This window comes from Sminthopsis crassicaudata, chromosome 6 (genome assembly GCF_048593235.1).
Source record: "Sminthopsis crassicaudata isolate SCR6 chromosome 6, ASM4859323v1, whole genome shotgun sequence".
NCBI lineage: Eukaryota > Metazoa > Chordata > Mammalia > Dasyuromorphia > Dasyuridae > Sminthopsis > Sminthopsis crassicaudata.
This window is the reverse complement of record NC_133622.1, coordinates 147,543,974-147,616,062: the sequence shown is the minus strand read 5'-3', so window position 1 is coordinate 147,616,062 and position 72,089 is coordinate 147,543,974. Positions and strand designations below refer to the sequence as shown.

The following is a 72,089-nucleotide window of genomic DNA, read 5'->3' as shown; positions in this document are numbered from 1 at the left end:
GTAAGAAATGACCAGCAGGATGATTTCAGGGAGGCTGGGGAAGACTTACATAAATTGATGCTAAGTGAAATAAGCAGAACCAGGAGATCATTGTACATGGCAGCAAGAAGATTATATGATGATCAACTCTGATGGGTGTGGCTCTTTTCAACAATGAGATTATTCAAAACAGTTCCAATTGTTCAGTAAAGAAGAGAATCAACTACTCCCACAGAGAGAACTATGGGAAATGAGTGTGGACCACAACAAACCATTTCCACTCTTTTTGTTATTGTTTGATTGCATTTTTGTTTTCTTTCTCAGGTGTTTTTTCTTTTTTTCTAGATCTGATTTTCCTTGTGCAGCAAGATAACTGTATAAATGTGTATACATATATTGGATTTAACATATACTTTAACATATTTAACATGTATTGAACTATCTGCCATCTAGGGGAGGGGGGGACGGGAAGGAGGGGAAAAAGTTGGAATTGAAGATTTTGCAAGGGTCAATGTTGAAAAATTACCCATGTGCAACAATACTATATGATGATCAATTTTGATGGACGTGGCCCTCTTCAAACAATGAGATGAAACAAATGAGTTCCAATAGAACATTAATGACTTAAACCAACTACACCGAGTGAAAGAACTCAGGGAAATGAGTGTGAACCACCATATAGAATTCCCAATCCCTCTATTTTTGTCCACCTGCATTTTTTATTTCTTTCACAGGTTAATTGTACAGTTTTTCAAAGTCCAATTCTTCTTGTTCAGTAAAATAACTGTATGGACGTGTATACATATATTGTACTTAAAGTATACTTTAACATAATTAACATGTATTGGTCTACTTGCCATCTGGGAGAGGGGGTGGAGAAAGGAGGGTAAAAATTGGAACAAAAGGTTTTGCAATTGTCAATGCTGAAAAATTACCCATGTAATTACCATATAAAAAAATAAATAAAAACTTTTAATAAAAAGCTTTTCCTGAGAAGCAATAAGTTAGGGAACAAATTTACCTCTAAAGAAAAAAAAAAAAAGAAAAAAAATTACCATGAGTATATTTTATAAATAAGAAGCTATAATCATAATAATGAAAAGAATGAATGGGTGAAACAGCAAATTATAGACATAATTATTTCATCCAAGAGAATGACAGTAATGAGACAACATACCAAAATTTGTAGGATGCAGCCAAAATGGTAATAAGGGGAAATTTTATATCTCTAAATGCTTACGTGTATAAAATAGAGAAAGAGAAGATCAATGAATTGGGCTTGCAACTTAGAAAGCTAGAACAAATTAAAAACCCCCAATCAAATACAAAACTTGAAATTCTAAAAATAAAAGGAGAGATCAATAAAATTTAAAGTAAAAAATATATCGAATTAATGAATAAGAGTTGGTTTTATTAAAAAAAATAAAATAAATAAACCTTTAGTTAATTTGATTAGAAAAAGGAAAGAGAAAAGTCAAATTGTTAGTCTCAAAAATGAAAAGGGAGAACTATCCACTAATGAAGAGGAAATTAGAGCAATAATTAGGAGTTACTTTACCCAACTTTATGCCAATAAATTTGAAAACCTAAGTGAAATGGAGGAACACCTACAAAAATATAGATTAACAGAGGAGGAAATAAATTGCTTAAATAGTCCCATTTTAGAAAAAAAATAGAGCAAGCTATTAATCAATTCCCTAAGAAAAAATCCCCAGGACCAGATGGATTTACATGCAAATTCTACCAAACCTTTAAAGAACAATTAATTCCAATACTATATAAACTATTTGAAAAAATAGGGAATGAAGAATAAAGGAGTCCTACCAAATTCCTTTTATGACACAGACATGGTACTGAAACCTAAACCAGGTGGGATGAAAACAGAGAAAGAAAATTATAGACCAATCTCCCTAATGAATATTGATGCAAAAATCTTAAAGAAAACATTAGCAAAGAGATTACCAAAAAATCATCCCCAGAATAATATACCATGACCAAGTAGGATTTATACCAGGAATGCAGGGCTGGTTCAATATTGGGAAAACTATAAGCACAATTGACTATATCAAACACTAAATTACCAAAAAATCATATGATTATTTCAATAGATGCAGAAAAAGCATTTGATAAAATCCAAAACCCATTCCTATTAAAAACACTAGAGAGTATAGGAAGGGATAAATGGACTTTTTCTTAAAACAGGGCAGCAAGCATCATATGCAATGACGATAAACTGGAACCATTCTCAGTAAGATCAGGGGTGAAACAAATTTGCCCACTATCACCATTACTGTTCAATATTGTATTAGAAATGCTAACTTTGGCAATAAGAGAACAAAAAGAGATTAAAGGAATTAGAGTAGATAATAAGGAAGCCAAATTATCACTCTTTGCAGATGATAATGATGGTATACTTAGAAAGCCCTAGAGAATCAACTGAAAAACTAGTAGAAGCAATCCACAGCTTTAGCAAAGGTAAAGAATACAAAATAAATCCACATCAATCATTCTTATATTTTTATACATTCTTAATACAACAGTAACAAAATCCAAAAGCAAGATATACAAAGAAAAATTCCATTTAAAACCACTCTTGATAATGAAAAATATTTGGGAATTTATCTGCCAAGGGAAAGTCAGGAACTATATAAGCAAAACTACAAAACCATTTCCACATAAATAAAGTCAGATCTAAGCAATTGGAAAAATATCAAGTGCTCTTGAATAGATCAAGTGAATATAATAAAGATGACAACACTACCTAAACTAATCTATTTATTTAGTGTTATACTAATCAAACTCCCAAGAAACTTTTACTGACCTAGAAAAAATAACAAAATTCATCTGGAATAATAAAAGGTCAAGAATTTCAAAGGAATTAATGAAGAGGAAAGCAAATGAAGGTGGCCTAGCTGTACCAGATCTAAAATTATATTATAAAGCAGCGGTCATCAAAACTATTTGGAACTAGCTAAAAAATAGAGAAGTTGATCAGTGGAATAGGTTAAGTTTGGACAACAAAATAGTCAATGACTATAACAATCTAGTATTCTTCAAACCTAAAGACCCCAGCTTTTGGGATAAGAATTCACTATTTGATCAAAAGTGCTGGAAAAATTGGAAACTAGTATGGCAGAAAGTAGGCCCCACCTAATACAGTATACCAAGATCAGGTTGAAATGGGATCATGATATAGACATAAAGAATGATATTTTAAACAAATTAGAAGAACACAGGATAGTTTACCTCTCAGATTTGTGGAAGAGGAAGGAATTTGTGATCAAAGAAAAATTAGAGATCATTATTGATCACAAAATAGATAATTTAGATTATATTAAGTTGAAAAGTTTTTGTACAAACAAAATTAATGCGGACAAGATTAGAAGGGAAGAAACAAACTGGGGAAACATTTTTACATCCAAAGGATCTAATAAAGGCCTCATTTCTAAAATAGAGAATTGAGTCAAATGTTCAAGCCATTCTTCATTTGATAAACAGTCAAAGAATATGAACAGACAATTTTCAGATGAAGAAATTGAAACTATATGTAGGCACATGAAAAGATGCTCCAAATCACTATTTATCAGAGAAATGCAAATTAAGACAACTCTGAGACACCACTACACACTTGTCACATTAGCTAAGATAACAGGAAACAATAATGACGCATGTTGGAAGGGATGTGGGAAAACTGGTAGGAACACTGGTGAATGGATCCAGCCATTCTGGGGAACAGTTTGAAACTATCCTTAAAAAGTTATCAAACTGTGTATACCCTTTGATCCAGATTATATCCCAAAGAAATCTTAAAGGAGGGAAAGGGACCCACATGTGCAAAAATGTTTGTGGCAGCCCTCTTTGTAGTGGCAAGAAATTGCAAACTGAGTGGATGCCCATTAATTGGAGAATGGCTGAATGAATAAATTATGGTATATGAATGCTATGGAATATTATTGTTCTGTAAGAAACAACCAACAAGATGATTTCAGAGAGGCTTGGAGAGACTTATGTGAACTGATATTAAGTGAAATGAGCAGAACCAAGAGATCACTGTACATGGCAACAAGAAGACTATATAAATGATCGATTCTGATAGACATGGCTCTCTTCAACAATGAGATGACTCAAACCAATTCCAATTGTTCAGTTACAAAGAGTCATCTACACCTGGAGAGAAAACCATGAGAACAGAATGTGGAACACAATATAGCATTCTTATTCTCTCTGTTATTTACTTGCATTTTGTTTTCTTTCTCAGTTTTTCTTTTTTTTCCTTCTTGATCTGATTTTTCTTGTGCAGCAAGATAACTGTGTAAATATGTATACATATATTGGAGTTAACGTGTATTTTAACATATTTAACATATATTGTACTGCCTGCCAGCTAGGGGAGGGGGGGGAAGGGAAGAAGGGGAAAATTTGGAACAAAAGGTTTTGCAAGGGTCAATGTTGGAAAAGTACTCCATGCATATGTTTTGTAAACAAAAAGCTTTAATAAAAAGAAAGAAAGAAAGACCCTACATAGGGGCAGTTAGGATAGAGCACCAGACCTGAAGTCAGGAGGACCTGAGTTCAAAGTTGCCCTCAGACACTTAACACTTCCTAGCTGAATAACTCTGGGCAAGTCACTTAACCCCAATTGCCTCAGGAAAAAAAAAAAAAAAAAAAAGACCCTGCACAGCCTTGGTTCTCTCAAGAATGCTTACAAATTGTCAATTTCTGAACATTGTAGAGTGACTAATTATTGGGTATAGGTATTTTTCCTTTGGGTTTTGGTTGATGTTTGTTTTAACTTCTTTTAAGACTTTTAAAATTCAGACTTCCGGCCAAGATGGCGGCGTGGAGGCAGACAGCTGCTTGAGCTCCTCGTTTTCTCTCAGAACTTACTTCATGACAAGCCTCTGACTTGATGCTTGACCCAGAAAGAAATCCACAAATTATCACCAAGAGAAGACATCCTTGAAAGTCGCCAGAAAAGGTCTGTGTTTGCTCGGGGGAGGGTCAATCAGACTGGGCGCAGACTGAGGGCAGACAGCCAGAGCAAGACAGGCAGCTCACACAGCTCAGACCGGAGGGGGAGGGGTGTGATCTCTGCCGTTTCTGTGAAAGGGCTTTTGCCCCAGTGTGGATGCTCCGTCTTGGCAGCAAGCCAGGAGCAGCAGAGAGGGTGTAAACACCGGAGGTGAAGATTAAAACCCCAGAAAGCCAGCGTCTCTCAGAGCCCGGCCACCCCCAACCCCCACCTGGACTGACTCGGTGCGTTCTCATTGCTGTTCTGTTAGTGGCTCTCTGCTGCCCTAGCCCCAGTCTGTAGAGGAAGCCCATTAATAACATCCAGCCTTATCCCCCGCAAAACAGACCAATTGTTTCTCTTGTCAGTTTGTTTTCTTTGATTCATACTCTGACAAAATGAACAAAAAATTCAAAAGGGCTCTAACCATTGACAGCTTCTGTGTGGAGAGGGAGCAGACTTCAAATGCTGAGGAGACTAGGAACAGAATGTCCCCAGATGTATCCCCTGGGAGGGATATAAGCTGCTCCTCAATACAAAAGAACCTCATAGAGGAAATCAAAAGGGCTCTCACAAGAGAGCTGGAAGAGAGATGGGAAAAAGAAAGGGAAGCTTGGCAAGAGAGCCTGGAGAAGTCATCCCATGCATTCAAAGACAGAATGGATAAAGAAATCAAATCATTGAGAAACAAGATTAGTGAGCTGGAAAAGGTAAACAACTCCAAGGAAAACAGGATTAGTGAGCTGGAAAAGGTAAACAACTCCAAGGAAAACAGGATTAGAGAGCTGGAAAAAGAAATCAGCTCTCTAAAAAATAAAATGGATACAATGGAAAAAAATTCCACAGAAGATAAAAACTCAATTGGACAATTACAAAGAGATATAAAAAAAGTGAGTGAAGAAAATACATCATTGAAAATTAGACTGGAACAAGTAGAAATGAATGACTCAAGGAGAAACCAAGAGGGAGTCAAGCAAAACCAGAGAAATGAAACAATTGAAAAGACTGTCAAGTACCTTACCAGAAAGACAACAGACCTGGAAAACAGATCCAGGAGAGACAATTTGAGAATAATCGGACTCCCTGAAAAATGGGAGGAAAAAAAGAGCTTGGACACCATTTTCGAGGAAATTATCAAAGAGAACTGCCCAGACGTTTTGGAAACAGAGGGTAAAATAGACATTGAGAAAATTCATCGATCACCTACTGAAAGGGACCCTAAAATCAAAACGCCAAGAAATATAGTGGCCAAGTTCAAGAACCATCAGACAAAGGAAAAGATATTGGAAGCTGCTAGAAAAAAACAATTCAGATATGGAGGATCCACAATAAGGATAACACAGGATCTAGCAGCATCCACATTAAAAGAACGCAGGGCCTGGAACATGATATTCCGAAAGGCTAAGGAACTTGGTATGCAGCCAAGAATAACTTACCCAGCAAGAATGAGCATCGTTTTCCAGGGAAGAAGATGGACATTTAACGAAATAAATGAATTCCATCTATTTTTGATGAAAAAACCAGACCTACATAAGAGGTTTGATCTTCAAATACAGAACTCAAGAGACTTCTAAAAAAGGTAAAAAGAAATCTTGAGAACTATACTTCTGTCAAAAAAATATGTGAAGAACATATGTACAATTTGTCTTAGAAAATAGAGGTGGAAAGGAGATTATATCATAAAAAAGTATAAAGTGGTGGTACTACATCTCATGAAGAGGCAAAGGTAACCTATTATATCTGAGAGAAAGAAAGGAGGGAGATGAACATAGCGTGTATCAATAGACATATTCGATTTATGGTGAAACTTCTTCCACTTCATTGAAAAGTGAAAGGGAAGGAGTAAGCTAAGGGGAAGGGAATACAGTAATTTCGAGTAAAAGGGGTAAAATAAGGGGAGGATCTTTAAGGTGGGGGAGGGATCCTAAAAAGGGAGGGCTGTGAAAAGCAAGTGGTGTTTACCAGTTTAATACTGGATAGGAGGGTAAAAGGGAAGGAAAGGGGAAAAGCATAAGCAGGGGTTAATAGGATGGCAAGCAATATAGAATTAATCCTTCTAACCATAAATGTGAATGGGGCAAACTGCTTCATAAAGAGGAAGCAGTTAGCAGACTGGATTAAAAGTCAGAATCCTACTATATGTTGTTTACAGGAAACACACCTGAAACAGGATGAGACATTCAAACTAAAAGTAAAAGGGTGGAGCAGAATCTATTATGCTTCAGGCAAAACCAAAAAAGCAGGAGTAGCCATCCTCATCTCAGATCAAGCAAAAACAAAAATTGATCTAATTAAAAGAGATAAGGAAGGGCATTATATCCTGCTAAAGGGAAGCATCAATAGTGAAGCAGTATCAATATTAAACATGTATGCACCAAGTGGTGCAGCATCTAAATTCTTAACAGAGAAATTAAGAGAGCTGCAAGAGGAAATAGATAGCAAAACTATAATAGTGGGAGATCTCAACCTTGCACTCTCAGAATTAGATAAATCAAACCACAAAATAAATAAGAAAGAAGTCAAAGAGGTAAATAGAATACTAGAAAAGTTTGATATGATAGATCTTTGGCGAAAGCTAAATGGAGACAGAAAAGAATATACTTTCTTCTCAGCAGTTCATGGAACCTATACAAAAATTGATCATATACTAGGGCATAAAAACCTCAAAATCAAATGCAGTAAGGCAGAAATAGTAAATGCATCCTTTTCAGACCATAATGCAATCAAAATAACATTTAATAAAAAGCCAGGGGAAAATAGACCAAAAAATAATTGGAAACTAAATAATCTTATACTAAAGAATGATTGGGTAAAACAACAAATCATAGACATAATTAATAACTTCACCCAAGAAAATGACAATAATGAGACATCATACCAAAATGTGTGGGATACAGCCAAAGCAGTAATTAGGGGAAGTTTTATATCTCTACAGGCCTACCTGCATAAAATAGAGAAAGAGAGGGCCAACGAATTGAGTTTACAACTAAAATTGCTAGAAAAGGAACAAATTAAAAACCCCCAGACAAACACAAAACTTGAAATTCAAAAAATAAAAGGTGAGATTAATAAAATTGAAAGTAAAAAAACTATTGAATTAATTAATAAAACTAAGAGTTGGTTTTATGAAAAAACCAACAAAATAGACAAACCCTTAGTAAACCTGATTAAAAAAAGGAAAGAGAAAAAGCAAATTGATAGTCTTGAAAATGAAAAGGGTGAACTCACCACTAATGAAGAGGAAATTAGAACAATAGTTAGGAGCTACTTTGCTCAACTTTATGCCGATAAATTCGATAACTTAAATGAAATGGAAGAATACCTTCAAAAATATAGCTTGCCCAGATTAACAGAAGAAGAAGTAAGTAGTCTAAATAGTCCCATCTCAGAAAAAGAAATAGACCAAGCTATTAACCAACTTCCTAAGAAAAAGTCCCCAGGACCAGATGGATTTACAGGTGAATTCTACCAAACATTTAAAGAACAACTAACTCCAATGCTATGTAAACTATTTGAAAAAATAGGGATTGAAGGAGTCCTACCAAATTCCTTCTATGACACAGACATGGTACTGATACCTAAACCAGGTAGATCGAAAACTGAGAAAGAAAACTATAGACCAATTTCCTTAATGAATATTGATGCTAAAATCTTAAATAAGATATTAGCAAATAGACTTCAGAAAATCATCCCCAGGATAATACACTATGACCAAGTGGGATTTATACCAGGAATGCAGGGATGGTTTAATATTAGGAAAACTATTAGTATAATTGACCATATTAATAATCAAATTAATAAAAACCATATGATCATCTCAATAGATGCAGAAAAGGCATTTGATAAAATCCAACATCCATTCCTACTAAAAACGCTTGAGAGTATAGGAATAAATGGACTATTCCTTAAAATAATAACGAGCATATATTTAAAACCTTCAGTAAACATCATATGTAATGGTGATAAACTAGAACCTTTCCCTGTAAGATCAGGAGTGAAACAAGGTTGCCCACTATCACCATTACTATTCAATATAGTACTAGAAACTCTAGCCTTGGCAATAAGAGCCGAGAAAGAGATCCAAGGAATTAGAGTAGGAAATGAAGAAATCAAATTGTCACTTTTCGCAGATGACATGATGGTATACTTAGAGAACCCCAAAGACTCTGCTAAAAAGCTATTAGAAATAATTCAGAATTTTAGCAAAGTCGCAGGATACAAAATAAATCCACATAAATCCTCAGGATTTTTATACATTACCAACACAATCCAACAGCAAGAGATACAAAGAGAAATTCCATTCAAAATAACAGTCGACAGTATCAAATATTTGGGAATATATCTACCAAAGGAGAGTCAGGAATTATATGAGCAAAATTACAAAACACTTGCCACAAAAATAAAGTCAGATTTAAATCATTGGAAAGATATTCAATGTTCTTGGATAGGCCGAGCGAATATAATAAAGATGACAATACTCCCCAAACTAATCTATTTATTTAGTGCGATACCAATCAGACTCCCAAGAAACTATCTTAATGACCTAGAAAAAATAACAACAAAATTCATATGGAAGAATAAAAGGTCGAGAATTGCAAGGGAACTAATGAAAAAAAAGTCAGAGGAAGGTGGTCTAAGTGTACCTGATTTAAAGCTATATTATAAAGCAACAGTCACCAAAACCATTTGGTATTGGCTAAGAAATAGACTAGTTGATCAGTGGCATAGGTTAGGTTCACAGGACAAGATAGTGAATAAAAATAGCAATCTAATCTTTGACAAACCCAAAGATCTCAAATTTTGGGATAAGAATTCATTATTTGACAAAAACTGCTGGGAAAACTGGAAATTAGTATGGCAGAAACTAGGCATGGACCCACATTTAACACCACATACTAAGATTAGATCAAAATGGGTCCAAGATTTAGGCATAAAGAACGAAATCATAAATAAATTGGAGGAACATGGGATGGTTTACCTCTCAGACTTGTGGAGGAGGAAGGAGTTTGTGTCCAAGGGAGAACTAGAGACCATTATTGATCACAAAATAGAACATTTTGATTACACCAAATTAAAAAGTTTCTGCACAAACAAAACTAATGCAAACATGATTAGAAGGGAAGTAACAAATTGGGAAAAAATTTTTACAGTTAAAGGTTCTGATAAAGGCCTCATCTCCAAAATATACAGAGAACTGACTTTAATTTATAAGAAATCAAGCCATTCTCCAATTGATAAATGGTCAAAGGATATGAACAGACAATTTTCAGATGATGAAATTAAAACTATTTCCACTCATATGAAAGAGTGTTCCAAATCACTATTGATCAGAGAAATGCAAATTAAGACAACTCTGAGGTATCATTACACACCTGTCAGATTGGCTAAGATGACAGGAACAAATAACGATGAATGTTGGAGGGGCTGTGGGAAAACTGGGACACTGATGCATTGTTGGTGGAGTTGTGAAAGAATCCAACCATTCTGGAGAGCAATCTGGAATTATGCCCAAAAAGTTATCAAAATGTGCATACCCTTTGACCCAGCCATACTACTACTGGGCTTATACCCCAAGGAACTACTAGAGAAGGGAAAGGGTCCTGTATGTGCCAAAATGTTTGTGGCAGCCCTTTTCATAGTGGCTAGAAGTTGGAAGATGAATGGATGTCCATCAATTGGAGAATGGTTGGGTAAACTATGGTATATGAATGTTATGGAATATTATTGTTCTATAAGAAATGACCAACAGGAGAAATACAGAGAGGCTTGGAGAGACTTACATCAACTGATGCTGAGTGAAACGAGCAGAACCAGAAGATCATTATACACTTCAACAATGATACTGTACGAGGATGTATGCTGATGGAAGTGGATTTCTTCAACATAGAGAAGAACTAATCCAATTCCAATTGATTAATGATGGACAGAACCAGCTACATCCAGAAAAGGAACACTGGGAAATGAATGTAAACTGTTATTTTTACCTTCTGAATCCAATTCTTCCTGTGCAACAAAAAAATTCGGTTCTACACACATATATTGTATCTAAATTATACTGTAATATATTTAACATATATAAGACTGCTTGCCATCTGGGGGAGGGGGTTGGGGGAGGAAGGGAAAAAATCTGAATAGAAGTAAGTGCAAGGGATAATGTGGTAAAAAATTACCCATGCATATGTACTGTTAAAAAATGTTATAATTATAAAATAAAATAAAAAATTAAAAAAAAAAAAAAAAAAGACTTTTAAAATTCAGTTGTTTTTTGAGTAGTTCTCACAAATTCTTGTAATTTTTCTGTCTTGTGACTTTAGTTTGTTTTGTTGTATTAATATATTTCAGTTCCATTTTATTCTGTGCTATTTTTCAGTGTCCACTACTTTGTTAAACAGGGTTCAAGTCCCCCCCCCCCCCCCAAGGTAACATCTCAACTACTCCTCTCTCTTTTCAGATTTTTTAAAAAAGGTTTTCCATTTCCTCTTAAATGTCTCATTGCCATTCTGAATTCTTTTCTGGATTTCTGATTGTAGTTGTTATGCTTTTGGGTTTTGTTTTGTTGTTTGTTTTGTTTTGTTTTGTTTTTTTCTCAAGAGAGAGTTAATGAAGTATCATGGATGGACTTTCTTTACCATATAGTATTTCTTAATTCCATTAGGAATTTACTTTTACTAAATAATTTTCTTCATCTCTTTGCTTTTTCTTTTTTCTTTCCTTTTTTGACTCTTCCCATTCTTTATAGAAGCTTGATTCCCAGAATTTCTCCAATTTGTGTCGGTGAGGGCTCTAGTGAGTCATTACCGAATGCTGCCTCTGTTAAGGATCCTACTTGGAGATTTTGATGTTTGACTGAGAAAGCTCCAGATTGACAAGCAGAGAGTTTGAAATGCCAATATTGGTTAGTGCTATATCCTCTATTATCCTTTAAAATTTTCCAGTGAGTGGCTACCTTAATTGCGAGAAATTCCAAATTTCTTTTGGTTCTGAAGCCATTGAAACTGGCCCATCATGAGGTTTCTAATCCAGTATTATGTCAGTAATATCAGGTAACCCCTGGTTAGTCCCAAACTTAGGTGGCTCCCCAGAATGGCCAGTTGATTGTTCTATGAGCTTCTGGTTGGGAAACTCTGGGCTCTGAAGCCACTGGGGTTATTTTGTGGGAACCTTTGTCAGGAACAGAAGATAGGGATTCAAGGAAAGCAAATTGAGGAAGGGAGAAGGGTTCATGGTGCTCCATCTGATGGGTTAAAGTTGAAAACAGGTTTAAACTTTAAATTTCTTCCATTTTTGATGCCCTCCATGGGAAGGGGCAGGAGGAGGGGTACAGAAAGCCCAAAAATATGTCCTTGTTTAACTTTTCTCATTTTCTGTGAGTATCCCTTCACTTTCTTTAAAGATATTTCTCCCTGTTTTTGAGGTAATGGACTGATTTAAAAGTGCCCAGTTTCCCTGGAAAATTCACTTAGTATCTTCCTCAGAAATCTATAAGACAGTTAGCAAAAATTATCTCATGGGCAGATAAAAAGATTCAAGGATTAGTTGGTTTTTTTTTAAATGGATAATGGATCTACCTCAGTCTCTATTCTTGCTACCAAAGTGAGAATTATTGGGGTGTATTCAGCTATTACAGAAGATTAGTTTCAGCTTTGATTTGCCTGCCAGATTTGGGGAGGGAGTTGGATCTTCTGTTGAGGCAATACCCAATCATTGATTAAGGTTAAGTAAAAAATGAGGTGGAAAATGGCTTCTTTTACCTGGTACGAAAACAAAAACAAAAACAAACTATTAAAAGGAAAGGAGGAGAGAAGGTAGGTTAGAATTGCATTCTGCTATTATATTCATTTCCTGCTAGATTATAAACTCAAGGGCAGGGACTGTCTTTTTTTTTTTTTTTTTTTAATTCCTGGCACCTTAGCACAATGCCTGTTACACAGAAGGCTTAATAAAGATCAATTATTGATATGTCCTCCTTTTTCCTCCTCAGTGAGTTGACCCTTATACAAAGAGGGAAAAACAAACTTGAGCCATACTCAAACACTATTACTAAGAGTCCTAGTCAAGGCAGTGGTCAAATTCATAGGCACTCTTTCCTCTCTCTAAGTCTGCCCAGCACTTTCCTTCTTGCTTGTCCTTGTTCTTGAAGAGGACCATGACATCAGGAAGATGATATCATAACTTGCAAATGAATTGGATTTAAGTGAGACAGCATTGTGCAAAATCACCAGATTCATTCTCCTAAAGAGCCATCTGAGTCTAGCAACTCAAGATGATTGGCAATGATCCCAACTGTGATGAGAAACCTTGACTTTTTAAAGTTAAGGTCTTTCTCAGGTCTCAGTTTGTCTTTAAGGTAATGCCCATTAACCTAAATCTAACCACTCCTCTCAAATGAGTTGAGAAAATAACTGTATAGTGAGCAAGTTGTGGTACAGCAGCTTTCATCTGGACTCTTCTCCCAAACAAGACTTCAGCACTTTTATTGAGTGCTGAACAGTTCACTGAGTTGGTGGATTTGTGCTCAAAACTATTTTAAAAATTAACAGCTTGTCAGCTCAAACTTTTTTTTAATAGTATTTGTTGCTATTGGATAGGAGTGAGGAGATCATGATTTGTGAATTGCTCCCTAACTGTTTCCTTCATAAATTGTTCTATGTAGTCCTAGTTTTGCTTCTTAATTAGCTGTATGACCTTAGAAAAATCATTTCATGTTTTAAGGCTTCAGTTTAGTCATGTCTAGAGTGAATGAAGCAGCATTGATTAAGCATGACATGCCCAGGCTTTATGTTCATCTCTGAGTATGCAAATATGAAAAAAGATAGATTTTCTCTTCAAGAACCTTATATTGTAGTAGGGTGAAATAAGACATAAGAGTGGTCAGAGAAAGAAGTTTGGGAAAGACTTAGTGAGTCAATATATAAGGCAGTCATGGCATGTCCTTTTCTAGACTTGAAGGTACTATTGATTTCTTCCCCCAGAGGAAGAAATGGAGAACTGAGGAGGGTCAGTGGTTTATGCCAACTGGCAGATGGCAAGACGGCTTGGATTGAGGACTCAATAGGATGTGAAGAGTCTGATGTCTTGAGCCACCTAGTCAATATAGTGGGCTAAGTGGCTTAGTTTGTATAAATTCGTCATTGTAGTCAGAGTTCTGTTATTTCTCCCTATAATTATTATCATGTGTATATAATCATTCTTTTGGATTTATTTTTTCTTTCTAGGTCTTATTCAGTTTGTTACTTTAAAGAACCATATAAATGTCAGTTCTTATCATTGTATTGATCTTCTCTTCAATTTCCCCCATATCATGTAGATGTTGATATGTAATATAATCTTTGATATGGTAATTCCAAGAACCCTTCTTTTTTACTTAATCCTCGCAAACAAAACTCATCTTATTTTTTTAAAAATTGTTTTATTGGTACACTTAATTTTGTATACTGCAGTATTTCCCCAATATATCCTTCAGTGAACCCACCTTTATTTAAATGAAAACTTTTTGGGGGAATATATTTCCAGATTAGTCCAGATTAGTCAGATTAGATTTGTAAAAAAGAAATCCGAACAAAAGGGGAAAAACACAAGAAAGAAAAGTCAAAAAAAAGTGCTGCATTCAGTTTCCACAGTTCTCCCTCTGGATGTTGTTGCATTTTCCATCCAAAGACTATTTTAATTATCTTGTATCACTGTAATGCTAAGAAAAGTTAAGTCTATTATAATGGATTATCACATAATGTTATTGCTACATACAATGTTCTCCTGGTTCTGCTTACTTCATTTTGCCTCAGTTCTTTCCAGGCGTTTCTGAAGTCAGCCTGAATCATTTCTTATAGAACAATAATATTCCATTGCATTCATATACCATAACTTATTCAGCTCTCCCCAATTGATGAGCATCTACTCCATTTCAAATTCCTTGACACTACAAAAATTGCTGTTCTTTTTCCTCTTTTATGATGTCTTGGGATATAGACCTATTAATGACACTGCAGAATCAAAAGGTATACAATTTTATAACCTTTTGGACACAGTTCCAAATTGCTCTCCAGAATGGCTGCATCAGTTAACAACTCCACCAATAGTTAAGCATTTTTTTTTTTGTTTTTGACAGCATATTGATCATATGTTATCAGTTCAGTTGAAGTCTTTGTGCTTTTCTGAGTTTGTTCTTTCTTGCTTAGGACCATGAGCTAGAGATTCAGAATTGGTAGAGACCTCAAAGTCCATTTAGTGGAGCTCTATCATTTTACAGGTAAGAAAACAAGCTCAGAGAGATTAAATGATTCCAAAATCATAGAGATAGGAAATATTTAACATGGAATTGGAATCCAAATCCATCAATTCCAAAGCCAGTGTTCTTTCCATACTGCCTCTTCAGTTATGTTTACATACCAACATTTTTTCAGTGACTCCTTATTCAATGGATTCCTGCTTTGTTTCCATCTCTTAGCTACCTGAAAACATGCTTCTATCAATATTTTTATATATGTGGAACCTTTCTGCTTTTGATCTCTTGGTAATATTTTGCCTACTAGTAGAATCACTTAAGTCACAGCATGTTTTCTCTGCTTATTACATATTGTCTATCAAGCAGGGTATAAATGTACATATCTTTTCATAAAACATCTGTTTCTACTTTTTATCATCCTTGTCATTTTGATGAGTGTAAGGTAAAATCTGAGTTCTTTAATTTCCATTTCTCCACATTAGTTAGTTGGAATGCTATTTTCATAGGATTTTGACAATTCTTTTGAAAACTTCACTCTTGAAAACTTACTTTATTGGGGAACTGCTTTTTTATTTTTATATAATAGTTCTTAGTCTTGGATAACACAATTTTATAAAAAGTATTTGATGAAAATATTTTCCCCAAGCTAAAGTTTCTTGTTTTAACTGAATTTATTTTGTGTATGCAAAGTTTTAAAAATTTTATATAATCCACATTATCTTTTGTGATTCCCTGAATCCCTTGTTTTGTTACAAGTTTTCTTCAGCCAGATATGTATTATCTTTTCTTTTTCTCCGATGGGATATCTTATGTTTAAGTTCACTTTTTTATTTTCACCTTCATGTGCTATATGGTATTAGATGTTGCTCTTGCCCTATTTTCTGCCAAACTACTTTCTCCTGTTTTTCAGGAGTTCTTGCAGATTTCTTCTAGTTTCCCCAGGAATTCTTGTAGATACAAAACTTTCAGAGTTTAATTTCTAGATTCATCAAATACTGAATTCCTGTGTTGAGTTTCTTGTGGGTACTGATCACCTCTCTATTTTAACCAAGATTTCTATTGGAATAAAAACAATTGTCCCAGACTGTTCTTGGGACTGGTGATTCAGACACAAAAATGAAACAGTCCCTGACTGTTATGGGCCAGAACTCTGAACTTGAAACAAGGATTCTTACAAGGTGTTGTCAGAGGAATTGATAAAAACAAAGTTTAACATGGTGCTTAATAGTTCTCTAGTTCAGTACATGTACTTAGTACTTAATATAGTTCTACAAGATTCACACCTATGATAATGTAATTATAAGAGAGCATATAAGCTTGGACAAACTCAGCCAGAGTCAGAGCCAGAGAAGACAAGTGGACTGGAGGTGGGGAGTTCAAGCCCTGAGATGCAGACCCAGATTCATTTACTCCATCTCACACCACGGTGGTGGCAGGCCTGGCTTCCTGCACTTCCTCCAAAGGAGACTAAGGCCTGTCAGAGCAGGGCTTCAGAAGGGCCAAACACAGAATCGGAAGGGACCCAGACACACATTCATTCCATTTTTGGTCAGGCTCTTGGTGGCTCTCCTGGGGGACTGAGAGGCTGGGAGACAGAGCCAGAGAAGACAAGAGGACTGGAGGCGGGAGCTCAAGCTCTCAGAGCCAAGAGACAGATTCATTCACTTCATCTTACACCACGTGGGGACTGGTGGTCTGCACTTCTCCCACCGAGACCAAGGTTGGTCTGAAAGATTCTGAGAAAGCTGTCCCGGGCCCTAGGCAAAGAAACTAGATTGTGAAGGAGATAATAAAAGTCTTTGGATCTTAACACCTGCCTATTCTTGTGGTGATTACTGAAAGGAAGGCTGCTCCAAGACCTCTAGAAAACCAAACAAGAACACTACACCTGACTGTCCTCAAAAAAATTATATTCCTTAAGTCATTCTACATTGATAAATTGTCAAAGGATATGAACAATTTTCAGAGGAAGAAATTAAAACCACTTCTAGTCATGTGAAAAGCTGCTCTAAATCACTTTTAATCAAAGAAATACAAATTATGACAACTTTGAGGTAACACTACCCACCTCTCAGATTGACTAAAATGACAGGAAAAGATAATGCTGAATGTTGGAGGGGATGTGGGAAAACTGGGACACTGATGCATTGTTGGTGGAGTTGTGAACTGATCTAACCATTCTGAAGTGCAATTTGGGCTATCAAACTGTGCATACCCTTTGACCCAGAAGTGCTTCTACTGGGATTATATCCCAAAGAGATCTTAAAGAAAGGAAAAGGACCCACATGTGCAAAAATGTTTGTGGCAGCCCTTTTTATAGTGGCAACAAACTGGAGACTAAATGGATGCCCATCAGATGGGGAATGGCTGAATATTTTGTGATATGTGAATGTTATGGAATATTATTCTTCTGTAAGAAACGACCAGCAGGATGATTTCAGTGAGGCTTGTAGAGACTTATATACCGTATACTTGTATACGGTAACAAGATTATACAATGCTCAATTATGATGGATGTGGCTCTCTTCAATGATGAGATGATTCAAATCAGTTCTAATTGTTCAGTGATGAAGAGAGTCATACACACCCAGAGAGAGAACTGTGGGAACTGAGTGTGTTTCACAATATAGCATTTTCACTTTTTCTGTTGCTTGTTTGCTAGCATTTTCTTTTTTTTCCCCTTTTTGATTTGATTTTTCTTGTGCAGCAAGAAAATTGTATAAATATATATGTGAATATATTGGATTTAACATATATGTTTACCATGTTTAATACATATTGGATTAATTGTGTTCCAATTTTTCCCCCTTTTCTTGACTCCTCCTCTAGAGGTGGAGAGAAGGGGGGAAAATTGGAGCACAAGGTTTTGCAAGGGTTAATGTTGAACAATTATCCATGCATATGTTTTGAAAATAAAAAGCTTTGATGACATGATGGTATACTTAGAGAACCCCAAAGACTCTGCTAAAAAGCTACTAGAAATAATTCAAAATTTCAGCAAAGTGGCAGGATACAAAATAAATCCACATAAATCCTCGGCATTTTTATATATCACTAACAAAATGCAACAGCAAGAGATACAAAGAGAAATTCCATTCCAAACAAATGTTGAGAGTATAAAATATTTGGGAATCCATCTACCAAAGAAAAGTCAGGAATTATATGAGAAAAATTACAAAACACTTGCCACAAAAATAAAATCAGATTTAAATAATTGGAAAGACATTCAGTGCTCTTGGATAGGCCGAGCGAATATAATAAAGATGACAATACTCCCCAAACTAATCTATTTATTTAGTGCTATACCAATCAGACTCTCAAGAAACTATTTTAATGACCTAGAAAAAATAACAACAAAATTCATATGGAAGAATAAAAGGTCAAGAATTGCAAGGGAACTAATGAAAAAAAACTCAGAGGAAGGTGGTCTAAGTGTACCTGATCTAAAGCTATATTATATAGCAGCAGTCACTAAAACCATTTGGTATTGGCTACGAAATAGACCGGTAGATCAGTGGAACAGATTAGATACAAAGGACAAAAAAGGATACATCTATAGCAATCTAATCTTTGACAAACCCAAAGATTCCAACATTAGGGATAAAAATTCATTATTCGGAAAAAACTGTTGGGAAAACTGGAAATTAGTATGGCAGAAATTAGATATGGATCCACACTTAATACCATATACCAAGATAAGATCAAAATGGGTCCATGATTTAGGCATAAAGAGGGAGATAATAAATAGATTAGAGGAACAGAGGATAATCTACCTCTCAGACTTGTGGAGGAGGAAGGAATTTATGACCAGAGGAGAACTAGAGATCATTATTGATCATAAAATAGAAGATTTTGATTACATCAAACTAAAAAGTTTCTGTACAAATAATACTAATGCAAACAAGATTAGAAGGGAAGTAACAAATTGGGAAAATATTTTTAAAAACAAAGGTTCTGACAAAGGTCTCATTTCCAAAATATATAGAGAACTGACCCAAATTTATAAGAAACCGAACCATTCTCCAATTGATAAATGGTCAAAGGATATGAACAGACAATTCTCAGAGGAAGAAATTGAAACTATATCCACTCACATGAAAGAGTGTTCCAAATCACTACTGATCAGAGAAATGCAAATTAAGACCACTCTGAGATACCACTACACACCTGTCAGATTGGCTAAGATGACAGGAACAAATAATGACAAATGTTGGAGGGGATGTGGGGAAACTGGGACACTAATACATTGCTGGTGGAGTTGTGAAAGAATCCAGCCATTCTGGAGAGCAATCTGGAATTATGCCCAAAAAGTTATCAAACTGTGCATACCCTTTGACCCAGCAGCGCTACTACTGGGATTATATCCCAAAGAAATACTAAAGAGCGGAAAGAGACATATATGTGCCAAAATGTTTGTGGCAACTCTTTTTGTTGTAGCTAGAAACTGGAGGATGAATGGATGTCCATCAGTTGGAGAATGGTTGGGTAAATTGTGGTATATGAAGGTTATGGAATATTATTGCTCTGTAAGAAATGACCAGCAGGAGGAATACAGAGAGGGTTGGAGAGACTTAAATCAACTGATGCTGAGTGAAAATGAGCAGAACCAGAAGATCACTGTACACTTCAACAACAATACTGTATGAGGATGTATTCTGATGGAAGTGGAAATCTTCAACATAAAGAAGATCCAACTCACTTCCAGTTGATCAATGATGGACAGAGGTAGCTGCACCCAGAGAAGAAACACTGGGAGGGGAATGAAAATTGTTAGCACTAATATCTGTCTGCCCAGGTTGCATGTACCTTCGGATTCTAATGTTTATTGTGCAACAAGAAAGTGATATTCGCACACATGTATTGTACCTAGACTATATTGTAACACATGTAAAATGTATGGTATTGCCTGTCGTCGGGGGGAGAGAATAGAGGGAGGGGGGGTAAATTGGAAAAATGAATACAAGGGATAATATTATAAAATATATATATATATATATATATATAATAAAAAATAAATAAATAAATAAAATTAAAAAAAAAAAAAAAAAAAAAAAGAAAATAAAAAGCTTTAAAAAAAAACATCAAATTTTCCATTTAAGGAAAAAAGTTACATTCTACTAGGATGAAAGATTAGGAGGACACAATAAAATACAAAATAATTTGTAGGTCTTAATAACTGGGGAAATCAAAAAGGTCTTTTATAAGGACATAGCAAGAGTTCAACCATGAAGAGAACTAGAAATTCTAATAAGTGATGCAGTATTCCAGATATAGGGTACAGCCATTGCAAATGAAAAAGAGATTGGAAATATACTTATGCACTTATTTATCTATCTCCCAGTTGAGAAGTGCGAAGATGGAAGTGAATTGGAGTTCTATAAAGAGGGCTTGGGTTCCTGCTTTAAGGATGGCAAAGCATTTGACAAATGTTATCCTTTTGACAACTCTGGCAAGTAGTTGCTATAATTATCCCCATAATTACAAATGAGGAAAAGGAAGTAGATAAATTAAGTGACTTAATCAAGGATTACATAGCAAGTAAGTGTTTGAGGCAGAATTTAGTCCAGTGTTCTGTCCACTGAGCCACCTAGCTGCCTCTCTCATTGACCTTGCATGACCATGGACAAATCAGACCCCCGTTTTAGTTTCCTCATTTGTAAAATGAGGGGATTAGATTAAAAGGTCTCAAGTTCCTTCTAACTCTAGATGTGTATTATGCTGCTAACTCTGAGGCCAAGGTAATAGTAGGATTATGCAGCTCAAATAAATACTCATGTAAACTTTCTATTCTCTCAGATAAATGATTTAATCCTTAAGGGAAGAAAAGATGGGAGAAAGAAAAGGAGGAAGGAAAAATGGAGGAAGGAAATAAAGGGAGGAAGGAGGAAAGGAATATGCCAGGAGCTGTCCGTAAGTGCTAATACAAACATTTCATTTGATCCTGAAAACTATCCTGGGAAGTATTCTTTTTTACTGAGTCTTAAAAGAATCTGATTTAGACTAACAAAGGAGATACCTAGGCAGATAAAGCAATGGAGAGCAGATGACCAAGTAATTGATATCAAATTAAAGTCATCATATACTCTATTATCCACTTAAAATAATGAGGAAAAAATTGAGAAAATGGCTAGAGGAGTGTGGGTTTTGCCTTTATCTCAGATTCTGCTCTTACTTGGATTATTTTGGAGAATAAGACTCCTCCAATGATATGCAGTTAAATGGGAGGAAAAGGGGAAGAAATCCTGTGTGACCAACCCCATGAGATTCATCATCTTTTCTTTTTAATGAAAACACCAAGCATGGGTAGGGGGTACAGAATTGAGTCAGACCTGGTTCTGAAAGCCTTGTCTCTTGATGAAATTATCAGGTCTTTACCACTATGTAGTGAGTCTGCAAATCATGAAAGTAGAACATGTGTGCATATATGTATTTTATTTTATACATATTCAAAATTAACAGGCTAAAAATAATTAAAATATAATCAATATTCAGATTTATCTATAATTTACCAATGTTTGAAGACTAAAAGTTGTTACTCCAAAAACTAGTTCATGCTTATATGGCTTATCGGCCATCTTGAAAACATTTTTTGGGTGAGCATAAGAATAGATGAACTTGGGCTTACTGATAAGAAAAGCCAGAACAGCCTTTTTCCCTTGGTATTTACTACTATTGCATTTCTTTGACTCAAAACTTCAAAATATTGTAATTATTGGTTTTTGGGGAATACAAACTGTTCCCTTGCTGGTTTCTTGACATTTTTGCTTTTGTTGCTGAGTGAGGGGCAATAATTTCTCTCCCAAATCTTCAGATTCTTGGCAGGAGTCTTTGCTTTGCTGAAATATTCTTCAATAAGTTCATCAAACTTATTTGTTTCTTTAATCAATCCAGGCTTTTCCTCAGCCTCTGAAATAGAACCCAGATAAGGTGACATGGGAATTGAGACTTTGTAAATTCAGTTTTGAGCATCCATTTAGAAATTACATAATGTAGAACTCTATGAAACTGAGCTAAGTGGGATCCCTGGAGAATTAGTACTAGAAAGTGTTTAACAATCAACTCTGAAAAAAAAAAAGTTTGAATGACTTGATTTAAAGTGTAATCTGCTTAAGTCTAGAAAATCAATAAATCAAACCCTGATTTGTAGCCTTTGCTAATTTCCAAGGTGTAAATGCTCATACTAAAAATTTAACAACAGGCTTTTGAGAGCCAATAAGAGTTGGCTCCAACATAGCCCTGCTCTCATTAAATTTTTTTTTTTTTGGCCAACTGTCTTCCCAATATAACATTTATACAAAACAGTTATATTTTTATCAATCTCAGCAAATAGTGTTGGTTTTTATTGGGAAAGTATTCAATCAGATTTTGTCAGTTATAGTAAGCATTCCAGAAAAATCCAGTATTAACTTTGATTTCTGATACTGAAAAAATTTCTCTACTATTTTATGTGAATCCCTTGCCTAATGAAAACCAAAACCTTGCTTTTATTACAACTGAGTTTAGAAGGAGAGAATCATAGATTTTTATTTGGAAGAGAGCTTAAAAGCCATTAAGATTAATCTTGATTTTATAGATATGAATAAAGTGAGTCCCAAATGGAGTAAATTACTTGCCCTAGGTCATAGTCAAGCAGGAATTAACAGGTTTAAGATTTAAACCAAGGTCTTCTGCCTCCAATGTTATTTCTAAGGGTGATAGACTCATCAACTGGATTATACCTTGTGAAGGATTGGTAGGACTCATATATTTTTAAATCTTATCATTAATATGTTCAAATAATACTTAACCTTGTCTTGGCTCTTTATTTTTTTCCAGGTTTTGACTTTGAACTCTAAATCGGATAGAGGGGAAAAAAAATGAATTCCATACACACCTTATTTGCCCATACAAGCATCCTCTATAGATTATCATCCAAAGTCTCAGTGATAAAACATAGCAATACTATTTTTAGAGCTTTTGTTCTAGATAAACTTTTATCTGCTTTCCATTCAGAAAATTTAATAATTTTGTAATGAAAAAATAATTATTTGGTATGTAGGATGAAAGTCTTAAAAGTGTTTTAATGTTTCCAAAGCCTCTGATATCTATAGAAATCTCATTATGATAATTTTTTTAAAAATTTATTTTCCCCAGTTATGTGAAGACTTTTGGGTATACATGTACATTCATTTTTTTTACATATTTTCTTATGAATCATGTTGGGAGAGAAAAATCAGCACAAAGCGGGAAACCACAAGAAAAACAGAATAATAAAAAAAATTGAACATAGAATGTCAATTTACTTTTCATACAACCAACTCTTAGTTTTATTTCAATAGTTTTTAAAAATTGTATTAATTTCTCCTTTGACTTTCATTATTTTTAATTTGATATTTTATTGGGGATCTTTACTTTGTTATTTCTAGCTTTTTTAGGTGCATGCCCAATTAATTGATCTCATCTTTATTTTACTCATTTAACTAGATATATAAAATTTCCCCATAGAATTGCTTTGGCTGCATCCCATAGGCTTTGGTATGTTGTCTCATTATTGTCATTCTCTTGGATTATTGTTTCTGTGATTTGTTGTTTGACCCACTTATTCTTTAGAATTAGGTGACTTAATTTACAATTGGTTTTTAGTCAATCTTTCCCAGACCTCTTATTGAATATGATTTTTATTGTATCATAATCTGAAAAATATAATTTACTATTTCTGCCTTTCTGCATTTGATTGTGAAGTTTTTATGCCCTAATACATGGTAAATTTTTGTGTAGGTGCCATGTACTATGGAGAAAAGGGTATATTCCTTTCTTTCCCTATTCAATTTTCTCCAGAGGTTGGTTTATTATATTTAAATTTTCTAATATTCCATTAACTTTCCTAGTTTCTTTCTAGTTTATTTTGTGGTTAGCTTTATCTAATTCTGAGAGAGGGAAGTTGAGGTTCCCCACTTGTATAGTTTTGCTGTATATTTCTTCCTGTAACTATCTTAACTTCTTGAAGAATTTGGATGCTGGACCACTTAGTGCGTATACATTTAACATTGATACCACTTATTGTCTGCGGTACACTTAAATAAGAGGTAGTTTCCTTTCTTATCTCTTAATTAGATCTATTTTTGTATTGTTTTATATGAGATCAAAATTGCTACCCCTGCTTTATTTTTACTTTAGTTGAAGCATAATAAATTCTCCTCCAGCCTTTTACCCTTACTCTGTATGTATCTCTGTTTCAAATGTAGGATTCTGATTTTTAATCCACTCATCTATTTGCCTCAGTTTTATGGGAGAGTTCATCCCATTCACATTCACAGTTACCAGCTGTGTATTTCTCTCCATACTATTTTCTTTTCTGTATATACTTTTGTTCTTTTTTTCCATCCTGTCTCTCCTTAGTAGTGTGTTGTTTCTGACCCACCCCTGCCCTTGACCTGCTTTTCCTTCTATCATCCCTTCTCTCTTCTCTAACCCCTTCTTCCTAGTGTTTCCAACTTCTCTCTTTTCTTTCCTCTTTTCCTTCCAATTTCTTTTTACCCCCCTAGGCAATTAGGATTAAGTGACTTGCCCAGGGTCACACAGCTAGGAAGTGTTAAAGTGTCTGAAATCAAATTTGAATTCAGGTCTGGTGCTCTATCCACTTTGCCACCTACCTGCCTCTAATCCTACCTTCTTATAGGGCAAAGGGTAAGATAAATTTTTATACTCAACTGAGTGAATGTATTATTCCCTCTTTGAGGCAAAACTGATGAGATTTAGCTTCAGATAATGCTTCCCTTATTTCCTTCTATAGCAATAGATTTTTTGTGCCTCTTCATGTGATCTAATTTATCCCATTTTACTTCTCCTTTCCTCATCTCCCATAATAATCCTTTTTCTATCCTTAATGTCCTTTTCTTTTATATCATCACAATAAATCAATTTATATCCATAACCTCTATCTAAGTATGCCCCTTCTAACTACCCCAATAAAAGATACAGTTCTCAAGAATTACAAATATTTTTTCCCATCTAAGGATGCAAACAATTTAACCGTTAAATAACTTTTTTCCTTCCTGTTTACTTTTCTAAGCTTCTCTTGAGCCCTGTGTTTGAAGATCAAATTTTCTATTCAGTTCTGGTTTGTTCAATAGAAATTTTTAAAAGTCATCTTACTTTATTGAAGCTCCATCTCCTCCCCAGAAAGATGATGCTCAGTTTCATTGGGTAGTTGATTCTTGGTTGTAACCCTAGGTCCTTTATCTTCTGGAATATGGCATTCCAGTCCCTTAGATCCTTTATTGTAGAAGCTTCCAGATCCTAGGTAATCCTGTTGCTCCTCAATACTTGAATTGCTTTTTATGGCAGCTTGTGGTAGTTTTTTCCTTTGAGATTAATATTCTGGAATTTTATAATAATGCTTCTTGGGGTTTTCCTTGTGGGATCTATTTGTGGAAGTGGTCGTTGTAATCTTTCAATGACTATTTCCTCCTTGGGTTCTTTTTTATCAGGGCAATTTTCCTTGATGATCTCTTGAATAATGCTATCCAGGCTCTTTTTTGGGGTTTTGACCTTCAGGAAGACCAATAATTTTTATATTGTCTCTTGTAAGTAGGTCAACTATTTTCTAATGAGATATTTTTCATTTCTTCCATTTTTTCATTCTTTTTAGTCTGACTGATTCTTGATGTCTCATAGTCATTAGCGTCCATTTGCCTAATTCTACTTTTTAATGTATGATTTTCTTCAGTTAGCTTTCTTATCTTTTTTTCCATTTGATTAATTCTACTTTTCAAGATGTTTTCTTCAGTGTTTTTGTTTTTTTTTTCCCCATTTGGCCAATTGTTTTTTTTTTAAAGGAATTGATTTCTTCAGTTGATCTTTTTTATTTCACAAATTTTATTTTTTAAGGAATTGTTTCCTTTAGTCAATTTTTGTCTTTCCTTTTCCAAGCTGTTGACTCTGCCTTGCATATCTCTCATATCTTTTTTGAATTTTTCTTCTATCTCTTTCGTTTGCTTCTTAAAAAATTTTATAGTGCTTTGGTCTTGAGACCAATTCATATCATTCTTTTGAGATTTTTCCTTTGGGCATTTTGTCCTAGTCTTGAGTTGGTGTTTTGGTCTTCCTTTTCACCAGGGTAGCTTTCTATGGTTAAGTTCTGTTCCTTGTTCATTTTCTTTCTTTCTTTCTTTCTTTCTTTTTAAGGTTGAGCTCTGTACCGGAGGTACAAGTGGTACTGTCCCAAGCTTTCTGTGTTTCTCTGAGCCTCGGTTTTAAGCACAGGGGTCCATTTTTGGTATCTTGCTCACATTTACCTGTTCTCTTCAGGTGATAGTCTAGTTTTCTGGGCTGACAATTTGCCTTCTGCCCTGGTACTGGAGGCTGTCCCACTGGTCTACTCTACTATTGAGCCAGAGCTGAGGATCTTAGTTGCTGATCTGTTGTAATTAAACCTTCATTCCATCAGACTCTATTCAGAAACTTGGCTTCATGTGGTTTTCAAGGGAAACTATGAAAGCTCAAGCAGTTTCCTGGCTTGGATGATATGTTCCCCCCAGTTATGATAATATTGATTTATTACTTGGGTTCATGGTAGAAATATTAGGACAAAGTGTAACTGGAAGATAACAATTCTCTTTTATAAAAAATAAAAACCTTCATTAATAGATAATCCCCCTCGCCCCAAAAAAGCTACCTTGTCACCTACATAACTATCAATAAAAAAAAGACATTCTCACCTTAACTTCATTTTCCTTTGCCTTTTTCAAAATGCTTTTCTAAATGATACATTATCTTATTTTTCCACTGGCTTCTTTCTCATAAGGCTTTCCAAAAAGCATACATTTTTTAAAGGAAAGTTTTTGTTCTATTTGCATAAGTGATACTTGCAGTTGGATTTTAGATAGATGCTGTTTTTTCTACTATACTATTTTACCCTTTCTCTTATATAATGTGGAATATTTTCTTAAGCCTAAGGGATAGTCTTTTAAATAATGTATCCAATATCCTTAGCAAGTTACTTAGCCACTCATTGCTTTAAACAACTCTCTAAGACTCTAAGTTGTAGAGAAATGGCTAACTTGCATTTATGGATAGTTTTTTTCAACTGTATACACCTGTCAATGAAATCACAGATATTATTTTTTGTCTATCTGTTCTACACTCCCTTACTTAGCTTTTTATCAAAATATAACATCTCTTTGTGTGGGAATAATTTAAATCTTATCTAAGCCTTGTAGGAAGTCATTTTTAATAATCCCTGTTCTTAATTTTTAGAGTAATGTGCATTTTTTTGCTCCCTATTCAGGTCTTTTGCTTTTCAACTTAAAAAAGAGATGATAGGAAAAAAAGGTGATCAATTAGATAATTTAGTGGAAAAATTATCTCCTCAATATTGGAGAGAGGAAATTCAAGAATTTTTAGCATAAAAGCCTTATATTATTTAAAATTATTTTAAAAAATAATCTAGCTATTAATAAATATTAATATAATTAATCCATATAAGCCCTTTACATTCATTCTTCTTGAAAGATAAAGTCAAATATATATATTTGCATATGAACAATGTTGGGTATTTGTTTTGTTTGATTGAATATTTCTTATAGAACTTTGTATTTATTTTTTATTTTTTTAAATGAGGATGAGGCAGGAAGGAGGGAAAATAGATTTTTTTTCATTAAAAACAGATTGAAAGGGACAGCTAGGTGGCGCAGTGGATAGAGCACCAGCCTTGAATTCAGGAGGACCTGAGTTCAAATCTGGTCTCAGACACTTAACACTTCCTAGCTGTGTGACCACTTAACCCCAAATGCCTCAGGAAAAAAAAAAAAACAAAACAGATTTAAATCTAAAATGTCATAGAAGTTAAATAAAATCAGTTATAGAAGGTTATGCTGTGAAATAGGTATCATAAATATTTACTTTAAAAAAAATAGCTAAGGCTTTAGGTCATATATAACTTTGTGGTCTATAACTTTGTGATTCATAACTATGTGATCTGTGACTTTGAACTCTGACTTCCACAACTTTTCTCATTACTCCAGGCTTTCACTAGTTGACCATCACTGGTAATCTAGGCACTTTATGATGGAACATTAATTACCTATTGACTTTAGGCATCTCTTCCTTGCTTGAAGTCTTGCTCTCTACAAGAGGAGTCATGCCAGTTTTGACTAGAGAAGATGATTTCTCTTTTCCAAATTTCTTTTGGAGAATGGGTTCCCGGTTTTTCAACAAGTTGATCTCAGAGATTTCTGAATGGATCAAAGCTGATACCCACTCTTTTTCTGATTTGAAAGGGAAAATAAAGCTGCAGTTATAATTGTAAACTCAATATAGTATTTCTCAATATACAATTTCTCAATATATAATTGTAAACTCAATATACTATTTCTACCTAGATCCTTGTATAAACTATTTTCTGGACCACTATACTAAATCTTAGTTTCTATAATTCTGTATTGTGATAGTGTGCAGAGTAGCTCACACCCCCAAAATCACTTTACTCTTGAACCATAGAAGGGGATCATAGATTTAAAATGGAAGGAATCTTGATGTTCAAGTGAATCCAACCTCTTCATTTTACAGATGAGGAAACTGAAGTTCAAAATGTTAAGTGGCTTAAGTGACAGGATCTCACAGTCAATAAATGTCTGAGATTCCAAGTCGAATATTCATTATTCATTCCGCCTCACATAATATATTAATGACATGGTAGTGCAGAAGGCACATAAAGGATACTCCCTTTCCCAAATGTCTCCCCTGAAGTCTGCCATTTTGTTTGAAATTCCCAAAGAGGAATTGAATAAAAAGTAAGGAGAAGCCCAGGACTGTAGGTTATTGAACCAAAATCCATGTTTGGATTTGCTGTGCAGTCAAGATCAGGAATCCATAAAGTTGCATCTAAAAGATGAATCTAAAATGAGTTTAGTGCCTGTACAGGAATAAACAGAAAAATTAACTCAGATAACTGCACCACATTTTTCTTCCAATATATTTCTTAATTAGGGCTGGAATTGGAATTAGCACATGAGTGGGAAACAGTTTATAAAGTTCAGGCAAATAGTTACATCTGACTGAAGGAATGAGACATCAGGCAATTCCTAACAGATGGTCTCAACCACCCAATTCAGTTAGACTGTTTCATTATTCTCTGTTTCCTAGAATCATTAAACTACTATATAAGACCTTTGATAATGGAGTCCAATCTCCTGATTTTTACATATGAGGAACCTGAGGTCTAGAAAGCTTAATTACTACCGACTCAGGGATTGTTCTACTATAACATGTAAGCATTTTTTGTGTAAGTATATCTCAGAGTGAGAATATTACCTTAAAGGATTTTTATATATCTCCTAAAGATATGAAGTATGAATAATTGACATATTCACTAAGTGATTAATCTATGCATAGAATATAGTTAAGGTATGCCCAGATATGTTAGCATAACTAGCCTACAATCATATGCATGCCATATTGTGAAGTGCATATCAGACCACATTAGGATCAGCCTGCCTTGTCTCTTGTCTCATCTGTGATCTCAAGAAATGAGGTAAAAACAGTGGACTGACTGTCATTACTTTGGGGAACTGAAAATTACTTTGGTGGAATTAGTTCAAAGTCAGAGTCTGCAGTATCCATAAAGTGATCAAAAAGTGGGTAATGTCTGTTAGGGTAGTCAGCTTGATTTTTAAAGTGGGAATTTAAAATATAAAAACCACAGTTTTTAAATACCTAGTAGGTACTTTAATAAATACTTGCTGCTTTATTAATGGAATACAAAAAGAAGTATTGCTGTCAGAGGTGCCAGATATAAAGTACTGTATTAAGTTTGGAGGTAGTGATGTCCCAGATTAGAATGACATCACTGAGAATGGAAAGACAAAGTGGAATTCAAAATTTTTAGAAGAAAGTATTGATAGGAAATGTTGGTTGCCTGTAGGGAGATGAAGAAGAGGGGCAAGTCAAACATGGACAATTGGGAGAATAGTGACAAAGACTTTGAGACATTGACATTTTGATTTGAGGAGAAGATGCTCATGTGGACATGAGACATGTTGAGTAGAATCTAGCAATAAGCATCATTTAAGCAGACGAACATGTTATCCTGGAATACTTCTTGGTAGTCCAGACTACCCTTAGGAATCCTACCAGCATCCATATAAATTCCTGATAGAGGAACCAAGTTTTCCTAGCTTTTAAGACCCTCTTAGGAAAGAAAGCACCTCATGGTTTCTGAATAGCTTACCTGAAGCATTTAATGTTCCTGCCTCTTACCTTTCACACTTGCTTGGAGTAGCCACTCTAGGAGTTCGGCCAGGGAGTCAGTTTGTAAAATTTCACACAGCTTTGACAAAATCTGAAAGAAGCACGTTTGTGATGTGGTGAGGAATATTCATCTAGTGAGTAGAATTTATCCTGGGCTATTCTACCAATAAGTAGAGGCATCAAATATTACATATCTGACAGAATGAAGCTTTTCGAAGTGGACTGTTTCATTTTTGTCTGCATATTGCCAGTGCCAAGCACAGTTCTTAACCTGGACTCTGGAAATTTGCTCTTTTAATACTTTGATAGCTATGTTTCAATATAATTAATTTCACTTATAATCCTATGCATTTTATGCTCTTAAGAATATTATTTTGAGAAGGGCTCTTTTGGCTTCACTAGACTGAAAAAGAGATCCATGACACAAAAAGGCTAAGTATTCCTGCCCTACTACATAGTAAGTAATAGTAGTAACTACTAGTTGCATAGTAATAACTAACTACTTGGTGCTTTATTGGTTGTTTTTTAAAATAATATTTTATTTTTTTCCAATTACATTTAAAGACAAATTTTGACTTTCATTTAAAAAATTTTTTTGGATTCTAAATTTTCTCCTTCTCTAAGACAGTAAGCAATTTGATATAGGTTATATATAGTAATCTTGTAAAACATTTCGATATTAGTTCATGGTGTGAAAGAAGAAATGGACCAAAAAGGAAGAAAAAAGTGAAAATAGTATTCTTTGATCTGCATTCAGACTCTATACTTCTGTCTCTAGATGTAGATAGAATTTTCCATCATGAGTCTTTTGGAATTGTCTTAGATCATAATATTGTTGAAAACAGTTAAGTTAATCATAGTAGATTATTGCATAGTATTGCTGTTACTGTGTACAATGTTCTCCTGGTTATGTTCATTTCACTTTGAATCAGTTTATGTAAGTGTTTCCAGGTTTTTCTGAAATCTGCCTGCTTATAATTTCTTAAAGAAATTGAATTCAAATAGCACAAATTGTTCAGCCATTCCCCTAATGATGGACGTCCCCTCGATTTCTAATTCTTTGCCACCACAAAGAACTGCTATAAATATTTTTGTTCATGTAGAGTCTTTCAATTTTTAAAAAATATATATTTCTTTGGTATACAGACATAGTAGCATATTGCTAGATCAAAATCATAAAAGTTTGATTGCCCTTTGGGCATGGTTTTAAATTAACTCTCCAGAATGGTTGAAGCACTTTACAACTCCACTAACAATTCATTAGTGTCTCAATTTTCCTGTATCTTCTCCAGCATTTAGCATTTTCCTTTTCTGTCATATTAACCAATCTGATACATTTAAGGTAGTACCTTAGAATTATTTTGATTTTCGTTTCTCTAATAGTAATTTAGAGAATATTTTCATATACCTATAGATAACTGAGTTTTTCATCTGAAAACTGCCTGTTCATATCCTTTGACTATCAGTTGGAGAATGGCTTGTATTCTTAATAATTTGACTACATTCTCAATATGTTTAAGAGATGAGGCCTTTATCAGAGACACTTTAACATTGTTTATATCTTCTTTTCTGCTAATCACGACTGTGTTAATTTTATGTAAAACATTTTTAATATAATCAAAAATTATCCATTTTACTTCTTGTAATTTTCTCTACCTCTTGTTTAGTCAAAAGTTGTTTTTCCTTTCTCCAAGGATCTGATAGGTAAACCACTATTTCCTGCTCTCTAATTTGCTTATGGCATCACTCTATGTCTAAATCATGACTCCATTTCAACCTTATCTTGTAATAGGATGTGAAATATGTTGATCTATGCTTAGATTTCCCAACAGTTTTTGTTAAATACTGTGTTTTTATACCAGAAGTGAGTGCCTTTGCATTTATCAAATACGGGGTTGCCATAGCTATTTACTACTGTGTCTTGTATGCCTACTTTATTCCACTGACCTATAATTCTATTTCTTCTTCACAAGTGATGAATTCATCTTTTCATTTTTTATATTGGTAATTTGGTTTTCTTCTATTTTATTGGGTTTCCCTCATAAAATCAGCTCTAGTTTTACTTATTAGTTCAATGGTTTTCTTATTTTAAGTTTTATTCATCTTTCCTTCTATTTTCAAGATTTCTAATTAGGTTGTTAATTGTGAGTTTTTAATTTGATCTTTTTTCTAGCTTTTTTAGTTGCATGCCTAATTCATTGATCTCTTTCTCCATTTGATTGATATAAGCATTTAGAAATATAAAGATTCTTCTAAGTACTGATTTGGCTGCATCCCATAAATTTTGGTATGTTGTTTCATTATTGTTATTCTCTTTGATGAAACTATTTCCTTATTTGTTCTTTGATCTACTTATTATTTAGGATTAGATTATTTGATTTCCAATTAAATTTTAAGCTATCTTGCTGTGGCCTTTTGTTAAGTGTAATTTTATCACATCATGATCTTAAAATATTTCATTTAATTTAAAATTTTAAATTTTTATTTAAATTTATTTTAATATATTTTATATAAATTTATTTTAATTTAAAATTTAATTTAAATTTTTTCATTTAATATTTCTACTTTTCTGTATTTGATTGTGAAATTTCTATGCCTTAATACATGGTCAGTTTTTCTGTAGGTGCCATGTACCACTGAGAAAAAAGTATATTTATCTCTATCTCTATTTTATCATATCTAACTTTTCTAAAATTTTATTCACCTCCTTAACTTCCTTTTTTGTTGTTGTTGTATATTTTGTGGTTAGATTTATCTAATTCTGAGAGAAGAAAATTGAAAACCCCCACTAGTATAATTTTATTCTCTATTTCTTCCTGTAATTCATTTTACTTCTTTATAAATTTGGGTGCTATGTCATTTAGTGCTTAGATGTTTAATACTGATATTACTTTATTGTCTATGGTACCTTTTAAGAAGATGTAATTTCCATTTTTGTCTCTTTTAATTAGATCTATTTTTTTTTTTTTTTGCTTTTGTTTGATTTTTAAACTCCTTTTTAACATTCTTCCATGAGTTCTTTTTAATCTTAAATTCACTTTCTGGTTTGGGGGGGATCTTGTCCAAAGATGTTTTGACATTGTTGTCCTTTTCTGAGTTTGTGTCTTGATCTTCCCTATCACCATAATAATTTTCTGTGGTCAGATTTTTTTTTTTTTCAAAAATCTTTTTTGGTCTTTTTCCTTTCTTTTAAATTTTATCTTTGCTCCTAGGGTGAAAGATGCATTGTCTCAGGCTTCTTGTGCCAGAGGTAACACTAATTATGTGATGCTGCATTGATGTTGCCCTGAGGCCCATGGGGGTCCCCATGTCTGGTGCTCTGTTGAAGGGGTGGGATGAGGATGTACTGCCGAAGCTGAAGGAATCTGGAAGTTTATCTGTTGCTGATCCAGAGTCCCAGTGCTGCTATATGCTAAGGCCAGCAGGATGTTCCTGCACTGGTGTTTGGCTATTTCCCTAGGACTACGCTGAAGCATGAGGGGATCCCTGTGGATTCCACTGCTGATAGATTTCTGTTTGCCTGGCTATGCTGAGTTATGTGTGGGGTTCCAGGGCTGGTGCCTGCCCATGTGCTTAGGCACCTGTATATTTGGTATCTACCTATTGCCTGGAGCTCTGCTGAAGCATAAAGCTGTCTGATTCAAATGTAAACAACACATTGTAGAATTCTGCTTTTTAATTCACTCTGCTACCCATTTAAATTATGTGGGAGCATTAATTCCATTCACATTCACAATTATGATTATTAATTGTCCTTGAGGATACAATTCTTCATGAGAGAGTTGCAGAGATTTCTGATTTCCTTCCAAGTCTCACAGACGTAGAAATGCCAGTGAGGAATTTAGGGGAAAAGGTAGTTGGAGTGGCCATAGTGGAACATGAAAGATTATATATATTTGAGAAAATGGAAAAGGAAAAGGAAAAATTTCCTTGTTGAAAGTATATGTCTGAGAGAACATAATTGGCTTCATTTTGCTGCTTTTAACCTCTGAATGAACTGCATGACCAGCTGCAGCAGCTGGTGTCCTTCAAAGTTTTCTTTTCCCCTTTATATCAAAAGACTTCAATTGGTTTATTTTTTTTTTAAAGAAGGCTTTCAGAATTTCTAAAATGTTCCTTTCTCTTACCCAGCTGGTAGCTTTCTCTAAATTAGCAAAATTAGTTATACTAACAAAGACACAACTCTTAGATATCTCCTATTATTATTAACCAGTCATTTCCAAATATCCGACTCTTTGTGATCCTATTTGGGATTTTCTTGGCAAAGCTACTAGAGTTCCTTGCCATTTCTTTCTCCAGCCTATTTTATATTTAAGGAACTAAGGCAAACGGGAATGAGTGACTTCCTCAGGGTCACATAGGAAGTAAAATAATACTAGATTTGAATTCATGAAGATGAGCCTTCTTGATTCTAGGCCTGGCAACTGTCTCATATAGTTAAAACAAACATACTATTTTTTTCCTATGATCAGCTGTTGTATAATGAGCAGTCATTATAGTAGGGATTTTTTGTTGTTTCAAAATGTAAAAATATTGCTTGCTGAATTGTGAGTGATGCATTCTCTATCAACCACTGGTAAAGTTTCTCACATTTGGATTATAATGAAATCTATCTACTGCTTCATGCTGGCTTATTGTTTTCATTTAGCAAATTGATAAGAATATTCCTGCAGCAATTCTGGTGATCTTATTTGAGGTGCTATTATTATAGCTATTTTTATCTGTGCTATTATCACCATTTACAGATGAAGAAACTGAGGCAAGCAGAAGTTAAGTGATTTATCCAGGATCACATAGCTAATAAGTGCTTGAGGTTAGATTTGAATTCAGGTAGTCTTAACTCTCCAATGTGTTCATTTTAAAATATTTTTCATTTTGTACTAGAAGTTAATACATGATTTCTTAAACAGTCCAGGCTAGAAACTACTGTCTTTCTGAATTTCAAGTGAATCACCATATATTCACTTTCTTTATGAAATTCTAGAATGTAATTTTTTTAAATCTTTGCTAATTATCAGCAGGATATCTGAATATAATATATATGAACAATATACATATACACTCACAAATGAAAGCTTTGTTGTGGTTTTCTTTTTAGCAAGACCTTTTATGTATTTGATGAGTACTAAAGTTAATGTATCATTTTTTAAAATAATTTTAACTGTCTATTATTACAACCAGAAATATAACTATATCCTGCCTTAAGATATGATTGGTGAAACTTGCTAAATTTCTTAAAATTGTAATTTTATTTGTTCTGAGTTTTGAATTCAGATATACCTGTTTAAATTATTGTTAAGCTAATAATGATTAAACAAGTTGTTATATATAATTGTGGTTTTTTAAAAATTATAATATCTTTTTATTTTTAAAAGTACAAAGATAGTTTTCAGCATTCACCCTTGCAAAACCTTGTGTTCCAAATTTTCCTCTCTCCTTCCCCCCTTCCCCCCTTTCCTAGGCAGTAAGTAAACATTTAACATGTGCAGGTTAAACATGTGCAATTCTTCTAAATATTCCACATTTATCATGCTGTACAAGAAAAAAATCAGATCAAAAAAATTAGAAAACAAAAAGCAAGCAAACAATAAAAAAGGTGAAAATACTATGTTGTGATCTACATTCAGCCCCTATGGTCCCCTGTCTGGATGCAGATGGCTCTCTCCATCATAAGTCTATTGGAGGTGGCCTGAATCACCTCATTGTTGAAAAGAGCCAAGTCCATCACAATTGATCATTGTGTTGCTGAGAATGCTAAATCATCCACAATTCTTTATCATACAAGATTGTTATTACTATTGTACAATACTTTCTTGGTTTTGTTCACTACTATGCATCAGTTTATGTAAGTCTTTCCATGGTTTTCTGAAGTCATCCTACTTGTCATTTCTTATAGCACAATAATATTCCATTACAATTATATATAACAAGCACCTCTTTTTGTAGTGGCAAGAAACTGGAAATTGAGTGGATGCCCATCAGTTGGAGAAGGCTGAATAAATTGTGTTATATTATTGTGATGGAATATTATTGTTCTATAAGAAATGAACAGAAAGATGATTTCAGAAAGGCCTGGAGAGACTTACATGAACTGATGCTAAGTGGAGTTGAACCAAAAAATTTTTACATAGCAACAAGATGATTATGTGATGAAAGAAAGAACAGATGAATTCTGAGTGCAAATTGAAATATAATTTTGTCACCTTATTTTTTTCTTTTTTTGTAATATGGCTAATATGAAAATGTTTTACATGATGCCCCAGTACAATTGATAGCATATTTTTTGCCTTCTCAGTGGGCAGAGGAGTAGGAGGGAAAGAGAGAATCCAGAACTCAACATTTAAAAAGAAAAGAATGTTAAAGATAAATAAATTTTTTTTAAAAAATTAAATCAATCAAATCTGAAAAATAACATAAGAAAGCAACTTGAACAAAACCTCTTAGTAAAGCTGAGTTACTTTGTATGTATTTTTATCTAGTTTATATATTCCTGTATAAATAAATGCATAAAATATCTACTCTGTTAGAATGCATGCTTCTTGATGTCAGAGATTATCATTTATATCTGGATCCTCAGGGTCTGGTAGAGTGCCTAACCAATAGCAGTCACCTAATAAAGATCTGTTGATAGAATAATTGATTTATTTATACATTCTTTGATTACAATCACAATGCTAAATATGGCTCTTACTTTTATTTCCTGATCCAGATAGTTTGGTATGCAAATTGTCTTGCTTCTCATTTCCTTCTTAGAATGTTCAGAGACCATAAGACTTTTGTTTGCTTTTGAATTTGAAGGATGACTTCTGCCCCGGAGCTCTTCCTAAATCAGAGACATAATGCTATGCTATTATGACATCTTGCCTGCAGTTAACATTCATGCTAAAACTACAGAAAACATATGACTAACAAAAGATATATACATGAGTGAATATAATGAGGGAAAGGAAAGGGGGAACCCCATTTCTCGGCGCATAGATAATCCCATGAGGCGCAGTGTCCCCTGTAAAATGAATTTACAGGCCCAAAAACCTAGATTGATAAATAAAAGGTTTATTGTAGGAATTTGGAAGTAAAGTTCAGTTAGAAAGACACCAGGGCCAGAGGTGACCACTGGGCGGGCAGGAACCCTTACATGGCTGGAAGGATACCATGTGTTGGCTGGGGGGGCTCCTGCAAAGAGAGGGCTCCAGCTCGTTTCTTTTATACCTAGAAGATGATGGGCGGTACCCCTAAGTTCTTGGCGGGCTTTTCAGTTAGCTCAGATCTGGTGAGGGCTGGGGGAAGCTGAGCTGATAGTGGGGCTGGGCCCGGATATTCAAAGAGTGCCTTTGACCAGGATTTGTGAATCAAGGTCAGCCTGGGTTGGGCAATTAGAAAGGAATCTTAAAGGGACCTCAACCCCCATCAAATACAGACACATAACTAGTCTTGAGGTGGATAGAATGATGCATTATTTGGACTTGATTTTGACTTTAGCTGTATGACTTGTGGCAAGTCATTTGACCACTGTCTGTGCATAGTTTCTTCATTTGTAAAATAGGACAATAATAGCACCTATCTGCCAAGGTTATTGTGAAGATAAAATGAGTTAATATTTGTTTTTTTTTTTTTTTAATTTTAAATAATATTTTATTTAATACATGCAAAGATAGTTTTCACCATTTACCTTTGCAGAACCTTATGTTCCAAATTTTTCTCCCTCTCTTTCTCTCCCCCCTCCTCAAAACAGCAAACAATCTGATATAGGTTAAACACGTGCAATTCTTCTAAATATATTTCCATACTTGTCATGCTGAGCAAGAAAAATCAAATCAAAAGGAAATCAAAAACATGAGGAAGGATAAAAACAAGCAAGCAAAACAACAAAAAGTTGAAAATATTATAGTTTGATCCATATTCAGTCTCCATAGTTCTTTCTCTGAGTACAGATAACATTTTCCAACACAAATCTATTGGAATTACCTTGAATCACTGATGAGTTAATGTTGTACAATGCTTTCCAAACTTTAGTGCTATGTAAATGCTAGCTATTAATGTTGTTATTATGCTAATTATTACTATTATTAATACAGATGTTTCCTATTTAAAAGCACCAAGAGCCTACTAAACCAAAATCACCAAATTAATTTGTAGAAAGTAGCTAGAATATACTAATCATACAAATGACTTTATGACCCATGAAAATAGGCTGTGATTCTGGAGAAAATTAGGAAGTGGGGACTATATCTATGTTTTCACATATTTAGGAAATTCCCAAGTGAAAAAAAACTCCTTTCTCCAACACAGTTGTGTACCTTCTCTTCAACTTTTAGTTGTAGAAAATTATATAGAACATTGAGCGGTGAAGTGAACTTGCTGGAATCACACAGCCAGTATGAATTAGAAGGAAGATTTCTTTTTTTAAAAAGAGAGTAATCATTAGGGTGATAATGAATTGCAGATTATGAGACAAACTATGGAAGTCCTCTGAGTCTGGACCTAGTATTGTTTCCAAACACACCACGCTGCTTCTCTTTTTCTTTTTGATGCTTTGTTCTCCAGTCCCCAAAACATAAATTTTATCTTACTTCTTTCTATGTGTCCCTAGTTTTCCACTAATGCAATGGCTATATTGCCTTAGCAGTATTCTGTAGAAAAATATGTATTTTTATTTGCTTTTCCCAAATTCCAAAGATCAGGTACTACAATGAACTAGGGCAAATCATATAATTATTTTGCCAAGATGGAGGATGATAATAGCTGTGTCTTGAATTAATTTGAGGAGGAAGTCTTTGGAGCAAATTTTCCCTGTTTAATACTGTGGATGAGAACCTCATTAAATGAAGTTTTAAAATATATGATCCTTTGGGTGGTTTACGAGGACAATTCTTATGCTTAGCTGATTATTTATATAAGGCAACAAGTGCTGTCCTATAAAATATAGTTAGATAGATACATTATTTTTCATAGAAATGAGGGCTTGGGAGTATTCCCTCTATGCCTCCATTTCTATAGTAGTTTGGTGACAAGAGTACTATGCTAGAAGTTAGGAAATTTGGGTTCTTAAGCTAATTAGTTATGTGGACTTGAATGAGTATATTTATAAAAGGATTAAGCATGTAAAAATAAGTTAATTTTGTTACTATTATTAATCACAATTAACAGTCATTTGTTCCTTATTAAGTATTAAGAAAAGTATGTTAGAGAAAATGAAAGACTAATAATCTACAGATAACTGAACATAGATAGCTGGTAATAGTTTCTTGCCTTTTTAATCGTTAAAGCGCCATCACTGAGATCATCAAAGAAGTCCTCTGTTTGCTTACAGGGTTCTGAAATTGAATTAAGGACAAAAACAGATTTAGGTCAAACCGTAAGGGGATTTTGCTCTTATCTGTCTCCATACCTTCACAGATGAACTACAGAATCAAATACCCAGTTGCTCTGGTTATAATGGATCCCCATAAGTAGCACCTTGGGAGGGAGGATTCTGGAAAGATGGCAGAATAGGTCAGCAAATTTCAAGTTCTCTAGGTTTCCCTCACAAATAGAACTAATTTGTGCCTCAGGGCAAACACAGACTGGTGAAACATCAAAATAATTTGAAGTAGAACAGAGTTTTCTTGCTGCAGCCCAAGAAGATCCAAAGAAAGTTCCAGGACAGGATTAACTAGTGTGAACTTCACAGAAACACTGAATGAGAACCCCTGGGATGATTTGAATGTGGCTGGAGCCTCAGCGGAACTACAGAAACTTTCACCTCTGGGACCACATGCAGAGTCTGGGACCTGAGTCCAGGAAGACAAAGAAAACCTCTGATTAGGAAGCTAGGCCCAGCTATACTGCCGAGGTGCTGCAGAGTGAGAAGGAACCAGTATACTCTGTAAGTGCAGAAGCAGTGGGACAGAGACACTATTGGCTGTGGACACTTGAAGGAAGGGGAAGCTCTTGGTTTGGAGCTCCAGATCAGAGGGGAGAGCTAAATTTTAAAAAGCACCATCCCCTTATTCAATGTTTAAAAACATTACAGTAATACTTCTTATTTAAAAAAAGGAATTGGCAAAGAAGAAAGTATCCAACTGTATTAACTTATGGGAATAAGGAAGACCAGGGTTCATTATCAGAGGAGGACATTGATGTAAAAAAAGCTTCTTCTACCCCAAAAAGTACATTAAATGACTCTCTGCTCAGAGAGAATTTATAGAACTCAAAAAAGATTTTTAAAATCCAAATGAGAGACATCGAAGAAAAACAAACAAAAAAAAATGAAAACCATCCACGAAAAACAAGATTATGAAAAAAACCTTATAGAACTAGAAAAAGAGATATAGAGTCTTAAAGATGAAAATAACTCTGAAAATTAGAATTGGGCAAGGGGAGCTATCGAGATCAAGAAATAACAAAACAATGTAAAGAATGAAAAAAAAATAGAACAGAACGTTAAACATAAGAAAAAGAACATCTGAAGAACAGATCAGAAAGAGAAAATATGAGAATAATTGGATTACCTGAAAGCTGTGACAAGAAAAATAACCTTGACACAATAATGCAAGAAATAATGTAACAAAATTATCCTGGAATGATAGAACATGAAGGGGAAAGGAGAAATAGAAAAAAAAAAAAAAAATCCACTGATTATCACTTCAACAAGATTCTTTGTAGAAAAACATCAGAATATTATTGCCAAATTTTGAAATCCTTAGATCAAAGAGGAAATTTTGCAAAAAATAAGAAAAAAAAAAAACAATTCAAATATGCTGGAGCTACAATTAGAATTATACAGAACTTATCAGCAGCCACAATAAAAATGGTCCTGGAATCATATCTACCAACAATGAAAAGAACTAGGCCTGAAGTAAAAAATATCATATCCAGCAAAATTATCCATAATGTTGAATGAAAAAAAAATTTTCAGGATTTTCTTTTAACCATACCTGAACTTAATAGAAAATTTAACATATAAAAGCTAATATATCCAAGATTAATTTCAAGAAGTTAATATGGACAAATCGTATTTTTTTACATAGAAATGTATCCAAATGTTTAAGATTAATGTCGGTAATTGGGTAGCTCAAAAGAAAGGTTTATACAAATGAGGCACAGAGGAAGAATAGATGCAGAAGCATTAGAAAGGGGAGGAGAACTCAAAAAATCTATTCACATTGGGAATGGGTCAAATAGGCAACACTACATGTGTACCATGAAGTCTATAGCACCCTCCAAAATCTATAGAGAAATAAGGAGGAAGGGAGATTGGAAGAGGAACTAAAGAGTGGGGGAAGAAGATAAAAGAGGAATCTATGTGGGAAGAGATTAGGTAATAGTAAGGCAAGTTAAGAAAAAGAATTAAAGTAGAAGAATTAGCAGGAATAGGAAAGAAGAGATATACACAAATGCTACAATATAGATCAGAAGCCAAATTTGTTAGGAAAAAAAAGTATGGCTAATAAACAATGATCTTAGACAAAGTTGAACTCTAAGATTCAATCAAGAAATCAACATTATATGTCAATTATGCTAATATTATTTTAGATACATGTTTACATATAGGTAAATGCTCATATATGTGTGTCTGAGTATATGTAGATATGTGTGTATATGTATATGTGTGTGGGTCTGTGAATGGGTGTGAATGTATATATGTGTGTGAATGTATGTATTTATTAAATATATCTGTGCTTAAATATAGCCTGCTTAGGGGACAGCAGAAGGTATAAAAGAGGGGAAAAAAGAATAAAGTAAAAAAGAAGCTCAACAAACATCAAAAGAACAATTTACAAGGAAGCAAAGAAAAATTGGATACTCGCGAATACAATTTCTTCTACTATTATGTATCTTTTCTTCAACTGGAAACTTATTGTTAAATATATATTGAATCCTTCTGTTCTATTTTGTTTTGTTTTATTTTCCTTTTCTGTTTTTCTTTTCTATGTTGTAACCAAACAGAAAATTAAAAACAAACAAGTAGCACCTTGGGCTTCTACTCAACACTCAAGGTGGAACCCCCTTAATAGACAATTTCTCCAAGATTCAAGATTTTTAAAAACTACAGCTCATGAGTCCACATTGAGGTGTTTACCTTTTGTATTCTGCCAGAGGATACAATTGGCTTCCAAATACACAACTGCTCTGAGTTCAACAAGTACTAAATCCAGTGGTCTTTTCTGACTTCTTAGCTTTTCTTATCTTACTTTTGCTACTATTGATTATCCTCTCCTAGATACTCTCTCCTTGGATTTCCATGATACTGTTCCCTACTGTCTGGCGGCTCAATATTCTTTATATAACATCATAGATGCTGGGTTGAAGGGGACCTTAGAGATGATTTAGTCCAGGACTCTTAAACTTTTTCCATTCTCAATCCCTATATACCTGAGAAAGTTTTATGCAACCTCAGGTATATAGATATATAAAATACACATACAAATCAAATATTTACTGATAACAAATCATAATTTAATGACTCCAACATTCATTATGTGACCCCATGTAGGTTTAAACTCACAATTTAAGAAGCTGTGATCAAGCTCAATCCTTTCACTTTACAAAGTCTGGGAAGCTTAATTACTTTGTCCAATGTACATGGGTAGATTGGTATGGGTATACTTCTAACTGAAAGCCTGCATATACTGTTCCATTATCAATATACCATTTTTATTGTATTGGGGTACCCCAGGACTCTGAGATGTATTCTTTTTTATTTTGTCTCTACATTCTTTTGGCAAACTTTTCAGCCCTTTATAATTGATTAACATTCCTAAACAGTTGACTGACTCCCAAATCTTTTTATCTTTCCCTCATGTCTCCTGAGCTCTAGTGCCACATCTCTAAAGTGCTTGTTGGGTATTTCCCATAAACATTTAAAATTCTCATAAATATTTTAAACTCAGTGTATCTCAAACCCAGAACTCATTATTTTTCCATCTAAATTCACTCTTATTTTAGCTTCCTTCTTATGACAAGGACACCACTATTGCTTTAGTCAACCTGTTAAGAAACTTGGAATTGTCTTTGATTCTTCATTATTCCTTATTCTCCATAGCTATGCACAATTCTGTTTCTACATTATTTTTTACATTTGCCTCTTTGTCCCTACTCACAAGATCACCACCTAACTCAAGTCCTCAACTACTTTTTTAAATTTTATTTTTATTTTTTAAGAAATAAAATTTACTTATTTTGTTATTTATATTACCATAATTTCTCCCAATATCCCTTCTTTTCCCTACTTTCAGAAAACTATCCAATATAATAGTGTTTTTAAAGACAAAAAAAAGATGAAAAATCAGCACAAATTAATTAATATATCAAAAATAAGTGTGAAAACAAGTACAACATACAAAAACTAGTAAACTACTCACTATTGCCAAGGAATTAAGTAATGACACCTTCTATCTTTTCTTTTGATTTATGCTTATTCTTTATAATTTTGCCACTTAAACCTTTGATTTTTGGTAATTATTTTCCATCATCATTGTGGTATTGGGCGTGCTGCTTTCTTGCTTCAGCATTTAAAACCTTTTATAATCGAACTTTATTTTATCTGTATAGACATTTCATTCCCTCAACTCAAAATTCTAGCCAAGTGGGCCAAATTGTTGATTACTAAATGTGACATTCTATCTCCTGCTTCTATGCTTACATACAAGCTATTCCCCAAGCATCCCTGTTTCTTTTTCTGGGAATCCATAGCTCCCTTTAAGACTCAATTCAAGCACTACTTACTTCAATGGCTTGTTCTTAATTCTCTTAGGTATTTGTACTCCCTCTCCCATCATTTTTTGGTACATATTTTATATTTGTTTAATTGTATGCATGATAAGCTCTCCATACACCCCATACTTCATAACCCTGGTAAAATGTTGTGACCTTGAAGACCCAGCACAGTGCCAGGGATACAATAAGTGTTTCAAAAACTCTTGTGGAATTAAATGTATTTCAGGAAGGAAAAGGTTGTGCAGAAACTTTAAAATAAGTTTTGCCTTTCAGTACTAGGGAAAGTTTCAAACAAATGCAAAATAAACTAGCTGCTTCAAATACATTGGAAAATAAAAGATTTTAAAAGCTGAAATCAACCCAGAAATATCATATTGTCAAAATCCTAAGATATTATCAATTTCCTCTACTGAAATTCTACTCACATGATTCACTGGAGATTAGAAGTAATGCAAGATTTTCTAAGTCTATGCCTAAAGTCCTAAAGTAATATGAAAATTTATGTTTTATTCAAAAAGTATATTCTATTAGTAGTAGCTGAAGAATATTTCCTGTGGAATGGGGACTTAGCCAATGCAGAATATATTGAATCTTAACCTAACAGAAAAAGGATAATACTCATAAAACCCTAAAAAGTTTCATTTGTAACCTGGCAAAATGTCAAAAAACATGATTTGATTTTTAAAAAATTTTTAATTCTATCATCCACCATGTCATCAAGTCTTTCATGACATACCAGAATTAGGCCGAGGGAGCGGTTTCATTTTGTTTGATCCTGGGTTATGGAAAGATCTGATGTTGTTGGCTGAGGCGACCTTGTTGATTGCTGGTGTGTCCTTATCTGGGCTGGCCAACTGGCTAGCATCATACAATGCTTTAAAGAAACTCTCATCATTCACAGCACAGATGGGTATATTGTTTAAACCTGGATTAGTAGAAAGAAAAAACAAATCTCTAACTTATTAAGATGCAAATTTTCAGGTTTCCTCTATGGGGACAATGACTTATTAATATTCCATCCAAAAAAGGACGTAGGCTTAAGTAATTATAATTGTAATTAATAATGATGATGATAGTTTCCAAAAGTGCTTTAGCAATCTTTTTTTTTTCTTCACAACAGCTCATGAGAAATGGGTTGTTATTATTCCCATTGTAAAAAAGCTGAAAAAACTGAAGTCCACAGAGGTTACATCATATAATAAGTGTCTGAGGTAGTATTTAATCTCAGGTTTTCCTGACTCCTTATCAAGAACTCAATCTATTGGGTCATGTAACTCTTGCAAACTGGATTTCTTTTTTCCACCAATACAGACTGCATCCATTTTATATTTCAGTTGATACTCTTAATGAGGTTCTATGGATGAAATATGTCATCACTTGGTGGTAAACTTTATGATAATTCTCTCTCTAAACTTACCTGGGGATCATCTCAGATAAAAGAAATACATTTTACCATCAGGTCTATACGAAAATATTTAAACAACTACATACACTAACTAATGCAAATAGGGAAGCTTGAAGAATACTTAAAATCAAACAGCCAACTAATCTCTGTCAATCAATCAACAAATATTTATTAAACAATTACTATTTGCCTGAGTTGTGCTAGATTCTAGAGGCACAAAGATAAATATTACACAGCATCTGCTCTCAATCTTAAAACTAATCTGTCAACACATTCTAAATGAAAATTTGGCACATTGTTATTTTTAGACTTAAAAGGGTAGACATCTTAAGAAGAAAACTGCATTTCTAAGTCAAGCAGCAATATCCTCATAGTTTTATTCTTGAAGAATTCTAAGATGCACCTGAAATCTTCCTTTCCTAGGGAGATCACAAGCCACAGGCTTGGGGTGAGGGTGGAAGGCATGGCAGCTAGGTAGTGTAATAGATAAAGCACTGGGCAAGTCACTTAATTTTGATTGCCTTTCAAGAAAAAAAATCACAGACTCAGCTTAGAGATCATTCTAACACCTTTATTTTCTAGTAGAGAAAATTGAACCCTGTATAGGTGAAGTGACTTCTCCAGAGTCATACAGGGAATGAATGGTAAAACCAGATAGAACCAGAAATTAAATTCAGGTGTGGAAACTGCAAATCAATACTCTTGAAACTATACCTTGTTAAAGGATGACAAAATGTTCTCTCTTGCTCCCTCCTTCTGAGCCATATGTATATATGTCATTGAGAACTCTGTTTGCTGGATTCTTTGAGACAATATTCTCATTCAGCCCTGGGACCAAACATGGATCCATTTGATCCCAGCATATCTCTTCATTTAATAAACTATTAAATAGTTTCTAATCTCTATCTTGCTCACTTTTTCCGGCATTACACCTAGTGCCTACAAACACACTCATGTCTCCCTTATCCTCAAAAAAAAAGTTCACTCAAGGTGTTTTTATCCCTCCATCGCCAATAGTTATCATTCGGTATACCTTCTCCCTTTTGGCTAAATCTCTTGGAAAGGTCATCTGCAGTAAATATCTTAGCTTAAAAAGAACAGGGTATCCTTCTGGATCTAGGGCCACCTCTAAATGTTCTGATCTATATCTTGACACTAGACCCAGATAGCCAGAGGAGAGAATGAAGCTGGTGACTTTGCACATCCCTGCTTCACTTAAATGTAATTCACCTGCAAGTCAAGACATTGCCTTCCTAACGTCCTTTTTGAGAACAAAGGACAAACAATAGCAACAGTAAAAGATAGTTTTGCTCTCAGGATTATTAAGCAGCTGAAATGAGCAGTTTGTAGACAGATTCCTTGGCACTAAGTCACCTTACCTTTAATGTGACAGACTCTCCGGGGATGAGGAGTGTGTCTGACTAAAAAACAATTTGCATTTCTGGTCGTCAAAGAAGTATCATGACCAAGTAATGGGTCAATCTGGGATCTGAAATTGATATTCATGTTTGTCTTTTTGTCTCTCTCCAAGTCACCACCAAACTTCCGGGGCCACACACCCCAGATGAGCCCCACTGGAAAAGGACTTCCACACTGGATGGGTCAGACACTGAAATAATAGAAGAATATCGTCATCTTAACTAGAAGATATATGATACATCCTTATTCTTTTTTTTTCTATTTCTGTCATTATTCTTCTTTTCCAGTTTGATGACTGACTCCATATTTTGTAGCACAGAAAAGTTATAGTCTCACTTACCTCTCTGGCAATTTCATTGATAGTACTTATCTGAGAAGCAAAATTTCAGGGAAATCTAGAATAATAGGAAAATTTTTCCTGGGAAATTTGGATATTTGGAGAGAAAGCATAAATATTTGCAATGTGTATCTTTAAAGCATGCTTTGCAGATCTAGTTATTTTAGTGTTACAGAATCAGAAAGGAAATAGTCTAGTGGGACGAACACCATCTCTAAAGAAAAAAGGGCTCATGTTCAAATCCGGCCTCTGATGGATATTATCTGTGACTTTGAATACATTATTTGACTTCTCTCTGGATCTCAATATCATTGCCTGGAAAATAAAGAGGTTTCTGAGGTTTCCTTAATCTTACTAGACTTATGGTCCTGTGAATTCACACAAATTCTGACTTGAAAGGTCATGAAGCCTTATCTACCCACAGAGATGAGTAAATGGAGGTCCAGGTAAGTAATTTATCTTAGGTTACTCAACTAGTAAACAGCAGCACCAGAACTCAAGTCCAGGCTTTCTAACCACAAGTCTGATGTTCTTTCCACTAAAGTACCCTGCCTCTTACTTATTTACTTGTTAAATGATCACTTTGGCCCATTTCATTTAAGAGTATAGCTTAAATATGATAAATGTGGAAATATGCTTAGAAGAATTGCACATGTTTGCTTGCTGTCTAAGATAGGAGGAAAGGGGGAAAGGGAGGGAGAAAAACTTGGAACACAAGATTTTGCAAGGGTGAAGCTTGAAAACTATTTTTAGGGGCAGCTAGGTGGTGCAGTGGATAGAGCACCAGTCTTGAATTCAGGAGGATCTGAGTTCAAATCTGGTCTCAGACACTTAACACTTCCTAGCTGTGTGACCCTGGGCAAGTCACTTAACCCCAGCCTCAGGGAAAAAAAAGAAAAAGAAAACTATCAAACTATCTTTAAATGCATTTTGAAAGTAAAAAGCTACTATGAAAATAAATTTTAAAAAAGAGAAAAGTATAGCTTATTTGGATAATCACAAATTTGCCCGAGTGGCCTTTGTGATGATTGTATTGGAACTAGAGATACAAGTTGCTGATCCCTCCTCATTTTTCATAGGAAAGGTTTATCAATGCTTTCATGGTGCTGCTTCTATATCACAATAGAAAGCTGTCCTAAAAGCATGTCAGAATTCATATTTTATTTGACACTATTCATATATCCTATTTTTTTTTAGATTACACACATAATATAGAAACCCTGCTCTATGTTAGAGGTCATCCTCATCATCTCATCAGAGTGATGTGGTAGAAAAATGTGTCTGATTGCAAAGAAACACAAATCTACAGCATACCATATCTTAATAATGATGTTCTCTCAGAATGAATTATGCATGATTTTTCAATATTCAAGTCTCACCTCACAGATAGGGTGGGTTTTGATCACTGCAAAAACAAAACAATACAACAACAACAAAACAAAAACAAAACCCTCCACAAAACTTAAAAAAAAAAAATACAAGAGGAATTTGATTATGATTTACATAGCCAAGAGCAATCATTTACAAAGATCTTTCAAGTTTTACAAAGTACTTTATGTGGATTGACACAATAATTCTCTGAGGTTGGTAATGTTATTATCCCCTTTTTTTAGATGAGAAAACTGAGGTCAAGTGAGGTTTAAGTGACTATTCTTGAAGTTCCTCCATAGTTCCTCCATAACGAGTCCAAAACAACCAAGAAAATGGACCAAAGTGAATTCTTCTTAGGAGAGTTAATCAGATTGGGGTTGGGATGGGGAACATTCTAGCAAAGGAACTTGAGACAGCACCTAGACCCCCTGATTGGGAGCAGAAACACATGCCATCTGGTAGCTCTGTCGCCCATTATCCAAGCTCAGATTCACAGATCCGGGGTGGAGAGGAGTTTAGTGAGAAAGGAGAAAGAGCCCCAGGATCCCTCCCCCTCCTGTGCATCGAGCAAAGATCAAGTTCCAGAAATTTAGCTGATTGGCTCTGAGTCCAGGAGCAGAGTGGCAGCTCAGTTCTAACCTTTAGCCCTGAGCATGGAATTATCAGGGTAGAAGACTAAGAACAATCATTCTGAAACTAAGACCTCCCAGTGAGCCAATAGTGATGGAATCCAGTGGCAATCCACTGAAACTCAATCACACACCAGCCAAAAGACCCAAACTCAAGTCAAGAGCTTGCAGAGATCAGACCAGGAGGATGGTGAATGATGAGCTCCGTTGATTACATTACTCTTCAAACACTGAAGCATTGCATGTTCACAGACTGAACTGTGAAAGCAGCTGAAGTTCATAAAAGGACTGAACTTCAGACTGTAAGAAGCAAGCAGAGCAAGCAGCTAGGTAGCCCAATGAATAGAGCACTGGCCCTGGAGTCAGGAGAACCTGAGTTCAACTGTGACCTCAGATACATACTAGTTTTTGACAAAAAGTAGATTTATTTAGCAGAAGAGGTAGTTACTTAACTCTGATTGCTCAACACTAATATCAAGTAAAGTCAAGATGTAGACAGGAAGGTTTAAATTCAAATGAAAGCATTATCTTCAGATCGTGAAGTTTTTTTATACTGTTTGAAGTGGTGATCTTTGACTTTTGACGCAGCTTCCATTTATAATCCTCTTCCTAGGTACATGGACCCATTAAGCAGTTAATCAGTTCCTTTGAGAGCAAGCTTTAATGGAGACAAAGGTCAAGGAAATTTTGGTGGTCCTTGGTGACTGAAGAGCCCTAGAGAAAGAAGAAAGATAAGAAAAAGGAGGCTCAAGCCTGAAGAAAAATCTGGAACTTGATTGAATGAAAAAAAAAAAAAAAACACTTTTTAAAATCATTTATTCTTGGCCAGACACTGTGCAAAGACCTGGGAATGCAAAAACAAAAATGAGAGAGCTTTTGTCCTCAAGGGCCTACAATTTTAAGAAAAGAGTACATCTCAAAAAACATAGTGCAAAGTGGACAATGGAATTTTGGTCCAAGAAGTCACAGAGATAGATGATTAGTGGATCTGTCTATTGATCAATTTCTTGATATCATTGCTTTGATTGCTATTCCCAGAGCAAGCCATGGAAAGTGAATGGCCCGAAGCACAGTGATGGTCAGTCAGCCAGATAACTGCGTGAGAGAAAAAGCATGATCTAAATCAAGGGCCAACTGGATAGTATAAACTAAGTGAATTTGCATTCATTCCACTCACCACAGGTCAGGAACTTTAAAGTTGAATGGCTTAATTCCTCCAGAACTAGGACTTGGTTCCTGCAGGTCTGATTAAGACCTGGGTCCAGGTGAGCAGAAACAGAACAAGGGTGGAGCAAATAGTAAAATGGCCTAGGGACTGGGCTGGATGGGTTGTGAAGTGTGATATAAAACTGGGGCTGAGAGAATCTGGAGTCAGATGTATACTTTTTAATTGTTTTACCTGCTTTACAATGTTTAAAAAAGAAAAAAAACTGGAACAAAGTGAATAATTACATCAATCAACTTGTATATAACAAATCCTAGTTTTCACATATTCAAAAACATTTAATGTTACATATGCTCTTTTTTTTTTTTCTGCAAATTTTTGCAATTTGACCCTGACTTTGCAAGTTTTTGACATATTCTTTCCTTCTTTAAGAAAATACACTTAGCAGGATAAATGTTAAGCATATCTTTGATGAGAATCTATTTTTTCCCCCAAATCTAGCCTTCATGGGCTTTTAATGAGTTTTAAATCAGGCAAATTTCTAGGTCATTAAAATATGCTTATCTCCAGGCAGGTAGCACCAAAGATAATGTGCTGAAACCTGAAGTCGGCACACCTGAGTTCAAATTCAGTTCCAGGCTCTCAGTCATTAACTATATTGTTGTTTTTCCTTGTTTTGAAGAGAACCACGAAATCAGGGAGCTAAAGCCATGACATGCAAGTGAATTGGATTTCAGTGAGGTGAGGGTTGTGCAAGGTCACCTGCCTCACTTTCCCCTCCGGAGCCATCTGGATCCAGTGGCCAGATACTGATCAGAAGGACTAGAGATGGCCCTGGATGCAATGGGAGACCTTGACCTTTTTAAGCTCAGGTCTTCAACAGGTCTCAATTTGATCAAGGCTACACCCATTCAGTGGTTAAGGAGGCTAAGTAGCAATTGAGGCAAAGAACCTCCTTTCATCTAGGCCCCCCCAATAAAAAAATCTAAATAAATAAATAAATCTGGGAAGGGAAGACCCTCAGAGTTTCTGGCTAAATGATTGGTATTTGCTGGGCAAATTGTTTACTGTCTGCCTTAGGTTCCTTATTTGTAAAAATGGAGATAATCTTAGCACCTACCTTCTCACAGGGCTATTGTGAGGATAAATATCAGGCAATATATGTCAAGTGCTTTGTTAAATTTAAAGAGCTATATAATAATAAATAAATATTAGATGCATTTCTTAATTTTTGAGACACATAGCATTATGTGAAGTTATATTATAATAAACCATCTCCATGGGGAAATTGGGGTAATTCCAGGAATGATTCTGCTTCTCAGCATATCAATATAGTTATCAAAGGCCATTGAGAGTAAAAATAGTACCCAAATATTTTTTGGGGGATGGGTCATTGTAGAAAGACAGGGCAGCTAGGTGGCAGAAGGCAGCAAGACTAAATTCAAATATGGCCTCAGACATTTAATAGCTGTGTGATCTTGAGCAAATTACTTAGTCCAGAGAGAAAGAGAGAGAGAGAAAGAGAGAGAGAGAGAGAGAGAGAGAGAGAGAGAGAGAGAGAGAGAGAGAGAGAGAGAGAGAGAGAGAGAGAGAGAGAGAGAGAGAGAGAGAGAGAGAGAGAGAGAGAGAAAGAGAGAGAGAGAGAGAGAGAGAGAGAGAAAGAGAGAGAGAGAGAAAGAGAGAGAGAGAGAGAGAGAGAGAGAGAGAGAGAGAGAGAGAGAGAGAAAGAAGACACAGAGAAAAAGACAGAGACAGAGTAACAGAGAGACAAAGAGAAACAGAGACAGATAAGAGACACACAGACGAAGGAAGACACAGGGATAAAGAAAGACACAGAGGATATCTTCAACATAGAAAAGAGCTAATCCAATTCCAATTGATCAATGATGGACAGAATCAGCTACACCAAGAAAAGGAACACTGGGAAATGAGTGTAAACTGTGAGCATTTTTTTTTGTTTTTCTCCCCAGGTTATTTTTATCTTCCAAATCCAATTCTTCCTTTGCAACAACAACAACAACAACAAAATTCAGTTCTGCACAGATATATTGTACCTAGGATATACTATAAGATATTTAATATGTATGGGACTGCCTGCCATCCAGGGGAGGAGGTGGAGAGAAGGAGGGGAAAATTCAGAACAGAAGGGAGTACAAGGGATAATGTTGTAAAAAATGTTATAATTTTAAAATTAATTTTAAAAAAAGTCTATTTGGGAAAAAAAAAGACACAAAGAGAAAGACAGAGACAGAGAGTGGCAGAGAGAGACAGAGATAGATACAGATAGAGAGACAGAGACAGAGGGACAAACAGATTTAATGCCCCTCACTATAACTGTGTTTTATTTGTACCCATACTTCCATCAGTCAGTCAATAAATATTAAATGGGTACTATGTGCTAGGCACTAAGTACTGGTTTTGAAACTCTAGTTTCAAAAGCAAAAGACAGTCCCTATTCATGAGGAGCTCCTAATGGAGGAAGGCAGTGTGTAAAAAACAAAAAAAAACCTTAAAATTGAGGGTGAGGACTGGGAAGGGGTATCCTGTGAAGGTATGATGAAGTCCAGAGGAATGAAGAGCTGGTTATCCAGAGTGATCTCCTTTACATGGGGGATCTGGGAGGAGCCCTTCATTGTCTACTTTCAGGGAGTACCTACGAGATATGAGTTGATTTTGTCTTACAGATTGATGAGGTTCAAGAGCAGATGAAGTCCAGAGGTGTGCAGCTGAATGAAAAATAAAGAAATGTCTCCTTCTTAAACACAGGATCTGGGGAGGGCTCCCTGATTCCCACCAACTCTTTTTTTTGCAAGAGAGTTAAATGGGAAGCACACTATTAGGACTTTATCAAGCACAGTATCAGGAGTCACCCTGAGAACCTGAAGTAGCAGTTTCCCCTATGGGGGACCCAACCTATCAATACAAATGTGGATTGGGGGAATAAGACTAAAGGGGAGGGATGATACATCTGTAACATCTTTCTTTTAACTTGATATTTTAGGAAGATTAGCCATTAAATGGAAGTTGTTAGAAAGTGGTAGTTGTAGTCTCTATTTTATGAGCTAGTCCATATGTATGTATGAACTTGAGATACCAAAGGAGTTTTTCATGACTTTCCCTACTTTTTTGTCCCTGCCTGAAACTGCATATTGATTCACAATTCAAAACACTTAGGGAGTAATTGACTTAGAAGAATCTTCTCTTATGCAAACATGGAGAATTTAATAAGTTATTAGTGCCCAGAAGTACATATGCTACTTTTTCTTCTCTCCTCAAAAAAGTATATTTCCTCTCTGCTGTGCTAAAAGTTCTTGCTAACATTGTAAGAGGTGGGACAGATATGTGCATGCAGGTTTGGAAGGAGAGGGTTGTGATGAAATTTCAAATTCATTTCCCTGTAGAAATGGTGTCAGAAATGGTGATTAATTATACTTTAAATAGCACAAATTCAAATTTCTTGTAAGCAAAAATTTTGTAGATTGGCCTGGGAATCTAATCACCATTTATGATGTTCTTTCTATAGGAAAATACATTCTATATTTCAAATAACTTACTCTTAAACTGCCTTTTGGATTACAACCAAATATTTGTGCAATGAGGATTTTCCACATTGCTTCTTCCCTTCATGTATAATGTAATTCTTTATAATTTAATTTGATAAGTAGATAACTCTTGGAATCCTTAGGAATGTAAAAACAAAGTACATCTTGTACCAAAAATGGGTATGAAATATTCTTCCCTCAGGATAAATTCCCTTTCCCTCAAATGTACTCACTTTCCACTAAAATATGTTCTTTCTAAAGGTGGATTTTAATGGATATTACCTCTTACCCTCTTATGATGAAACTATTTCACCTTCTCTTCCACTGGAATAAAATCTTTCCCTCTGTATCAGCCACTGAACTGCATTTAAATAATTCCCAAAACGGTTTTAATAGTTAGGAAGTTTTAAAAAAAAATACCTGAGGACAATCCAGAAAGCAGATGGGAATCCTAGCTTGAGCTTTTCTTCTGGCCACTCTGAAAACAGATCAAGATTGTTAAATCGTGATACCTTTCTAGAGCCAAGGCCCATTAAATGGCTAAGACAGACCAGAGGCTGCTGTTCCAAAGAAACATAGGTCACTCTAAATGAACTCACGGCTTTCACTCCAAAGAGCCTGTTCGGCTCTGTGGTTGAAGGGATACCTTGGCAACAAGCTAACATTCTTTGGGTAGGATATCTAGAATCTCTTTACTTGATGTTCTTAGAAGCCTTTGTTACTTGTGACATGGAATGAGATTGATAACAATGTGATGTTGGGTGGTAGTCTTGGTCTACTGGGTTGTAATTACCTAAAGACGGACCCAGAAATGATTAGGGGAAGACCTGATGGTTGAGCACAACAGATGTAGTCACCATGACTCTGATGTCTGGATGCCTTAGTTTAGACACCTGGGGCAAAAGGCCCCAGTTCCCTAGAAAATCATTCAGAGAAACATATACATATTTGAATAGCTGGCAGTCATTCCATTAACTTTAGTGGAAGACAAATGGAGAGATTGTTGATTGAGGAGTGACAAATGGCAATTCTCTCTCCCCAACCTGCCTAATTTATAAGGTCTACCCAGCAGTTCTTGAATTCACAAATGTGTGAGACACTATAAAAAACAATCAGAGACTTTCTAGGTAAAGAAAAGGCAAAAAGATTTATTATGATCTCAGGAGAAAGGATAACTCCCAACAGAGTTGGGAGGTTTTATAAGTATTATCAGGTATTATCAGTAAAGAGTACAAAGCACAAATTGCAAGACACAAGATTAAATAGACCTTGGTTGCAGAAGCACCCCACTATTTTCTCCCATTATCTAGGGATGTCCAAGCTAACTCTCTAAATACTGAAATTTATCTCAGAAACAAAAGAATATTAGTAAATAACAAACTCAATTTAAATTTTCCTAGAGTACTGCTCTAACAAATATTCTGTTACCTGAATTCTATCATCACCTTTAAAAGAAGTACTTAAGTGCTAATTAAGAGGTGGTGGAAAACTGGAGAGGAAAATGGTCATCCAAGACAATCAAAGATCTGAAGCTTTTAAGCTATAGCTCAACTTGTTTTTGCAAAGTTTCAAGTCACAATTAAGGGCCACATTCTTATGAGAAATCTTCATTGAGTTTACCCCATACATAAATGTTCTTTCAAACTGGAAGCTACACAAAGGATCATTATCTGCCACCATTATCAGCAGCACCATTTCAAAGGGTCACAGAATGTTGAAGTTTTAAATAGGTTGATCTTTGGATCACCTAATCTAATCCTCTCCTTTTAGAGTGAAGTTCAGAGAGAGAAAACAATCTGACTGAAGGACTCAAATAGATCTTGTGAATCCATACTGTATATGGGATACTGTGCCTAGGAGGTAGGTAGAGATGGAGGGAGAAGAAGAAAAAGAAGAAAGAAGAGAAGGAAAAGGAGGAAGAGGAAGAAAAGGAGGAGGAAGAAGAGGAAAAAAGAAAGAAAGAAAAAAGAAAAGAAAAAGGAAGGGAGGAAGAAAAAAGAAAGCGGGAAAAAGGAAGGAAAAAAAATGATGAGGTCCTGAGTGTAGTTGGAAGAGAAAAAAGAAAATATTGATGGAATTGCTCTCTGGAGCAGTTAGGAAAGGGCACTGATATGAATCAGTTCAGCCTCATGGTCACACCTTTTGTGGAGATTGTGAGTAGCCCTATTTTACCATGTCCAGCCAAGAAATCCAAGTTATGTCAAATGCCCAAGGTTAAATTTCTCCTATAAATCTGTCCATGGCTCACACTATCTTTGCTGAATCCCTTATGGGGTTATAAGTCTCCAATCACCATCGTTGAAACTTTCCCAACCAAAATGTATCTCCATGGCCATCACTTTCTTTTATGTTATGGCCCTCTAAATAGAATGTAAGTTTCTTGAAAGAGATCCTCTTTTGCCTTTCTTGTATCCTTAACATTTAGCATAGTTCCTGTCCATATAAGTGGGCACTAAGATGCTTATTGACTATTGACATCTTAAGAACTTAATAAGTATGTTTTAAAATTAATTCATTTCTTAGAATATATCCCCAACTCATTCTTTCTTTCTGGAAAAACAGTGGAGCAAAATTCTTTGTCTCTTTTTTTTGGTGCCTTCAGGCTTAATTCTGTTTTTGTAATTGTCTTTCTGGTCTTTCAGACCTGAGTCTCTGACAGAAATCATTCTTTAGTTTAGGGCTAGAATTTTTACTTGGTTAACAACTCAAATCCCCTACTGGGGATCCAGAGACCTCAGACTCATTTTAAGGGAAATCTGCTAGAGAAACTTCATAGCACTGTGTATGTCTAATTCCTTGCCCTATCTATAATAGAGGAACTATATCTTCCTTCATAAGTACAAATCTTTCCCTGTTTTTCTAAATCAACTATTCATAGTTTCCTGCACATGGGAAATAACTCCATTGGACTTGGGAGGGGTAAAGTTTAAAAATCTTTAATTACAAAACTGCAGAAGTGAGTATCATAAAGAATAGGAATACTTGGGATCAGTAGACAGATTTTGTTTCCTTATTCTGCCTCCCAGGCTCCATTTCCTAGATTTTACCTTTCTAATTTAAGTTTCATCAATCTGTATTTCTCCAATTTAAATTTTGTAACTCTGTAGAAACCAAATCCTCACCCAATTCTTTGATTACACCATAGCAATATTCCAATCCAATTATATTCTGAGAGGTTGTCTATGAAAAGTTTTTCTGCATTCTTACACCTCAGCAATGTTCTCACCTTATAATATGGGTCATACTACTGAATCTGCTTCCTTTGCATCTTTTTCACCCTGGTTTCTTTGAAGTTCCTGAGCATATGAACTTTGTTATTTTTTCTAATCCATTAAGATAGGACTATTTTTTTTTTTTTAAATAAGGGCATATACCCAGGATTGTGCTAATAAATGTTAACAAGTGGCTCTGAGGAAAAAAAAGAATATAGGGAACATTTTTAAGTTTAATATGCATTAACATGTCTCTATCATATCAAGACTAGAAATCCACAAATTGATAAATCCAGCCCTGATTTGTAGTGTTTGTTGATTTTCAAGATAAATGATCACAGTGAAAATTTAACAAGATATACCATTCTAGAGCCATAATCCAGCTATTAATGTGTACCACAGTTCAGTGATATCTACTATAGAAAATCAAATTTGCTTTTTAGGATTTCTAAATGGATTTGCCAGATATGAAGAGGAGAGGATGACCTGAAGAGGAGAGATGACAGTACTCTCATAATTTTGGAAGAAAATGAGAAAAACTTAGATCTGCAGTGACAAATTTTGGGGAGGATATGGATGAGAGAAGAAGTAGGCATGCATAGGTTATGATCTGCAAGCTTTGGAGAAAATTGGAGAAAATTAGTGAGATTTTAGTATTTTTTATTAATTAATTTACTTTATTATTATGTATTTATTTTATATTTATTATATTTTATTTATTATTTTTATTAGTGAGATTTTGAGTATATGAGAAAATTCAACCTACTTTGCATTCATTTGTATAAAGACAATTGAGACCATGAGTTTCGTTACTGGCGCTTTTCTTGAATTTTTGTCTCCTGGAAATTTTTAATTGGGTATTTGTCTTCTTTCACTTTCAATTTAAAATCTTTTTTTGATGAAATTTACAAAACTCTGGGTGAATATATTTTTTACCAGACTATTATATTCATTTATACCTTGACCAGAATCATATCATTGTCTGCTTTTCTTCTCTTCAAGATGCTTTTCTTGAAATGTGGCAGTCAGAGGGACAGATAAGTAAGTGGTCTGTTGAATAGAATCCCATCCCTGGAGTCAGGAGGACTTGAATTCAAATGTGACCTCAGACAGTACTTGCTGTTACCTTGGGCAAGTAACTTAACCTTGATTGCCTTACTTTAAAAAGAAACAACAAGCAAACTGTAGCAAACAGAACAGACCAACAATTCAGATGCATTCAGGCCAGGGAAGAGTCCAGTCTTGGATACTGGGTCTTTTTTTTTTAATGCACTTGATGATATGAATTTTCTGGACAATCATATCACACTACTGAAATGAGATGATGATGGGAAAAGTGCTTTGTAAACTGTGGCATGCTACTATATAAATCATTATTGCTTTTTGGAAAGTAAGCTAAGCTTCTTCATGGTGCAAAGGAAATATTCCATTCTTTAGTACTCTCCTTTAGCCAGGATCTAAAATACATTAGACAAAAGGTTAGAATTATCATAAATTTCACAAGTTTACCTCTTTTGCTCTCTTTTTTTAGTCTCACAGAAAGCTTCAGTTTATATACTTTACATGGGTGCGGTAGCAGAAAGATGACTTGATTCTTAATCTGTTAACTTGGAAAAATGGATAATCTTAGGTGTGTCGAGGTATTTACAAGTGTGGGCAAGGACACATGAAAGGTTTTGTTGTTTGTGAGATTTTTAAAAATTTGCCAAGTCACACTAGGATAATGAATTTAAGTACCAGGTACTTCTCTAATCACTGGAGACATTTTGAGATACTTTATTTAAAAAAATTTTTTTTTTTTTAAAGTATGTTATTTTTCCCAATTAGCAAGAATTAGTAGATTTTCTTTCCATCTACCACTTCCTCCAATTATCCTCCAAAACTGTTAAGAATGAAGGATAAACAAAATTCTTCTTACAAATATATGATCACATTCTGCTGCTCCTTTGCCACTACTCTCAAGGAAGTCAGACTAACAACTCTCCAGTAAGCAACAGTAGTTAGTATATATTTGTTCTGTTAGAAAGGTCCCCAAACAAATTTTTGTATTGACTTTGTAATTTTTTTAAAGCTATATTTACAACATACCAAAGTTTGGAACCTACAATTATATGGCTACTGCATAGAAAGACTGCTTTTTGGTTTAATAATTTGCTTTTAATTGAACTTAAGAAACAAAATCTTTTGCAAAATCCACTCTATAATCAATCATGGCTGATATCTATTTAGGGTTTTTTGGTTTGCAAATTGCTTTACATGCATTGTCTTGGTATATGCTCAAAACAGCCCTGGGAGGTAGATTCCACAGGTATCATTTATCCTCATTTTATGGATGAGGAGACTGATGTTCAGAGAGGTTAGTGACCCATGGTCACATAAATAAATAAAGAAAGAACAGGCAAGGCCTTTTGACTTAAGCTCAGTTTTCTGTCATTTAAATGACAACATATAATTTTATTTTATAACAATAAACATTATTTCCAGATAATGACATGAAAAAAAGCAGGGAAGGAGAAAAGATATAAAGGAACCATATATCTCATTTTAAAGAGAGAATATGGTAATATTTTACTAAGTTGAAATTAAAAGTTTGTTCTCTAAGTAGTTTCTAAATTGATCTGTTTTATAAATAAATAATGTATTAGGAAATTGTTTAAATTTTTTTCCCATATGCTCTATAAAAATAAATTCTTCCATATCACTGATCTGAAGGAAAATACTTGCAGGTAAAATGTTATTTCAAGAAATATCATCATTAGGGGGCAGCTAGGTGGTCAAGTGGATAGAGCACTTGCCCTGGAGTCAAGAGAACAAGAGTTAAAATTCAGACTCAAACACTTTTAATTGTGTGGCTTTGGGCAAATAACAACCCCAATTGCCTCAAAAGAAAAAAGAAAGTAAGTTTATGTAGATCATGACTTAAACTTTCCTCTGCAAGGCATCTCCTTTCACCTAGACAGAAGAGCAGTCTTCAAGTCTTGCTTGAGGGCATTGAAAGCTGAAGTGATTTGCTCATTGTCATTCAGTTAGAATAGGTTCTATCACTGTCAGGATTGGAACCCCCAAATTCCCTTACCATGTGTTTACTATGCTATACTGCTTCTCATGATATAACCTATCCAGTTTCAAGTCCTTATAGGTTATAATTACACCTTATCTTTCTCTAGACTCTTCATGTTCTACAAAGGATTTTCACATTATGTTATCTGAAATTCATAATATTCAGTTCAGTAGAGTAGATATTCTTTTACCTATTTTAAAGGTAAAGAATATGAAGCTCAGATTAGTAAATCATTTGTCCAAGGTCACAGTGCTAGAGAGCCCAGATTTGTGAAGCACTTAGTACAATTCCTGGTTCATAGTAGGCATTCGATAAATATTTATTCCTTCCCCCCCCAAAAAACCCCCACAGAACTCCTAGCATATTCCACATCCCTATATGTGTATATATATACATGTGTGTACATATATGTGCATATATAATGTTTTTAAATTTTACATTTTATTTTGAACTTAAACATCATAACAGGACATTTTCATACAAACACACACACACACACACACACACACACACACACACACACACACACACACACACATATATTAGAATGAAACAAAATGATACACGAAAGCATGAATTTCTATTTAATACCACTTGTTTTAGTTTTTAAAAATATATAATAAATTCCACACATGATTTTCAAAGCTGTTCTGTTGGTATATACACACATTTACGCCTATGTATAATTATCTACAAAGAAAAATATAACACGAGATATTTGCTCTTTTATCTGTAAATGTGATAGTTACATTTAAAAATGGTGAACCTGGTTGTATTTAGTGAATTCCTGTGTAGAAATTGACCATGAACCAATTTCTGCAGATTGTTCCACTGAGGTAATGACTACCTTCAAATTGATAAAGATCATAGAGGATTATGGATAGACCTGGATCTTAAAGGAACCTCAGAGGCCATCTAACCTGATCCTCTCATTTTACAGATGAGGAAACTGAAGCCTAAGAAGATAAAGAATTTGGGCAAATTGGAATTTGGGGGAGAAGATCCAGTCTTTGGGAATAAAGGAAAATCCTAGTAGTATAAACAAAACTAACCAGAGGAACAAAGTATTGAATAAGAATTACAATTTTTCTTAGCCTGGTGGACTGTTTAGGAGTTTAACTTTTTTCCACTAGATGGCGACAAAATGCTATCTTTATAGATGATGCTATGTAGCTGCTTGTCATAGCTGGGCAGAGTATAATTGATGCTTTTGGGGACCAAAAAAAATGTGTGTGTGTGTGTGTGTGTGTGTGTGTATACATATATATATATATATATATATATATATATATATATATATATATATATATATATATATATATATATATATATATATATATACATATAAGAAGGTAAAAGTATAGAAGGCTGCAACTGGAGCATAATTCAATTCAGAAGATCATTCATTATTGAGCATCTATTATGAAACTATTTAAATCAGTTATGAGCACCTAAAAATGGAATATGGATTTGAAGTTCTCATTAACTCTGGGGAGCCTTATTCCAACTCCTGTTCTCACTAATGAGTAAGGTCACTGAGCAAAGCTACATCTCAGAATTCAAGGAGTGTTATTGAAGGATTGGGGTAATTCTTTAATGAAAACTCAAGCCCCAATTCTAGTGTATCTTCCTCAATATTAATTACGAAGGATTAGTTCTCCACTTTTATTTAACCAAATAACATCAGTTAGCTGTTATAAAGAGATATTTGATGAAAATATATAGGAAGGATAAAAGTACAAATAATTCCCCTCAACACATGGGCTGTACTATTCCTATACTACTTTTGTTTCTGAGAATAGTTGACTCGATGTGAAGGCATTCACCCCACCAAGTTCATTTCCAAATAAGAGATAGCTGATGTATGATTCACTCTTCCTTCTTATTGGCTGATAGAAGTCAAGGACTTTGCTCAGGACCTTGTCCTTCACTGGTGATAGTCTTTTCTGATATTCTTTTACTAAAAAGTAGGAATGAACAAAGGCAAAAACAGATACCAGTATTCATGGGTGAAAAGACTGATTTTTATATCAAAACAGAAAATAAATAAAACTAGTACATAGTGAATTGGGGAATAGGACCATTGCATTACCTGCATTTTGCCTTTGCAAAAGCCCAACCTTTTCCATAAGAGCTTAGATCAATAAATCTTATTGTGCATGTTTAAAATGACTAGATTCATTGGCCAGCTCTTTTGGTAGAAAAAAAATAGCTACAGACTTTGATCTATCCTAAGAAAGTTTTAACCAACATAAGTCAATCACCACAACAGATACTAAAAGAGGATATATTTAGCCTATATACCTTTGCCATAAAGAGAACAGTAGCAGCCATAGGCAATATCAGCTGAGAGGATAGACTTGTTGCTAAAAAGATGGTGGAAGACTATGAATCACATCATCTCATAAGAAGGAATTAGGGAAAAATATAATTTACAGAAAGTTTGACCTAAAATACAACCAAGTGAAATCATCTTGAGGGCATTTAAATATAAACCTGGAAGAATTAAAAAACAACATCAAAGAGGGAGTCATTGATCCAGTTGGCTCATTATCCTATACAACCCTGAAGGACAAATAAACAAGTTACTGAAACAATCTGTTTACAGAATATGAAGAAATTCCTAAACAATTTGATGATGTTATTTTGTGTTGGTTTGCCTTCTTAATGGGAGATGGGGATTGGAAGAGAGGAAGAAATAGAATCTGGAATTCAAAATTTTAACATAAATGTTCAAAATTGTTTTTAGGGGTAATTAGGGGAAAATACTAAATAAATATGGAATTAAAAATCTATTATCATTAATAACATTGTTCTACATTTTACTTTCTTTGTCTTTTCCTTTCAGGGTTAAAATATTAAGTATATTTGTCTCATAAAAGGAATTTGGCAGGGTGCTTTCTTTCTCAACTTTTGTAGTATTGGTAATTGTTCTCTGTAAGTTTGAATGAATTTTCCTATAAATTGATTAGTACTGATAAGCTTTTTCTCCCTTTAGTAGTTTGCTTGTAACTACTTATATTACTTTTTTTCCAAGATTAGATTATTTAAAATCTCTACTTGGTGTTCTCTTAATTTGGGTACTTTATAATTTTGAAGGTATTCTCTTTTTTTGTGTGTTCTCAACTTTACTAATATATAACTGCTTAATAGGTCCTGATAATTCTTTTTAAATTTTTTATGGTTTTGTTGTTATTCATTTGCTATTTCATTCATTATTTAATTTTCTGCCCTCTTCTTTTTAGCCAGATTGGGTTGACTAAAATAATAAAGTCCCAAGAATAGCTTTGTTGTCTTTAAGAGAAAGAAAAATACCCACAACTTTATCCTAACCAATATGACTTGTAGATCAGTGATTTTCTGAAGTTATGATTAGATATTACATTTATCAGTTATGAAATATGTAAAAACTGTGTTCCTTCACATTATTATGGTCATCATGTAAATTGCTTTCATGATTATTTCTATTTCACTCTGCATCTATTCTTTTTTACTATCATTTTTCTTTTTTTTAGAAAATATTTTGTTTTAATCAGATGGCTCTCTCACTCCACCCACTCCTACAAGAAAAATAAAAGCTATTATAGTCAATCAAACCAAATTTCCACATTTGCCACATCAAAAAAAATTGTCTCATTTGGCATTCTGAATATCTTCATCTATCAGAAGGTATATGGCATATTTCATCATTAAACATTATGTTGATAAGAGCTCAGCATGATAGGATTCCGTAACATTAATATGCTGTTTATTCATTACTCAATTTATGTACACCCCTTCAGATTCTCATTTGTTGCCACCTCAAAAGAATTATAAATATTTATATAAATTTTTAGAGTTTGTTTTGCTTAGGATTAATTTCCTCTTAATCTATCCTTTCTTTAATTTTCTCACTTCTTTCTCCCTTTTTCTTTTTACTTCCTGTTGAGTGAAATATATTTCTGTATCCATCTCTCTCTGTCTGCTCTCTGTCTCTGTCTCTGTCTGGCTGTCTCTCTCTCTCTCTCTCTCCAAATATAAATATATCTATATTTACATTTATATCTATCTCTATACACACACATATGTATGTATGTGTGTGTGAACTTCTTCTTTTGACTACTTTAGAATTAGAATGAGGTTCAAGTGTCAACCATTTCCCCCACTCACTCCTCCTAATCTATTGTCTACTTGTAATGCTGCAAGATGATTTTCCTTAATCTTTCCCCACCCCTTTTCTTTCACTGTATTCTTTTCCTTTCTTTCATTCTTTTATTAAAATCATCAAAACAACAGAACCTATCCCTTGATGTAAGTAGTTTATTCTTGTTAGGTTCTTAATCATTGTTCATTCATGCTTATCTTTTCATGTTTTTTTTTTTTTTACATTCTATGTTTGAACTGCAGCTCTGGTCTTTTCATCAGGAATGTTTGTAAGCCCTCTTTTTCATTAAAGTTTCTTTTCCCTCCCTGCCTTCTGGAATCATATTCCGTGCATATCATGTGTAATTCTGATGGTGGCTCCTTGGTACTTGAAGTCTTTTCAGTCTATATTCTTGCAATATTTTTTTCCTTTTATTTAAAACCTTTGGATTTTGGCTAGATTACTGCTACCATTTTAAATGTTGAGTTTCTTTTTGATAGTGACTGGCAGATTTTTATTTTTATTTTTTTCCGTATGATTCTAAAATCAAAGAGCTCTGGATGGCTTTCTTGTAAGATTTATTGAAATAAAACATTTAGGTTTCTTTTTTTGGTTGTGATGTCCAGATACTCAAATGATTCTTAATTTTTTTTCTTCTTGATTTGTTTTCCAGTTTAGTTTTTTGCTATGGATAACAATCTCTTCTATTTTTATTTTAACCTTTTGACTTTTTAAAAAATACTTTTTATTGCTTGATGAAGTCCTTGTCTTCTCTTTGGTCCATTCTAGTTTTCAAGAACTTGTGGATAGTCAAAGTTTTGCATCTATTATGTCACTTTTTTTCTCAATGTTCCCATCAGAATTCAGGTTCTTAAATTTGTGGAGGGAACTCATCTCCCAGTTGCCTATCACTTTGTCACCTTGGCTTCATTTACTCCACCATTTCTCAGCATCCATGCTTATTGGTCTTCTAAAGATTCCCTGAAGCCTTCACATTCATAATATCTTCTATGCAATAGTTTCATTTTATTTCTAATTATTCCTAACTTGATGAGCACCTAATTTGTTTCCTATTGTTTATTACCATAAAAAAGTGCTTCTCTATATATTTTTATGTATATGAATCTTTTCTCTTTGCCTTTCACCTTTTGGGATTATAGAGCTATTAGATATATTGCTGAGTCAAAGAATATGTAGAGTTTAGTGGCTTTTGGGATATGTTTCCAAATTTCTTTTCCATACTGCTAGAGCAACTGTCAGTTCTAATAACAATGATTTACATAGTCCTTCCAACATTTGTCATTTTTATTATTTGTTCATGTGATGTTAAGATAAAAGTTATCTTCAAATTTTCCTAGAATACTTTGATCTGTTCTTTTTCCTTCTATATGTCTTCGAATTTTATGTAGCTCCTCAAAGGAGGGACTTTTTCATTTGGAATTTCATATCATGTTGTTATTTAATTGAAGCAGAAAACATATAGAACCATGTAAATTGAACAGTTGAATATTAAAAAATTGAAAGGTCAGTTGAAATAACCTTTTTTAAGAAAATAAGTTCTCCAATAGAACTGTATCTCAAACAAGGGCAAATCGTGCCATTGTAATAATTGCCTTGGGCCCCATGACTCAGGGATATTTGATAAAATGAAATGTAACCATAAAAACTTGTCTGAGGACTGGGAGATTTGAGTCCAAAATTTGCTGACACTAGTTACAGTTTGGACAATTTCCTTTGTCATACAATTTCCATACTTGTAAAATAGGAGTTATATCTAATCTTATCTATCTCATATGGGTGGTGAGGAATGCCCAACTGTTTTTTATAATTGGAGTAATCAGAGATATCCTTGCTTTGTTCTTATTAGAGTATTATTAGAGTACAAACCATTTATTAGAGTATTATTAGAATACAAACCACTGAGCTGAGTTCTCTTGTCATATTTATTGCATGCAACTCAGCCTAAAAACATTTGGCTGAGAGGGATGATTCTGTCAAGTAACTGATGAGTCAGGAAAAATTGCCTACTCAGACTTTGAAGGGAGAAACAATATCTGTTCTCACTCTCCTTTTCTCTTTCTAATAGGTGATGCAGAACTCTTTCCCTGGGACTTCATATAAGTGAGAGAAAGAATTTTCTTTCATAATGGTACCTGTAATGGGTGCTTAAATATAGTAATTAGAACAAATGAAAGGACTTCTGGACCTTAGCTGTCATTTGTGCTTTGGAATTCTTTTCTTGAACCTAAATGATTGATGAGTGATCAAGAGAAATGAGTGATCAATTACCTTGGGAATTTAAGAATTCCTGAGTTCATTACTTAGTATTAGCTATAATGCTTCTATAAAGCTTCTTGGAGGAGTAGATGACTACTAATGGACAGATGACTTCAAAGAGTAATCTGCTTTGCCAGAACACATGTATGTTGAGGAAATTGTTTGAAGGTATAGAGCTGAGGTAAGATAAAATGCTTTTTTTTTTTTTTTTTTTTTTAAATATTACTACTAAATGCTCCATGTTTAGACTTTTGTTATATTATCTTTTAGATTTTAAAGAAGGGAAAGGGGCCTGTATGTACAAGAATGTTTGTGGCAGCCCTCTTTGTAGCGGCCAGAAATTGGAAACTGAGTGGATATCCACCAGTTGGAGAATGGCTGAATACATTGTGGTATATGAATATTATGGAATATTATTCTTTTGTAAGAAATGACCAGCAGGATGATTTCAGAAAGGCCTGGAGAGACTTACATGAAATGCTGCTGAATGAAATGAGCAGGACCAGGAGATCATTATACACTTCAACAACAATACTATATGATGATCAATTCTGATGGGCGTGGCCCTCTCCAACAATGAGATGAACCAAATCAGTTCCAATAGAGCAGTAATTAACTGAACCAGCTACACCCAGCGAAAGAACTCTGGGAGATGACTATGAACCACTACATAGAATTCCCAATCCCTCTAATTTTGTCTGCCTGCATTTTGTCCTCCTTACTGCCTCCTAAAGAGCAAGCCATCACTTATAACAATAAAAAAATTAATGAGAAAAAAGGAAAAAATTCAGTAAAACCAGTCAAAATATTTAAAAGGCTGATTTCATATGCAATGTTCCAAAACCACTTTGGGGGTAAGGGCAGAGAAGGCATCTTCTCATTTCTCTTTTTTGCAGCCAAACTTGTTTTTGATGATTTTGCCACATTCTTTCATTCCACTTACATTGTGGTAGTCATTGCTCTCCTGGTTCTGTTTAATTCACTTTGCATCAGTTCATATAAAGATCTTCATACATCCCTGTATGCAGTTTTCATCATTTCTAATGATCTTATTGTTCCATTACATTTATATAACAAAACTCTTTTTCTTAACCATTCCTCTAGCAATAGGCATTTAATTTATTTCTAGTTCATTACTTTCACATTACATGTCTAGTCCTGCTTTCCTCTCCTTTACTTAAAATTGCTATTGTAAATATTTGGATGTATATGTAGCCTTTCTTTTTGTCAGTAACATTTAGGGGGTATATACCTGATAATGGAATCTCTGGGTCAAAGAGTACAGATTTTTTTAGCCACTTTATGTGTATAACTCTAGATCACTTATAAAACTAATTGCACCAATTCATAGCTCCACCATCAATGTACCTGTTTGCATATGCCTTCTTTCCATAACCCTTCCAGTACTGATTATTTCTATATTTTTTCCTTATTGCCAATTTACTTGACATAAGATAGAAAAATAAATCTTATGTTATTAGTGATTTTTTATCGTATGTATCTATACAAAATCTTTTTCCCTAACTAGTTACATTGTTCTTATATTAGAAGAATAATTTAGTTTGTGAGTTCTATTACTTCTGATTCTTGCCTCTTGTCTTTTCTATTGATCTACATCTCTATTTTTAAAAATATAATTCCAAATAATTTTAAAGATTGCTGGTTTATGATATATATATATAATCTAAAAGTACTATTTTCCCTTCACTGCTATCTTTTTTCATTATTTCACTTCTTTTAGATATTTTGTCCCAAATTTTGTTTACTATTTTATGAAATTATATAAATTATTCCCCTGATTGATGTAGCATTAAAAATATAAATTAACTTTGGTAGCATTATCATTTTTATTATATTTAAGTGTTCCATGTGTTAATATTTTAAACATCAACTTTCTACTGGAGTATAATAGGAAATATGAATTATTCCATTATATCGTTGTCAAATTCATTTGAGATTGTTTTATTTTAAAACATACAATGTTTTAGAAATAAATAGCTGTCCTATAGCTAATCTACTATATTTTGAGTATTTTTCTAATTCCTTTTTTTAATTGAATACTCACCAGCATACCTAAACTTTTAAAAGTTAGTTTGGGGGCTCTCAGGTGGAGAAAAGGGGGATTTTAAGAGCCACATAGTATGAGAAAAGAGTCTGATCCTTCTCTTTAGAGGCTAACTTCTCCCAAATTGATCCCAGCTCCACACTAGTATCCAGAGTTAAGGGTTTTAGTGTGAGATTGTATTGCCAGCTTCTTGGTTTAGCTGTAATTTGTTTTCTTAATTTACTTCATTAATCTTGCTTTTATTATCTCTGTTAAGAGAATAAACAGATAAGCTTATCACTGACCTTTGGTATTTATAGGTAATAGCCCATATTTATATTATTTATAGAACAGCATTTCATGATGAAAGACATTATGATGGCAAGGAAAGCTTTTGGTTTGATTGTCTTTTTTTTTTTTTTCTTTGCTTCAGGATTTACTTTTCAAAAACCTATCCATGGATCCCAAAGGCTGATGTATCTATGCATGTTGGGTAATTACTTTGAAGTTATTTTAAAGGGATGAGTCTAGTTGATCATTAGCCATTATAGGTACTATCTCCTCTTCTCATAATGGATGCTTAGATTCATAGAATTTTAGATTGGTAAGGAGCATCAGATGTTATTTAGTCCAACCACTCTCCAGATCATAACTTCTATCCGGGCTTTTTTGACAACCTCCAGTGATAGGCAGTTCACAATGCCATTTCCCCTCCTTTTCTCCTTCCTCTGCAACCATCAGTTTATTATCATTTTTTTTCTTCTTATTTTTTTGGGGAAAGGCAATTAGGGTTAACTAACTTGTCTAAGGTCACATAAATAGTGATAGTAATATTTGAGATCACAGATCCTCCTGACTCCATAGCTAATGCTCTATCTTCTGAGCAACCTAGATGTCCCTACTGTCAATTTTCAATAGTTCTGTTAGAGAAAGACACTAGGTAGAAAGAATCAACCTCCTTTTCAGAAATACCTTAGTTCACAAGTCTTGTTTTTGACCCAGGGAACTCTCTAAGACTATAAGTTTCTAGAACAGAAGCAAATCCACATTAATAGAAATCTCCTTACTAGAAATTCTAGTAAGCTGCTTTAGGCTGACAAGGGACATATAGCTGGCCCTACCCTGTAGGGTCCAGACTGAAAAGGGGAGATGAGTGAGCTGTAGGCAGCAGCAGTGTCTGGTGCTGTGTCGGAATCAGGTCTCAGGTGATTTCAGGTTGACTAAGTAGTTGGAATTTCATGACAGAGTCTGGAAGAAGCAAACCTCACAAGTATATTAAAAATATAAGTACTAAATATGAGCAAAAAAAGTAAGAATAAACAAAGGTAGAGTTAATATAGAGATTACTAAGGACAGTAACCAGGAAATCTATCCAGAAGAAGGCTGGAAGGGAGGAGGGAGATAAAGCTATCATAAATGCCTCTCATCCTAACAGTTTTCCTAGGGTTTTTCCAAATTCTTGCCCTCAAAGGAGTAGATGCAATGGGTGGAACATTGTGCCCTTCAGAGAGTATGATCTCTCCCAGCAAAATACCCTAGATCCTTACAAGGGAAGATTTTTATCCAATTAGTACAGGTGTTAACAAAACCAAAAGCAGTTTGAAGTCCCTGCAAGAGGCATATAAGCAGGCCCCTTTTCAGAATTTACTTGCCTGGGAGCTATAAGGGAATGCAGGAGTCAGGAGTTGGGGAATTAAAGTTGCCATGGTCAGGGGCAAACAATCAGCAACATGGGCAGCTGATCTGTAAGCCTGCTTCCTTTAACCGGGAGTGAATTCCCTTTCATTTAAGAAACAACAGAAACCTCTCTAGGTCCATGGATAGCTGGCAGTAATCATTTTCTCTGCATACTTAATGGGGAATTGTTTGGGTGTCAAAAATTCTCTTTCCATATAGCCCCCATGGTCATGCAAAACATGAAAAATGCATTTGAAGTCAGTATAGATCTTTGATAAATAAGTCAAAGGGCTAGGATTGGGGTTCCAGAGACCCCAGGACCTAGCCCCGCTTTTCATCAACATACAGTGTAAAAGACTATAGGCAGATTAGTCTAACTTTTAGGGTCCTAATAAACTTTAGCCTAATGAGAGTGTGATAAGATTGCCAGCTTTCTCTCAATGAACAAAAGGGAAAGTGGGAGTGGCCCCAAATAGTTGTGCAAAGTAGGCCTTTAGATAAAGAAACTCTAGCCCCAAGAAGTAAAAGAGTTCAAAGATATAATAGCAACCAGAAAGTCCTCCAGGACTGGACTGCAAATTAAAATATCTATATACTCATATTGTGTTTTATATCTTCCTCTGACCACTTGCTCTGATTACAGATATTTGCTGTAAGAGGAAAAAAATCAGGAACACGGTTTATTTAAAGCAGTTTTACTTCAAGTAACTGTCCTAATTTTTTTTTTTTTTTTTTAACCATTCCACTTTAAGCCATACTCAGGAATAATCAGGTGGGTTCTCATTCAAAAGAACACCACTGGGAAATTGAGTCAGAAGGATCCTACCTTCAGCAGAGACCAAGATCATCCTTTTAATTCATTCCCAAAAGTTACCTTGTACCTGTAACAGCTTTTTCTGAGTAGCTTATGGCATATTCCTTTCAGATGGTGGAGCACTGGTTTGATGATCTCTGCAGACAGTCATGCCTGAATTTGAAACTCCAAATAAATATCAGCTGCAGTCTCAAAAGATTTTATCTCCTACAGCAATTATCATTAATCAAAGCTTCAGATGAATCTAGCTCTCAAGGATCACAGTAAGAGATTCATCCTAGAAAGTTCACAATTTATACAGCTTATCTTTCATATCTAAGTAGATGGGTCTAAGTTCAACATTACACAGATCATTTTGCTTTTAAAATACCCAATACATAGAAATTCTAAAATTATAATATATCACTTACAAATTATTAATAAATTTCATTTCACATGCTGTAACCCCCTTACTTCCCCAATGTACTCCTAACTGACTCTCACTATAGTTTTGTTCTGGGAAAAATTCTTTGATACGGAAAGTCAGTGAAGAGAAAGAAACGGGGGGCAAAAATAAGAGAAAATGGACACAACCCATCCAAGAACATTGGAAGAATTGATTCAGTCATAGTTCACGGCACAAGAAAGAGTAGGAGGCAGTGAGGATAAGGGATGAGGGGTAGCAAAAGGTTAGCAAGAGAAAGATGGCCATAAAACAGAGGATGGAGTGAAAATTGTCTGGGACTTTCTCAAAACCAAAGTTGATTAGAGATAGTCACATCTTTCCATACAAATCTTTTCATATTTCTTTGATTTCTTCATATTGTCATTCCTAGCAACACAATGATGCACCTCATGTACCTCCATTTTTTTCAGCTATTCTTCAATTGTTGGGC

The 72,089-nt window shown here is 34.5% G+C and overlaps 1 protein-coding gene across 2 annotated transcripts; it reads right to left on the bottom strand.

Annotated features, from left to right (window-relative positions):
* Positions 1 to 21,629: 21,629 nt before the first annotated feature.
* C6H4orf17 (chromosome 6 C4orf17 homolog) lies at positions 21,630 to 54,681 on the bottom strand. 2 transcript variants are annotated; one of them, XM_074275527.1, is made up of 10 exons: positions 54,606 to 54,673; positions 54,427 to 54,484; positions 46,923 to 47,152; positions 44,875 to 45,063; positions 39,690 to 39,754; positions 37,132 to 37,263; positions 30,450 to 30,531; positions 28,276 to 28,459; positions 23,000 to 23,043; positions 21,630 to 22,118 (listed from the first exon to the last, which is right to left on the bottom strand). In XM_074275527.1, exons 3-10 carry the CDS (start codon positions 47,047 to 47,049, stop codon positions 21,922 to 21,924), a joined length of 1,020 nt encoding a protein of 339 aa, XP_074131628.1. In that variant the 5' UTR covers positions 47,050 to 47,152; positions 54,427 to 54,484; positions 54,606 to 54,673; the 3' UTR covers positions 21,630 to 21,921. The 2 variants fall into 2 exon arrangements, with proteins under 2 accessions (XP_074131628.1, XP_074131627.1); XM_074275526.1 differs by having other exon boundaries at positions 54,427 to 54,681.
* Between the last annotated feature and the right edge of the window lie 17,408 nt (positions 54,682 to 72,089).

Excerpts from the sequence above, each read along its gene's own strand:
- C6H4orf17 (XM_074275526.1), bottom strand. The coding sequence starts at position 47,049 with ATGAATATCAATTTCAGATCCCAGATTGACCCATTACTTGGTCATGAT. Across the intron at positions 39,755-44,874 it reads GCTCCCTCGGCCTAATTCTG|AACCCTGTAAGCAAACAGAG; the intron begins GTATGTCATGAA and ends ATTCAATTTCAG. Across the intron at positions 37,264-39,689 it reads GCGCTTTAACGATTAAAAAG|GAAGAGCTCCGGGGCAGAAG; the intron begins GCAAGAAACTAT and ends TCTCTGATTTAG.